Raw genomic sequence first — 72,089 nt, 5'->3', positions numbered from 1 at the left:
ATTCATGGTGCAAAAGAGGTCTGTTTCAGAATTCAAAGAAGAAACAGAAACAACAACCAAAAGAAAACCCCCAAGCGAAAGGTCAAGAAAAGCAAGCACAAAAGCCTTTCGGTGAGTTTTCCATCCTATATGGAAACAGAAAAGCCACAGATCCATCCCTGACAGCAGAGCCACAGTGGTGTCCTCTGCCTTCCAGCACAAAGGTCCAGAATGAGAATGCTGGATCGTGTGCCATGCAGGGAATATGTGGGCTTAGTTTAACTGGCATCCCGCATGGCACGATAAGCATCCAATTGTGCATCTAGTTCTTCTCGAGAAAGCTGTTGTTTGGAATTTCTTGCAGTCCCTGGCGCTGGTCGCCCTGGATTGCCTCCAAGGCGGCCGCCTCTCCGGAAGCCACCTCCATCACGGGCACGTCCAGAGTCACGGTTTGCAGTCACTGCAGCTGTCTTTACACTGTGTGCAGGTCTTCGTTGTGCATCAGTCCTTGAGAGAACAAGCTGAACGTTCATCGGGCTGCCATCCAAAGTGACACCATCATAGCGTTTCATGGCCTTGAGAGCGTCTGCTTTTCGCTCAAAGTGAACGTCTGCTGTTCCTAAGCTTCGGCCCCAGGGATCATAATGGAGAGCTGACTTCTTGAGAGTTCCAAAAGGAGCAAATAGTTCCTGAATATCCGCATCGGAAACCCTAGCATCCAGATTGGAGATCAGCAATTGGCCCCCTGTGTCCCCTCGGGCCCCGCCTCCAGAGGCACTGTGGAAGCCGTGGGGCTGCCTCTTCTGGGGAAGCCGTTTTGGTGGGCTGTAGGGCTTGGGTTGTTTCCGGGCGCCGCCCCCGGCGCCTCCGCGGCCCAGGGCCCGCCGGTTCCGGATGGGGCCCCCGCCTCGGCTTCGGCGGGCTGTCACCTGCGCAGCCCAGCTGCCGCGGCCGCTCTGAGCCCGCTCCCGGCCTCGGCCGCGGTCTCGTTCTCGGTCTCGGTCTTGGTCTGGGTCGTGTTCTCGGTCTCGGTCTGGGTCGCGTTCTCGGTCGCGGTCTGGGTCGCGGTCTTGGGCGCGGACTCGGTTGCGGTCCCCGCCGCACACGCCCCGCTGCTTCCCGTTGACTTTAATGATGTCGTCCAGGGACATGTCCATCTTGTTGGCCATGGCGGACGCTGGATCGGGGCCTCGCCAGGAGCCCCCACAAGAAGCTATATTTTTGTGGTTTTTTTTTTTTTCTTAAAAGATAGAATAGTTATTGAATTTTCTTCTTTCCTTCTCCACTCCACTCTAGAGACGGCTATATGGAATAGAGAGCTATATGGAATGTGGAGTTTGCTCTCTTGTCTCAGTAGAGAAGGGAAGGAGACAGGCCAGCCACCCTGAGGGTCTTTCTTTTCCAGTCTGTTTTCCTCCCAGATCCCTTAGCTCTTATATACTCTCTTAGGAATCCATCATTGTAGGTGGGGTTCTTGTAGAGGAGGTGTCAACACTGGTAGCACTATACTAAGTACTAAGGACTTGTAAGCTGGATAACCATTGTCTTGGCACTTCCACTGAGTTAACACCTCGATGCAGGGTGAAGTCAATCATCCTGAGCCTTCCCTAGATTTCTCCAGACTTCCTGCCCTTTCCACCTCTAGATGTCCCTTGATTTTCTACATACTTCTCTTTCCCATGTCTTTCTTGAGATGCAGATGATGTCTTTCTTCATAGATCTTTCATGCTATTATAAGAATGCTATTTGACTTTCTTTTTCCGAAGATCCTAGGGTGAGAGTAGTTAAAAGGGAAAAGATTCCCAACTTGCTTATTTAGGTGTTTCCCTCATCCCAAAGATTTCTTGTGAAAACTTTTGGTTCCTTTTCCCTTTTGCCAACTGAATGGGACATTTCTTTCTAGCCTTGCTAAGCTATAGACACACAAATCTCTAGAAACACAGATGCGTCTCTATACATCCATCCATCCATCCATCCATCCATCCATACACACATCTGTTTATATATGCGTGTGAAGGATTGGGGAGTTTCTTGGCAGTGGGGATCTAGAGTGTGGGAACTTCTTTCACCAGCGGAGAACCCCCCCTATGATTTAATGGTACTTGAGTGACTTTGGGTATGTCACATACTCCTTTTCCATGGATAAAACAAGACCATTGCATTCTGTAGAGAAAGGCTAAGGAACCGCCTGAGCCACTTCAAGATTCAAGTGTCCCAAACAAGAGTTGACCCTCAATCTTTGTGATTCAGACCCACCATTCCATCCCACTAAGCCATGCTAACTTTTCCAAACCAAACTTGAATAGAATTCTGTCATGTGTTTTCCAGATGGTGGGCTCCATTGGATTCCTTATTGATTAGCATGCTTTCATTTGGTCTCTTCTTCAAAATGTAGATTATCCTTTGCTTTGAGTTATACAGGGGAGAAGAATTCACCAGTTGAGAAAGTCCAATGACTTCCTATTCCACCCAGAAAACAAGTGTGATAGAGAAGCATCTTTTAATTCTCAGTGAGAATGGGATTTGAATGGCCTGAGGTGTGTTTCCTTTCCTCAGGCTGTCTAACATACAGAGCTCTTGGCCTGGAACAAGGAAGACTGATCTCCAGGAGTTCAAATCTGGCCCCAGAAAGTAGAGGTATGACTGTGATCACCTCACTTAATTCTGTTTGTTTTTCTTTCCTCAAGTCTAAAATCAGCTGGAAAAGGAAAGGTCAAACCACTCTACCCTTTTTGCCAAGAAATTCCCAAATGGAATCAGCTGAGCCACCGCCATACAAGGAATATACTTTTGATCAATATTTGTTCTCAGAATGGCAGAGTAGCCAAAGCACTAGATTTGGAGTCAAAGGACCGAGCTAGAGCTTTGTTCTTAAACCAGAGCAGGGAAGATCATGTTCCTCAAGGTCATTCAAAGATAGAAGTCCAACTCCAACCCAGGATCTGTGACAAGGCTTCTTGCCTTTCCAACATAGCAGAACAAGCTTCAAAGTATACTGGAGAGAAACCACAAGGGAATTATATGCCTTGTCCGTCCTCTCTTGTAGAGCTTCTCTTTCCTTTCCCCATTTTTCTTCTAGCTCTCTTTTATGATCTTTGACCATTTCTTCTTCAAGAGCCTTGTGGGATGGGGACCAGGAGGTGACCTTCCCCCCTTTGGGGCCTTGTTTGCTATTAGTGTCCTGGGGGTTCAAAACTTGCTCTCTCTCTCTCTCTCTCTCTCTCTCTCTCTCTCTCTCTCTGTATAGAAACTAGAATTTTAGAATTTTGTTTGAAGAAAATCTTCTCTGTTTCATGTTCTTTGGAATTTGGGGATGCATAGGTACCGATCATGTTGTGCTGAATTGTTCTTCCAGCTTTGTTCTGCTTTCACCTTGTTCACTTGCTATTTTATTGACTATTTTTCTGCATTCTTTTTAATCCATTTAGCTAAAGGTTTGTGAATGGACACAATTTTTTTTCCAAGAAGAAGCTTTTACCTTTGTTGTTCATTTCTGGAGCCTTTGTTTTGTTGTTGTTCTTGTTTGTTTTTTCTTTGTTTGTTTTGGTTTTTTGGTTGTTTTTATTTTTTATCTGTTTCTCCACTTAACTTCAATATTTTCTCTTATTTTATGATGACTTGGAGGGCACTTATGTGGCAGATTCTTATGAAAATGTATGTTCAATTCACTTTTTCTTTTGAATTACTTTCAGATGTCATATTGAAACCTCAGAAAGAGTGCTTTGGATGCATCCCAAATTTTGTATGTTATTTTTTCAACATCCTTTTCTTTGCCATGATGATGAAGTGTTGAATGACTTGTTCTTCAGCCCACCCATTGTGTAAGATTTCCCCATTAAGTCTTTCTTTGTATTTGGATATTTTGACTGTGTTCTCTGAATCAAGTGCTATTTTCAGTCCCTTTTACTTTTAATCTAGAACTTTGTAGGCCTGAGCAGTTTTGCTTAAGGTCCTCTAAATCAACCCATTCCCAGGACTCCCATTCCCACCAAGGTTCTCCTGCCCTTTATTTGTCTAGCTTTTACTGATGAGTTCTATGCTTGGTTCTCCCTTGTTATTTTTATTGAGCTATGGAATCCTTTTGTCTCTATTTTCTGTATTTCCCCCTTCCTACTCACTAAGTGATTACTTTGAAACCCCAAGCTTCCTGGCCCACCCTGCAATGTTTTCTTGCTTATCTTTTTCTTTTCCTAAAAAGGGTTTCTATTATTTTGTTCCCTTCATTAATTCTCTTAGGATTGCCACAGCTTTAGTTGCACCTGTTCCCCTCCTTCGCCCCTGCCCCCCTGCCCCCCTGCCCCGGCCCCAGATGGGGGTCAATACAAATAGATGAAAGTCTAAGTGAAATACCAGATAGGTCTACATATCCATGCATTCATTTTGCTGTGGGGGAAAAAAAACCAGACTTTGAAATAGTGGACAACTGATCCAATTTTATTGAAAGTACATTCTCAGACTGGATTCAGAGCAGGAAGAAAAAAGCAATCACTGGTCAAAATGGTTTTGACAGTTCCAAATGTTGATGGGAAACCTCTTGGATGCCCTCCATCAAAGTCTATTCAATGCTATCTTTTGTGGAAGAAATGTACAATCCGTAGCGTTTCCCTTCTAGCCCCAGTTGTGTTTTATTATGGCAAAGGTGAAAAGGCCACCTTCTCCAGCGCAGCAAGCAGTAAAATTCATGGTGCAAAAGAGGTCTGTTTCAGAATTCAAAGAAGAAACAGAAACAACAACCAAAAGAAAACCCCCAAGCGAAAGGTCAAGAAAAGCAAGCACAAAAGCCTTTCGGTGAGTTTTCCATCCTATATGGAAACAGAAAAGCCACAGATCCATCCCTGACAGCAGAGCCACAGTGGTGTCCTCTGCCTTCCAGCACAAAGGTCCAGAATGAGAATGCTGGGTCGTGTGCCATGCAGGGAATATGTGGGCTTAGTTTAACTGGCATCCCGCATGGCACGATAAGCATCCAATTGTGCATCTAGTTCTTCTCGAGAAAGCTGTTGTTTGGAATTTCTTGCAGTCCCTGGCGCTGGTCGCCCTGGATTGCCTCCAAGGCGGCCGCCTCTCCGGAAGCCACCTCCATCACGGGCACGTCCAGAGTCACGGTTTGCAGTCACTGCAGCTGTCTTTACACTGTGTGCAGGTCTTCGTTGTGCATCAGTCCTTGAGAGAACAAGCTGAACGTTCATCGGGCTGCCATCCAAAGTGACACCATCATAGCGTTTCATGGCCTTGAGAGCGTCTGCTTTTCGCTCAAAGTGAACGTCTGCTGTTCCTAAGCTTCGGCCCCAGGGATCATAATGGAGAGCTGACTTCTTGAGAGTTCCAAAAGGAGCAAATAGTTCCTGAATATCCGCATCGGAAACCCTAGCATCCAGATTGGAGATCAGCAATTGGCCCCCTGTGTCCCCTCGGGCCCCGCCTCCAGAGGCACTGTGGAAGCCGTGGGGCTGCCTCTTCTGGGGAAGCCGTTTTGGTGGGCTGTAGGGCTTGGGTTGTTTCCGGGCGCCGCCCCCGGCGCCTCCGCGGCCCAGGGCCCGCCGGTTCCGGATGGGGCCCCCGCCTCGGCTTCGGCGGGCTGTCACCTGCGCAGCCCAGCTGCCGCGGCCGCTCTGAGCCCGCTCCCGGCCTCGGCCGCGGTCTCGTTCTCGGTCTCGGTCTGGGTCGCGTTCTCGGTCGCGGTCTGGGTCGCGGTCTTGGGCGCGGACTCGGTTGCGGTCCCCGCCGCACACGCCCCGCTGCTTCCCGTTGACTTTAATGATGTCGTCCAGGGACATGTCCATCTTGTTGGCCATGGCGGACGCTGGATCGGGGCCTCGCCAGGAGCCCCCACAAGAAGCTATATTTTTGTGGTTTTTTTTTTTTTTTCTTAAAAGATAGAATAGTTATTGAATTTTCTTCTTTCCTTCTCCACTCCACTCTAGAGACGGCTATATGGAATAGAGAGCTATATGGAATGTGGAGTTTGCTCTCTTGTCTCAGTAGAGAAGGGAAGGAGACAGGCCAGCCACCCTGAGGGTCTTTCTTTTCCAGTCTGTTTTCCTCCCAGATCCCTTAGCTCTTATATACTCTCTTAGGAATCCATCATTGTAGGTGGGGTTCTTGTAGAGGAGGTGTCAACACTGGTAGCACTATACTAAGTACTAAGGACTTGTAAGCTGGATAACCATTGTCTTGGCACTTCCACTGAGTTAACACCTCGATGCAGGGTGAAGTCAATCATCCTGAGCCTTCCCTAGATTTCTCCAGACTTCCTGCCCTTTCCACCTCTAGATGTCCCTTGATTTTCTACATACTTCTCTTTCCCATGTCTTTCTTGAGATGCAGATGATGTCTTTCTTCATAGATCTTTCATGCTATTATAAGAATGCTATTTGACTTTCTTTTTCCGAAGATCCTAGGGTGAGAGTAGTTAAAAGGGAAAAGATTCCCAACTTGCTTATTTAGGTGTTTCCCTCATCCCAAAGATTTCTTGTGAAAACTTTTGGTTCCTTTTCCCTTTTGCCAACTGAATGGGACATTTCTTTCTAGCCTTGCTAAGCTATAGACACACAAATCTCTAGAAACACAGATGCGTCTCTATACATCCATCCATCCATCCATACACACATCTGTTTATATATGCGTGTGAAGGATTGGGGAGTTTCTTGGCAGTGGGGATCTAGAGTGTGGGAACTTCTTTCACCAGCGGAGAACCCCCCCTATGATTTAATGGTACTTGAGTGACTTTGGGTATGTCACATACTCCTTTTCCATGGATAAAACAAGACCATTGCATTCTGTAGAGAAAGGCTAAGGAACCGCCTGAGCCACTTCAAGATTCAAGTGTCCCAAACAAGAGTTGACCCTCAATCTTTGTGATTCAGACCCTCCATTCCATCCCACTAAGCCATGCTAACTTTTCCAAACCAAACTTGAATAGAATTCTGTCATGTGTTTTCCAGATGGTGGGCTCCATTGGATTCCTTATTGATTAGCATGCTTTCATTTGGTCTCTTCTTCAAAATGTAGATTATCCTTTGCTTTGAGTTATACAGGGGAGAAGAATTCACCAGTTGAGAAAGTCCAATGACTTCCTATTCCACCCAGAAAACAAGTGTGATAGAGAAGCATCTTTTAATTCTCAGTGAGAATGGGATTTGAATGGCCTGAGGTGTGTTTCCTTTCCTCAGGCTGTCTAACATACAGAGCTCTTGGCCTGGAACAAGGAAGACTGATCTCCAGGAGTTCAAATCTGGCCCCAGAAAGTAGAGGTATGACTGTGATCACCTCACTTAATTCTGTTTGTTTTTCTTTCCTCAAGTCTAAAATCAGCTGGAAAAGGAAAGGTCAAACCACTCTACCCTTTTTGCCAAGAAATTCCCAAATGGAATCAGCTGAGCCACCGCCATACAAGGAATATACTTTTGATCAATATTTGTTCTCAGAATGGCAGAGTAGCCAAAACACTAGATTTGGAGTCAAAGGACCGAGCTAGAGCTTTGTTCTTAAACCAGAGCAGGGAAGATCATGTTCCTCAAGGTCATTCAAAGATAGAACTCCAACTCCAACCCAGGATCTGTGACAAGGCTTCTTGCCTTTCCAACATAGCAGAACAAATTCTGCTTCAAAGTATACTGGAGAGAAACCACAAGGGAATTATATGCCTTGTCCGTCCTCTCTTGCAGAGCTTCTCTTTCCTTTCCCCATTTTTCTTCTAGCTCTCTTTTATGATCTTTGACCATTTCTTCTTCAAGAGCCTTGTGGGATGGGGACCAGGAGGTGACCTTCCCCCCTTTGGGGCCTTGTCTGGCATCTGTTTGCTATTAGTGTCCTGGGGGTTCAAAACTTGCTATCTCTTTCTCTCTCTCTCTCTCTCTCTCTCTCTCTCTCTCTCTCTCTCTCTCTCTCTCTCTGTATCGAAACTAGAATTTTAGAATTTTGTTTGAAGAAAATCTTCTCTTTTTCATGTTCTTTGGAATTTGGGGATGCATAGGTACCGATCATGTTTTGCTGAATTGTTCTTCCAGCTTTGTTCTGATTTCACCTTGTTCACTTGCTATTTTATTGACTATTTTCCTGCAATCTTTTTAATCCATTTAGCTAAAGGTTTGTGAATGGACACAATTTTTTTTTTCCAAAAAGAAGCTTTTAGCTTTGTTGTTCATTTCTGGAGCCTTTGTTTTGTTGTTGTACCTCTCTTAAACCTCTGTCCCAATCGGCTCTGTGTTGTGCTTCAAGCAGAAGCCTCATCTCCCTACCAGAATTCGGGAATCTCTCAGGTGGGGAAAAAAAAGGGGACCCGGGGCTTTTCTGGACCTCTTCTTCAGCCCTGCAAACCCCCAATCTTGGATGTTGATCAAACATCCTGCTCTTCCCTAGCTGTCATCCAAAACATGTTCTTCTCCAGTGACCTTCCAAGCAAAAATCTTTGGTTTCCCCCACCCCCCGAAAACAAAAACTTTCTGGGTGACAGATTCTCACTCATTCAAGTAACCCTGGTTAGGAACTGGGACTGCCAAGTGAGAACTCAGTGAGAAGTATTCACAGGTTCTTACTAGCCAAGCCACTTAAGGGAAGAATGGAGCTAGACAGGTGAGAACTCAGTGCCTGAGAGGTCTATATCAGACCCTGCATTCACTTGGGTTATGAAGCAGTTAGCACCTCCTAAGTGACAACTCAGGAGTTAGTGACTGCTCACAGGCTGGGCTCTAACAGAAGACCAAGCCTCCACCCCCTGATCTCAGTTTGCCAAAGTTTAAAAGCCCAAGGCCCCACCAAGGATCTCAGAAAGCCCTCAGACTGGAGCTCTGAAGGAGAAAGCACTTGGAGATCTCTGAAATCAGGAAGATACCGGACCAGCCTAGCACTCACAACCTTGAAGTTTGAAGATCCCACTCTTCATCAACGCTTTTGTCCCACAAGTAAGTTAAAGGGTCAGGACAATGGCAACTCTTATGAAGGGAAGAAGGTTGTTGACTTGAGCAGGGGAAAAACTAGAAACTAGGGGGCAGAGGTGAATCTAGGTATAGGGAGCTCGCTTGAGCCCCAAGTTCATACAGTGGGAGGGAGGGGAGAGAAACCGGATATAATGGAAATAGCCTTGTATTCGGAACTTGAAGGTCTCAAGATCCCTCCTTTGCCAGTTTCAACTATCAACTTTTAATCCCGGAAACTTCTGTGACACTCTCATGATCCGGATCTGGAGACAGCAAAGGTAGCAAAGACAAGGCCTTCTCTGAACAACCTTCAATCCACTTACCTCTTTTTGTCTTCCTTCTTTCTCAGCTAAACTGCAATCCAAGGAGGAACCCAGAAGCTTGAACTCTCAGAAAGAGCCAGGGATGGAAGCTTATTCTTCCCAGTCAGCTTCTCCTTTTCAGCCCTCCCACCTTCCCTCAGGTAAGCTATAACCACTGCTCTCCCAAGAAGCCCACCCTGAGCCCCACTTGCCCCAACCTGGATACATCTGCACTTCAAGACCCCATCCCAGGGGCTAGCAACGAGAGTTGTCCTCGTTTATGCAGCAGTTGCTTATTTGTCTAGCCTTCTAATACTCTCAAACCTCCCAAATCTTTGCTGAAAGCTTCAAAGATACTGAGCCCTAAAGTGCCTAGATTTGAAGTTTGGCTGGAAAGGATCTTAAGTATCTGTGTCCCTGAATAAGCTGATAAAGACTGAGAGACAGCCTGAATCCCACCAACTCACATAGGAGTAAGACCAAAATATCAAGTTTCTACTAAGGGTCTACACCATGTACAAATCCAAGGAGCTAGCGCTGGGAGATGGGCTCTCAAAAACCTCCTTCATTCAGCTAAGACAGAAACCCTGCCCTTGGAGAAGATATTCACAGAGTTCAGTCTGGTGACTGCTAGGACTCTTCTTGTGCTTAAAAAACAACTTTTCCTCCTTAACTAGTCTCTTCTCTCTCTGCCTTCTCATCATCCACAGGCCATGTCCCCTTTCGGCTCCGCCATCAAGAAATGTGCACATTCTCCCAAGAAACCCCAGCAGGAGCTTCCTGGCCCAGCAGCAGCACGCAGGGGCCCTCCCCTGTCCAAGTAAGTATATCCTATCCCAGCCCTATTTACCTCTCCAGTCCTATTCTTCCATGAGGAGAAGTCCCAGCCCAAAGCCAACCCGTCCTGTCAGAACCTATTTTCCCTACCAGCCTCTCTGCTCTGATGCTTTCTTCAGTAAGTTCCTATGGGGTATGGAGGGAGGAGGGGCCTGTCACCTTCCCTACAGGTGACCCCATCCCAGAGGTATAGACAGGAATCTCCTGTGTCTTAACTTGGGAGGGACAGGGGAAGCCTTTGGTCATCAAGGAACTTCAGGTGTCACTTGGCCTGGACAAAGGTGGTACTTGCTCCAACCAGAAAGAAGCCCTAGCCTTCAGAGAAAAGACACTAGTGTACCTCTCTCCTCTCCTTTCCAGGTGGTCCAAGAACCTCTGTATAGGAAGATAGACACCCACCAAAGATTCGGAGTGTCCATGTGGAACTATGTTCCTCCAGGGCCAGAACAGGCTGAACTTGTACAATGGTTTAGGCCCTGGGAGACAGGACCACGGACAGCAGCTGATGAAGAGCTCAGTTGGAGCATAGGCCAGCTTCTGCTTCCCTTGCCAAGCAAACCCAAGGCGAAGAAGAAAACCTGCACCCCAGTGATCCGACTCAACAGAGCTGTCTCTCTTTCTCTGGAAGATTTAGCCACATCCCCCCCAACAGTCAGGCGAAGACATGCCTCGGAACCTGCACGACGCCCTAACTTCCTCAATTACCTGTACCAAGGAACGGAGTAATTTCTTGCTGGCTCTCTCCCTTGCCAGCTCTGCCACCTTGCATAAGTCACTTCTCCTTGGGGTGGGCGTGAGGGTGGGGTTGAGGGGCCACCTCCTTTGCTTCCTCTCTCAAATTAACTACTATGTACTGTTCCCTATGGTCCCCGTTTATGTAAAGTTTGACAATACAGGAATTTTACTTTTTAAAGTACCGAGTCTTTGCATTTTTGACGAAGCTGTTGATAAGATAATTCATCTTATGGGGAACAAGATCAGAGGATATGGGATAGGAGGTCATTTTCAGAGATGGTTGGATGACAAGACACTCAAGACACTGTTGGTAATGGGTCCATGTCAGCTGGGCAAGAAGCCTCCAGTACAGTTACCTCACTGATCTATACTGGCCTTCTTTTTTAATCAAAATAATTTTTTTCAGACAACATCGTTTTGTTTTGTTTTTTATTCCTTTCCTCCCTCCCCTCCCACCATTCATTGAGAAAGCAGGAGAAAATAAAATGTTATGAACAAGTGTAGAGAAGCGAAAGGGAAAGAAGAATTCAATTTGCCAAGTCAATCACCTCCCTATCAGGAAATGGATGGCAGGTTTCATTGGAAGTCTTCTAGAAATTGTCATTGTTTACTGTAATCAGATGCCTAAGAATCTCAAAGTGGATTTGTCTTGATATTTATGATTTTATAAATTCTTGGCCTGGTTTTCTGCTCATTACATCAATCCACAAATATGTGGCCAACGTTTCTCTGAAACCATTGTCTTCCATCATTTTTGACATCCCTAGTATTTCCATCCCATTTCAGCCAATGGATAGGCGCTTGCTCAAATTCCGGTTCTTTGCCATGTCCAAAAGAACTACTATATTTTTATATGCATGAGGCCTTTCCCTCCTTTGATTTCTTGAAAGTATCAATCTAGTATACCTGACCCTGCCACTGCCCGTGCCCTTGCCCACCCTTGAGAGGTCTGTTCCTATACTGTTAATTTAAGCCTTTACTTCTAGAAAGTCCTTCACATATAAGTTTGGCTGGGTTCCAGGGTGTTTGCTCAGGAACTTACTTATTCCTCTGCATTACTTGTAATAGAATTTTATAAGGGTCTCATTATTCTCTATTCAGACTTTTTTTGTATCATCTTGACTAAAATCTTATCCTCTAAAAGTGCAATTCAGAGATCATCTTTATGAAGCTTTTTTACAGCTCTTCATCCAGTAATCCTTCCCTTTTTCGAGGATACGGTGGAAAGACCAGTGAGTGTAGTTAGAATCAAAAGAGCAGGAGTCAAGATTTGTTTCTAACATTTAGAGGTGATTCTTTGACCATGAACAAGTCCTTTTACTGTGGTAGTCTCAATTTTTTCTTTCGGGAGAAATTCCCTATTGACATCAAGGATTCTTGGAAGAAAAGCATTTTATAGATGATTAAATTTGAAGTGTAAGCATGGTATGCAGTAAATGCAACCATTTGTACATATGCAATGTAGATGGGTATCCCTGATGGCAATGGTTGAGTGAATAAATGAAAAACATCTTTTAAGCATTTACTGCATACCATAGACTTAACTGAACTGACTATCTTATCTAAAATTTCTATCAACTCTATACCCGAAAATATTCTGCTTATAGTAGGAATTTAGTAAATATTTAATGAATAAATGAAATTACCTATTCTTGAAATCCTACCAAATACATCATCTCCATTCTGAACTTTTCTTGAAACCTTTAAAGTCCTTTGGTTTTTTTAATTAGTGGAAAACTTTTATATGTGAAATAGTCTATCTGGGTAGTTTCCAAATATCATATAACAATACCCCTAATTACTTTATATAACATTGGTCTTTAACATTTTATTTAAACAAAAAATCTACCTTTTCACACACATCCATTCATGCTTTTCAGCTTCCTTTTCTGTGCCATCTTCCTCCATTAATCTGTAAACTTCCTGTAGGCAGGAATTGTCTAATGTTTTCTCAAGTGCTTAGCATAGTACCTAGAACATAATAGACATTTAATAAGTATGTTTATTAATTCAAGTTTTACTTAAATATGATAAAATATTTATTGTAATTTTGTGGCACTTCTTAAAACTATAGTAATATTATATTAGTAGAACCCATTTTTCATATTTATAATTTATAAAAATAACTACTGTAATAAAACTTCATTCCCCAAGGCAAAATTTCTCAAAATGTCATGTCACTAATGTTATTGTTCTTTTTTGACTGTAGCTAAAACATAATAAGCCTTTAGGTTTAAATGTTTGTTGCAATATATTATCATAACTTTATTAGCTGTTGTTTAGATAAAAGAGTAACATTTGTCCATACCAAATGATATCCTTATCCATTCATATTTAGAAATACTCAGATCTTTAAAATAATATAAGAATTATTTCTATAGTTTGATCAAGTGATAAACAGGTCTTAAGTTTTTTTTTTCATTTTCATTTTATAGAGCAAATAGTTTTTCATTAGGAAATGTTACTTTTTAGTACTAAATGTTTGAAAAATTCAATTGCTTTTTTTTCTAGAAAAGAAATTCTGAGAAATGGGATGCACTTTTTGAAATGGCCACTGGGTGGTGCTGGAACGAATAATCACAAAGATTTATTTAAAATAGAGCTTTCTTTTTTTTTTTTTTTCTTTCTTTGTAAAAAAAGTAGTTGTTCAATACTGTATGAGGATGTATTCTGATGGAAGTGGAAATCTTCAACATAAAGAAAAACCAACTCACTTCCAGTTGATCAATGATGGACAGAGGTAGCTACACCCAGAGAAGGAACACTGGGAAGTGAATGTAAATTGTTAGCACTAATATCTGTCTGCCCAGGTTGCATGTACCTTCGGATTCTAATGTTTATTGTGCAACAAGAAAATGATATTCGCACACATGTATTGTACCTAGATTATATTGTAACACATGTAAAATGTGTGGTATTGCCTGTCGTCGGGGGGAGGGAATAGAGGGAGGGGAGGTAATTTGGAAAAATGAATACAAGGGATAATATTATAAAATATATATATATATATAATAAAAAAAATAAAGATGAGGAAACAAAAAAAAAGAAAATTATATAAAAGGAAAAGCTATTAATATTATAAAAACATTCTCAGAAAAAAAAAAAAAAAAAAAAAGTAGTTGTTTTTTTTTCCCCCTGTTATAACTTAGCAGAAAGTGGATTTAATGCTGACTAGGCCTGGCAAAAACTGTAATCTCCAAATTGAACATATAGCATTATATACGAGATAATTAATAGTTTCCTAATATTTCATAATTTGACACGTGATTTTTCCTGTAAGTTTGTATCCTATATTCTTAGGCAAAAAAAAGTAAATAATCCTCTCAACCTTTTTTTATAATTTGTTATTTAAAAAAAAAACAAACAAACCATTGTGTGTGTGTGTGTGTGTGTGTGTGTGTGTGTGTGTGTGTGTGTGTGTGTGTTTTGTTGTTTTTTAAGGTAAGAGCAGCAGAAGAAAAGGACTATTGAAGGGGTAGCAATTTAGCTAGATGTATATAAGAACATGGGGGAAAATAGAAGGTGCATTTTACATTTGGAAATGATAACTCTAAATCACTGAGATTAAGGGAGGAGTGGGGAGTATGACAGCCATAGAACTGGAGAACAACCTGTTTATTAAAGGCCTTACCCCCTAGGATCTTGTGATAATGTGATGAGGTCAGAAAAACCAAGAACTTAAGGTGGATATAGCAGTGTGGGTATTGGCTTGGCATCCAATTCAGCAAATATCTGGTGATCACATTCCCCGGAACAAGACCAAAGTCATGAAGCACATACTCTGGAATGTTATCTCAAAGTAGTGATAAATGAGATTACAGCCAACATAAATGTTGATGGGTCTTCAAACTATCTGGCCTTCTGTTCCAGTTTTTCATGATCTCAATTTCCATTTTTCATTCAATATCAGTCATCCACAAGACATTACTTTCCCCTAGAGGTGTAACGTATACTCAGACAAATGGATGATAGCAGCTCTGGCAATCAGCTCCTGGTGACAGTGACTAATGAAGCTACAGCATCATGCTATGAGAGTTAATAATGTTTCTTCCACAACAGAATCACCCAAAAGCAGAAGTTTCTTTGGAGACTATTTCTTTCCCATATCCCATTGGCACACCACTACCACCTTAAGGGAGCAGGTGAAAAATTGCATACCTTATTATATGGGGACTGAAAATTTTCATGTTATTGCTTCATTTTTCTGTTTTCTTTATTTTTCTGTCTCAAATGTTTTGTTATTTTAATTATGGTTCCTATCTGGTCTATTGGTAGAAAGTGTTTGGAACTGAAGCTCATGCTGTATTTGCTTACTTCTGATTCACAAAAACAACCCATACTGAAACTTAGGCAAAGTATTAGAGCCTCGTAAATGAGGAAACGAGGTTCAGAGATGTATAAAAATTGACATTTACATTGTGATTTATGGTTTGCAAAACATCTCACACATTATCTCATACCATTACCCTATCTACTCATCTGCTCATTCCTTCTGCCTGAGCTCCTCTCCCTCTACCCAAAGGACTCTTCAACTTGAGTACCCCTTTCCTCTTCTAATTTTATGGTATTTCCTTCCATAAGTTTCCCTTGTCACACTCCACTTTCTCCAGACTCCCTGCATTTTCACTGTTCCTATTCCCAAAGCCATCGAACCCATCCTTAGTCATCCAACTCATAGCCCAGCTGCTCCCTGAAACCCTTCCCCACCTCAGCAGAGATGAAGCACTTGCACATCTCATAGCAAATGCAAGAGCTCTGAGGATGACCCTAATGAATATTGATGCTAAAATCTTAAATAAAATATTAGTAAAAAGACTATAGAAAATCATCCCCAGGATAATACACTATGACCAAGTGGGATTTATACCAGGAATGCAGGGCTGGTTCAATATTAGGAAAAGTATGAGCATAATCAACTATATCAATAACCAAATTAACAAAAACCATATGATCATTTCAATAGATGCAGAAAAAGCATTTGATAAAATCCAACATCCATTCCTACTAAAAACACTTGAGAGTATAGGAATAAATGGACTATTCCTTAAAATAATTAAGAGCATATATTTATTTATTTTTTTTTTTTTTACTAAATATATATATATATATTTTTTTTAATTTTTAATTTTATTTTATAATTATAACATTTTTCGACAGTACATATGCATGGGTAATTTTTTACAACATTATCCCTTGCACTTACTTCTATTCAGATTTTTTCCCTTCCTCCCCCAACCCCCTCCCCCAGATGGCAAGCAGTCTTATATATGTTAAATATATTACAGTATATTCTAGATACAATATATGTGTGTAGAACCGAATTTTTTGTTGCACAGGAAGAATTGGATTCAGAAGGTAAAAATAACAGTTTACACTCATTTCCCAGTGTTCCTTTTCTGGATGTAGCTGGTTCTGTCCATCATTAATCAATTGGAATTGGATTAGTTCTTCTCTATGTTGAAGAAATCCACTTCCATCAGCATACATCCTCGTACAGTATCATTGTTGAAGTGTATAATGATCTTCTGGTTCTGCTCGTTTCACTCAGCATCAGTTGATGTAAGTCTCTCCAAGCCTCTCTGTATTTCTCCTGTTGGTCATTTCTTATAGAACAATAATATTCCATAACATTCATATACCATAGTTTACCCAACCATTCTCCAATTGATGGACATCCATTCATCTTCCAGCTTCTAGCCACTATGAAAAGGGCTGCCACAAACATTTTGGCACATACAGGACCCTTTCCCTTCTCTAGTAGTTCCTTGGGGTATAAGCCCAGTAGTAGTATGGCTGGGTCAAAGGGTATGCACATTTTGATAACTTTTTGGGCATAATTCCAGATTGCTCTCCAGAATGGTTGGATTCTTTCACAACTCCACCAACAATGCATCAGTGTCCCAGTTTTCCCACAGCCCCTCCAACATTCATCGTTATTTGTTCCTGTCATCTTAGCCAATCTGACAGGTGTGTAATGATACCTCAGAGTTGTCTTAATTTGCATTTCTCTGATCAATAGTGATTTGGAACACTCTTTCATATGAGTGGAAATAGTTTTAATTTCATCATCTGAAAATTGTCTGTTCATATCCTTTGACCATTTATCAATTGGAGAATGGCTTGATTTCTTATAAATTAAAGTCAATTCTCTGTATATTTTGGAGATGAGGCCTTTATCAGAACCTTGAACTGTAAAAATGTTTTCCCAATTTGTTACTTCCCTTCTAATCTTGTTTGCATTAGTTTTGTTTGTGCAGAAACTTTTTAATTTGGTGTATTCAAAATGTTGTATTTTGTGATCAATAATGGTCTCTAGTTTTCCCTTGGACACAAACTCCTTCCTCCTCCACAAGTCTGAGAGGTAAACCATCCCATGTTCCTCCAATTTATTTATGATTTCGTTCTTTATGCCTAAATCTTGGACCCATTTTGATCTAATCTTAGTATGTGGTGTTAAATGTGGGTCCATGCCTAGTTTCTGCCATACTAATTTCCAGTTTTCCCAGCAGTTTTTGTCAAATAATGAATTCTTATCCCAAAATTTGGGATCTTTGGGTTTGTCAAAGATTAGATTGCTATTTTTATTCACTATCTTGTCCTGTGAACCTAACCTATGCCACTGATCAACTAGTCTATTTCTTAGCCAATACCAAATGGTTTTGGTGACTGTTGCTTTATAATATAGCTTTAAATCAGGTACACTTAGACCACCTTCCTCTGACTTTTTTTTCATTAGTTCCCTTGCAATTCTCGACCTTTTATTCTTCCATATGAATTTTGTTGTTATTTTTTCTAGGTCATTAAAATAGTTTCTTGGGAGTCTGATTGGTATAGCACTAAATAAATAGATTAGTTTGGGGAGTATTGTCATCTTTATTATATTCGCTCGGCCTATCCAAGAACATTGAATGTCTTTCCAATTATTTAAATCTGACTTTATTTTTGTGGCAAGTATTTTGTAATTTTGCTCATATAATTCCTGACTCTCCTTTGGTAGATATATTCCCAAATATTTGATACTATCGACTGTTATTTTGAATGGAATTTCTCTTTGTATCTCTTGCTGTTGGATTGTGTTGGTAATGTATAAAAATCCTGAGGATTTATGTGGATTTATTTTATATCCTGCGACTTTGCTAAAATTCTGAATTATTTCTAATAGCTTTTTAGCAGAGTCTTTGGGGTTCTCTAAGTATACCATCATGTCATCTGCAAAAAGTGACAATTTGATTTCTTCATTTCCTACTCTAATTCCTTGGATCTCTTTCTCGGCTCTTATTGCCAAGGCTAGAGTTTCTAGTACTATATTGAATAGTAATGGTGATAGTGGGCAACCTTGTTTCACTCCTGATCTTACAGGGAAAGGTTTTAGTTTATCACCATTACATATGATGTTTACTGTAGGTTTTAAATATATGCTCCTTATTATTTTAAGGAATAGTCCATTTATTCCTATACTCTCAAGCGTTTTTAGTAGGAATGGATGTTGGATTTTATCAAATGCCTTTTCTGCATCTATTGAGATGATCATATGGTTTTTATTAATTTGATTATTAATATGGTCAATTATACTAATAGTTTTCCTAATATTAAACCAGCCCTGCATTCCTGGTATAAATCCCACTTGGTCATAGTGTATTATCCTGGGGATGATTTTCTGAAGTCTATTTGCTAATATCTTATTTAAGATTTTAGCATCAATATTCATTAAGGAAATTGGTCTATAGTTTTCTTTCTCAGTTTTCGATCTACCTGGTTTAGGTATCAGTACCATGTCTGTGTCATAGAAGGAATTTGGTAGGACTCCTTCAATCCCTATTTTTTCAAATAGTTTACATAGCATTGGAGTTAGTTGTTCTTTAAATGTTTGGTAGAATTCACCTGTAAATCCATCTGGTCCTGGGGACTTTTTCTTAGGAAGTTGGTTAATAGCTTGGTCTATTTCTTTTTCTGAGATGGGACTATTTAGACTACTTACTTCTTCCTCTGTTAATCTGGGCAAGCTATATTTTTGAAGGTATTCTTCCATTTCATTTAAGTTATCGAATTTATCGGCATAAAGTTGAGCAAAGTAGCTCCTAACTATTGTTCTAATTTCCTCTTCATTAGTGGTGAGTTCACCCTTTTCATTTTCAAGACTATCAATTTGCTTTTTCTCTTTCCTTTTTTTAATCAGGTTTACTAAGGGTTTGTCTATTTTGTTGGTTTTTTCATAAAACCAACTCTTAGTTTTATTAATTAATTCAATAGTTTTTTTACTTTCAATTTTATTAATCTCACCTTTTATTTTTTGAATTTCAAGTTTTGTGTTTGTCTGGGGGTTTTTAATTTGTTCCTTTTCTAGCAATTTTAGTTGTAAACCCAATTCGTTGGCCCTCTCTTTCTCTCTTTTATGCAGGTAGGCCTGTAGAGATATAAAACTTCCCCTAATTACTGCTTTGGCTGTATCCCACACATTTTGGTATGATGTCTCATTATTGTCATTTTCTTGGGTGAAGTTATTAATTATGTCTATGATTTGCTGTTTTACCCAATCATTCTTTAGTATAAGATTATTTAGTTTCCAATTATTTTTTGGTCTATTTTCCCCTGGCTTTTTATTAAATGTTATTTTGATTGCATTATGGTCTGAAAAGGATGCATTTACTATTTCTGCCTTACTGCATTTGATTTTGAGGTTTTTATGCCCTAGTATATGATCAATTTTTGTATAGGTTCCATGAACTGCTGAGAAGAAAGTATATTCCTTTCTGTCTCCATTTAGCTTTCGCCAAAGATCTATCATATCAGACTTTTCTAGTATTCTATTTACCTCTTTGACTTCTTTCTTATTTATTTTGTGGTTTGATTTATCTAATTCTGAGAGTGCAAGGTTGAGATCTCCCGCTATTATAGTTTTGCTATCTATTTCCTCTTGCAGCTCTCTTAATTTCTCTTTTAAGAATTTAGATGCTGCACCACTTGGTGCATACATGTTTAATATTGATACTGCTTCACTATTGATGCTTCCCTTTAGCAGGATATAATGCCCTTCCTTATCTCTTTTAATTAGATCAATTTTTGTTTTTGCTTGATCTGAGATGAGGATGGCTACTCCTGCTTTTTTGGTTTTTCCTGAAGCATAATAGATTCTGCTCCACCCTTTTACTTTTAGTTTGAATGTCTCACCCTGTTTCAGGTGTGTTTCCTGTAAACAACATATAGTAGGATTCTGACTTTTAATCCAGTCTGCTAACTGCTTCCTCTTTATGAGGCAGTTTGCCCCATTCACATTTATGGTTAGAAGGACTAATTCTATATTGCTTGCCATCCTATTAACCCCTGCTTATGCTTTTCCCCTTTCCTTCCCTTTTACCCTCCTATCCAGTATTAAACTGGTAAACACCACTTGCTTTTCACAGCCCTCCCTTTTGTGGATCCCTCCCCCACCTTAAAGATCCTCCCCTTATTTTACCCCTTTTCCTAGAAATTACTGTATTCCCTTCCCCTTAGCTTACTCCTTCCCTTTCACTTTTCAATGAAGTGGAAGAAGTTTCACCATAAATCGAATATGTCTATTGATACACGCTATGTTCATCTTCCTCCTTTCTTTCTCTCAGATATAATAGGTTACCTTTGCCTCTTCATGAGATGTAGTACCACCACTTTATACTTTTTTATGATATAATCTCCTTTCCACCTCTAGTTTCTAAGACAAATTGTACATATGTTCTTTACATAATTTTTTGACAGAAATATAGTTCTCAAGATTTCTTTTTACCTTTTTTAGAAGTCTCTTGAGTTCTGTATTTGAAGATCAAACCTCTTATGTAGGTCTGGTTTTTTCATCAAAAATAGATGGAATTCATTTATTTCGTTAAATGTCCATCTTCTTCCCTGGAAAACGATGCTCATTCTTGCTGGGTAAGTTATTCTTGGCTGCATACCAAGTTCCTTAGCCTTTCGGAATATCATGTTCCAGGCCCTGCGTTCTTTTAATGTGGATGCTGCTAGATCCTGTGTTATCCTTATTGTGGATCCTCCATATCTGAATTGTTTTTTTCTAGCAGCTTCCAATATCTTTTCCTTTGTCTGATGGTTCTTGAACTTGGCCACTATATTTCTTGGCGTTTTGATTTTAGGGTCCCTTTCAGTAGGTGATCGATGAATTTTCTCAATGTCTATTTTACCCTCTGTTTCCAAAACGTCTGGGCAGTTCTCTTTGATAATTTCCTCGAAAATGGTGTCCAAGCTCTTTTTTTCCTCCCATTTTTCAGGGAGTCCGATTATTCTCAAATTGTCTCTCCTGGATCTGTTTTCCAGGTCTGTTGTCTTTCTGGTAAGGTACTTGACAGTCTTTTCAATTGTTTCATTTCTCTGGTTTTGCTTGACTCCCTCTTGGTTTCTCCTTGAGTCATTCATTTCTACTTGTTCCAGTCTAATTTTCAATGATGTATTTTCTTCACTCACTTTTTTTATATCTCTTTGTAATTGTCCAATTGAGTTTTTATCTTCTATGGAATTTTTTTCCATTTTATCCATTTTATTTTTTAGAGAGCTGATTTCTTTTTCCAGCTCTCTAATCCTGTTTTCCTTGGAGTTGTTTACCTTTTCCAGCTCACTAATCCTGTTTTCCTTGGAGTTGTTTACCTTTTCCAGCTCACTAATCTTGTTTCTCAATGATTTGATTTCTTTATCCATTCTGTCTTTGAATGCATGGCATGACTTCTCCAGGTTCTCTTGCCAAGCTTCCCTTTCCTTTTCCCATTTCTCTTCCAGCTCTCTTGTGAGAGCCTTTTTGATTTCCTCTCTGAGGTTCTTTTGTATTGAGGAGCAGCTTGTATCCCTCCCAGGGGATACATCTGGGGACATTCTGTTCCTAGTCTCCTCAGCATTTGAAGTCTGCTCCCTCTCCACACAGAAGCTGTCAATGGTTAGAGCCCTTTTGAATTTTTTGTTCATTTTGTCAGAGTAGGAATCAAAGAAAACAAACTGACAAGAGAAACAATTGGTCTGTTTTGCGGGGGATAGGGCTGGATGTTATTAATGGGCTTCCTCTACAGACTGGGGGCAGGGCAGCAGAGAGCCACTAACAGAACAGCAATGACTGTACTGAGTCTGCGCTCTGAGGCTCTGAGAACGCACCGAGTCAGTCCAGGTGGGGGTTGGGGGTGGCCGGGCTCTGAGAGACGCTGGCTTTCTGGGGTTTTAATCTTCACCTCCGGTGTTTACACCCTCTCCGCTGCTCCTGGCTTGCTGCCAAGACGGAGCATCCACACTGGGGCAAAAGCCCTTTCGCAGAAACAGCAGAGATCACACCCCTCCCCCTCCGGTCTGAGCTGTGTGAGCTGCCTGTCTTGCTCTGGCTGTCTGCCCTCAGTCTGCGCCCAGTCTGATTGACCTTCCCCCGAACAAACAAAGACCTTTTCTGGCGACTTTCAAGGATGTCTTCTCTTGGTGATAATTTGTGGATTTCTTTCTGGGTCAAGCATTAAGTCAGAGGCTTGTCATGAAGTAAGTTCTGAGAGAAAACGAGGAGCTCAAGCAGCTGTCTGCCTCCACGCCGCCATCTTGGCCGGAAGTCCAAGAGCATATATTTAAAACCGATTGTAAACATCATATGTAATGGCGACAAACTGGAACCTTTCCCAGTAAGATCAGGAGTGAAACAAGGTTGCCCACTATCACCATTACTATTCAATATTATACTAGAAACGCTAGTCTTGGCAATAAGAGCTGAGAAAGAGATTAAAGGAATTAGAGTAGGTAATGAGGAAATCAAACTATCACTCTTTGCAGATGATATGATGGTATAGAGAACCCCAAAGACTCTGCTAAAAAGCTATTAGAAATAGTTCATAACTTTAGCAAAGTTGCAAGATACAAAATAAATCCACATAAATCCTCAGCATTTTTATACATTACCAACAATCCAACATCAAGAGATACAAAGAGAAATTCCATTCAAAATAACTGTCGATAGTATAAAATACTTGGGAATATATCTACCAAAGTCAGGGATTATATGAGCAAAATTACAAAACACTTGCCACAAAAATAAAGTCAGATGTAAATAATAGGAAAAATATTAAGTGCTCTTGGATAGGCCGAGCGAATATAATAAAGATGACAATACTCCCTAAAGTAATCTATTTATTTAGTGCTATACCAATCAGACTCCCAGGAAACTATTTTAATGACCTAGAAAAAATAACAACAAAATTCATATGGAAGAACAAAAGGTCGAGAATTTCAAGGGAATTAATGGGGAAAAAAATCAAATGAAGGTGGCCTAGCTGTATCAGATCTAAAACTACATTATAAAGCAGCAGTCACCAAAACCATTTGGTATTGACTAAGAAATAGACTAGTTGATCAGTGGAATAGGTTAAGTTCACAGGACAAGATAGTGAATAAAAATAGCAATCTAGTGTTTGACAAACCCAAAGATCCCAACTTTTGGGATAAGAATTCATTATTTGACAAAAACTGCTGGGAAAACTGGAAATTAATATGGCAGAATAGGCATGGAGCCACACTTAACACCACATACCAAGATAAGATCAAAATGGGTCCATGATTTAGGCATAAAGAATGAGATCATAAATAAATTAGAGGAACATAGGATAGTTTACCTCTCAGACTTGTGGAGGAGGAAGGAATTTGTGACTAAAGGAGAACTAGACATCATTATTGATCACAAAATAGAAAATTTTGATTACATCAAATTAAAAAGCTTTTGTACAAACAAAACTAATGCAAACAAGATTAGAAGGGAAGTAACAAAGTGGGGAAACATTTTTACAGTTAAAGGGGCCTCATCTCGAAAATATACAGAGAATTGACTCAATTTAAAAGAAATCAAGCCATTCTCCAATTGATAAATGGTCAAAGGATATGAACAATTTTCAGATGATGAAATTGAAACTATTTCCACTCATATGAAAGTGTTCCAAATCACTATTGATCAAAGAAATGCAAATTAAGACAACTTTGAGATACCACTACACACCTGTCAGATTGGCTAAGATGACAGGAACAAATAATGATGAATGTTGGAGGGGATGTGGGAAAACTGGGACACTGATGCATTGTTGGTGGAATTGTAAAAGAATTCAACCATTCTGGAGAGCAATCTGGAATTATGCCCAAAAAGTTATTAAACTGTGGATATCCTTTGATCCAGCAGTGCTGCTATTGGGCTTATATCCCAAAAAAAATACTAAAGAAGGGAAAGGGACATGTGTGTGCCAAAATGTTTGTGGCAGCCCTTTTTGTAGTGGCTAGAAACTGGAAAATGAATGGATGCCCATCAATTGGAGAATGGGTTGAGTAAATTATGGTATATGAATGTTATGGAATATTATTGTTCTGTAAGAAATGACAAGCAGGATGAATACAGAGACTTACATCAACTGATGATGAGTGAAATGAGCAGAACTAGGAAATCATTATATACTTCAACAACAATACTGTTTGAAGATGTATTCTGATAGAAGAGGATATCTTCAACATAGAGAAGATCTAATCCAGTTCCAATTGATCATTGATTGTCCATCATTGATGGACAGAATCAATTACACTCAGAGAAGGAACACTGGAAAATGAGTGTAAACTGTTTGCATTTTTTGTTTTTCTTCTCAGGTTATTTTTACCTTCTGAATCCAATTCTTCCTTTGCAACAACAACAACAACAAAATTCATTTCTGCACACATATATTGTATCTAGGATATTCTATAACATATTTAATATATATGGGAATGCCTGCCATCTAGGGGAGGAAAGGAGGGAAAATTTGGAACAGAAGGGAGTACAAGGGATAATGTTGTAAAAAAAATTACCTATGCATATGTACTGTCAAAAAATGTTATAATTATAAAATTAATTTTAAAAATTAAAAAAATAAAAAAGAGAAAAAAGAAAGATCTCTGAGGACAAGAAACCATGTGCTCCACTGCAAGGAATGAAGATGGGCGAAGTTTACTAATTCAGGGAGATATATATTCGTGGAATAGATGGATAGGTGCTGCAGGAGGGCGACCTATCTCCACCTCTGTCCTTTCTCCATTCCACGTACTCTTTCCTTTATTCCCTGCATCCTCACTACCTCCAAACTCTTCGAAGTCTGTCCCTGTCCCTCATCCATGTGTTCATTCCTTGTGACCTTGTCTCAGGCCCCCTCTGCCTGTATCAGAAGGTCCTCAAAGTCACCAGGCTCACCCACTCCGGGACTAGCTCGTTTATTCATTGGCAAATTCTCTCTACCCTGACCCGCTCCACCAATAGCACTCTCTCTCTCACTCCTGTTTGTTAATGTTTCCTTTCTCCTTCTGCCAGACACCAGCGAGAATAATAAAAATAGCCTTTAGGGCTGGAAAAAGGAGGAAAGGACCATAGAGATCAGACGACCTTCAAATCTCCTAGACAGAAATGACCAGGTTCATATACTACTGCTTCTGTTTCCCAACCCCTTCCTTCCCGGATCCAGCCTAGAGGTGGAAGGGCTCTGGAATAGTAGTACAGCCAGGTCTGGGAATGATGCCATGAGACTCAGAGTTAGGAATGCCCCCCCCAAACTGCACTTGGCTCCTACCAGTTATATATGTGAATCCCTGCCGCCACCTAGATTACTCATTTGCAGTGAAACAGCCTCATTCAGCCTCTTCTTTCCTCTACATTCTGAATTGTGATCCCAGAACCTTTGTAGTATCATTTCAGTATAATTGGGTTCCTTAGTAATCCTAAAATCTTCTTCCAAGAAGGGGGATTCAGGTCAAATGATTCTATGACCCCAAAAAGGGTAAGAGCCCTTGTCCCAGTGATGTCATCTCTCCTTATGACTTTTATTACCACCTTTCATTGATGATTCCCACAAGGATGTCTTCCATCTCTCACTCCCCAAATGAATACTCCTGAGTTCTATTCCTAAAATCCAGAGTTTGAAAAGGATCCTTTACCCTTGAGGATTGAGGTCTTGGGTGTGATTGTCCCCATTTGAAATATCCATCAATGATTAATGATGCACGTTCAAAGTCATCCCAAGTCTACTTGAATTGCCTTGAATCATTATTGAAAAAAGCCACGTCCATCACAGTTGATCATCAATCTTATTGCTGTGTACAAAGTTCTATAGGCTGTGCTCACCTCATTACCAGTACATAAAAGTTTCTCCAGGCCTCTCTGAAATCAGCCAGCTCATTTCTTACAAAACAATACTATACCATTACATTTGTGTATCATAACTTACTCAGCCATTCCCTGACTGAGAGACAGCCAATCAATTTCCAGTTCCTTGTCATCACAAAAAGTTGCCCTTTCATTTACTACCTATGGCATCTGAGAACCAAAAGAAACAATTTCTTGTATAAACTTTTAAAGAGCTATCTAAATGCCAGCTGCTATTGAAGCCAGTTGTGGTCCCTTTAAGAAACTATTTCTTACTGATTTGTGATTCCTTTCAGATTACTCCCAGCACTTCCTGGCTGATGCATTATTAATCCAGGATGCCAGGGTCTTTGATTCACAAATCCTGATCAAAAGCACCCCTTTGAATTTCAATAGGAGATCTTGGCTTGTCCCAGTCCCCATCGGATCTGAGGTGAGGGAGTAGATAAAATGCTGGATCTGGAGTCAGGAAGACATCTTCCCAAGTTCAAATCCTACCTCAGTTATCTATATAACACTTGACCCTTTTTTGCCTCAATGTTCTCATCTGTAAAATGAGTTGATTTTACATTTACAAAATATAATTTACAAAAATTACTTTTGTTTTTAATTTTTATACCATAGTTATTTCCCCTTAATACTTCAAACCACTGGAACATTTTCTTGTAACAAAATACAACATTTAAAGGAGACTTAGACTATATCTGCTGGTTTATACCATATTTCCCATCCTTACTCTTCAGCTTCCTTCTAAGAGAAGGAAGTTATATTTATCAGTTCTTCAGGATGCCAAATTTTAATTATAGTTCATTAGAGTTTGACTTCTTTTTAGTGTAATTGTCATTTAATTTTTTATGCTTATTCTCTATACTGTTCTCCTAGTTCTACTTTCTTCATTCTGCGTGACACTTCATAAAAGTCTTAGCATATTCCCCAGAATCTTTCCTTTCTTGTGGCTTTGTAATACTCCATTATATTCAGGTATCAGTCAACAGGCATCCATTTTGCTTCCAGTTTTTTTGTTATCATAGGGTATATTTCATTACTTAGGTTGACTTCCTTGCAGACACATATGCACTTTTAACATCCTCAATGCTGTTTCCATATTCTATATTCCACTAAGATGAAATAGTTGGTTTCTTCTGTGCTGGTTTCTTACTATTGATAAGTTCCACAATGCATAGATCACTTCTCTCAAAGTTCAGGTCAAGAGCCTATATCTATCTAGCTATGCAAAACAATTCCATATTAGTCATGTTGTAAAAGAGGGCACAGACAAAAAAAAAAAAAAACACACAAAAAAAATGAAAAAATAGTGTGCTGGAACTCTGTCTTCTCAGAAATAAGCTGGAGTCAGGCTAATCAAAAATCTTTATTCTACGTCTCTTGAGGTCACCGTTAGGGGATTAGATCTAGTAATCTCCACACCACCTTCCTCTCTCTCCACCACCATGAGAATGCCTCAATTTCCTCCTCCTACTCCACCCATACACATCTCTTCTCCCTCTTTGTCCCACCAATCAAGTCAGCACAAAATAGTTGGGGAGAGTCAACCTTCAAACATGTTAATAGAGAATTGTCCAATTATTGGCAATTAGTCTCATGTGCTCCATTATCCAAGTGCATTTGCTCAGTTCTAGCCCTTTATATCTCCCACTTTCTTTTGTTTTAGAACACAGGTGGTCACGCCATCCCTGACTTTTCAGGGAGGTGAGAACCCCAAAAAGGAGGTGATCACGCCACTCCTGACTTCTCAGGAGGGGAGATGAAAGCACTAAAAAGGAGATAATCACGCTCTCCCTGATATCTCAGGAAGGGAGATGAAAAGCACCAAAGGGAAGTGGGGATTGCTAGTGGGTTTTTGGGTTGAAAGGTCTTATTAGAGACAAGTATGCACAAACCCAACAGCATGGGAGTTATTACACAAGCACACAGCAATAACACAGAGGCTATTAGTGATGACTCTCCCCACAGTCAGTGCAGGCTCAATGTGGTGTAACAAACATGAATTGTACATGCAAGTAGTGATATAACAAACAATATAAATCAACACAGTTTTGTAAAAGATTTTCAGAAGTCCTAGAAGGAGGGTATGTAAACATCAGTCACATATATGCCTTCTTCAGCAACCAAGAGATAGTCCAAAACCAATCTATTGTCCATTGCTTCACATGTTAGGGAATCCAATGATCCCTATGGGTTTTGAAGTCCTGCAACAGTCTTATGATGCCTCAGAGAATCCAATGATTCCTGAGGGTTTTCAAGTCCTATAACGGTCTAATCACATCTCAGACAATCCAATGATTCCTGAGGATTTTCAAGTCCAACAATTTTTGATGTCCATGAGTCAAACACCATAACTGCCAGGTTCTTTCAGTGGTGGGCACAGTCAGCAACGGAACCACCCGATGTTTCTTGGGTCTTCTCCTTCATTTCAAGGGTCTGCTCCGTCTCTCTCTGATGGACAAGGCGAATATGGCTCGTTGGCACCCATCTGATTCCTTCTCCATCTGTGGAGATACAAGCAAACCCTCTCCCCCAAGCAGTTAACCTATCTGGTCTCTCCATATGACTTGGCGATTATCTAAAGACAGTGGAGCTGCTCGCACTAGACAGTGTCTAGTGCGAGCAGCTCCACTGTCTTTCCGGTGTGTTAGGATTACAAGATGATAATTCAGGTTGTCTAAACAATTCTCTGGCTCAGAATTCACACCTTTGGTTCATGCCTTTGAAGGGAATTTACACCTTTGAACTTCTGATGTAGAATTTACAGGTTTAAAGGAGTTTGCACCTTTAGAGGAAGCAAGTTCATTGGTTGAAGTGTTTCTTACAAGCCCCTTTGAGTTCTCACAAGCCCAATCTCTGCGAGGATAAAAGAGGGCAGCATTGGGTCTGAAGAGCGGTCTGACTGGGCGATTGAGTTTAGACAATGGTATGGAAGGGGAGGGAAGTCTGGGACAGAACTGGGACAGCAGTCTGGAAGGAGAGAGTCTGGCTGGAGGCTCCAGAAGCTTCCCAAGAAACCTGCTCACATAGGAAAAGATATTACAGAAAAGAAATCTCCTCCCAGAGAAGGATTATAACTGAAGAGATGACTGAAACATTACATTTTGGCACCCAACGTGGAGCCAAGACTTTTGCTTATCCTGACAAGGACTGATTCTGAGCCCTTCAGAGGAGCTAGCCCGGACCTTCACACCAGTGGGTTATAAAACCCGTCTACCAGAGCCAGTGCATCTTTGTCAAAAATTTTTAAAATTATGGTATAAAGAACTAAATTTAGAAGTTCTCTAGAGTTGGCTCCCCCTTTCTTTTGTTTTTGGAGGAGTGTCTTAATATCTGTTTCTTCTCTCTACTATTGCCTGCCATTAAGGATTAAATGGTATGCCAGTGGTATGTAAAATCTTATACTGTGCACAAAAGTGTGCAAAATGTTTAGAAGTATATGCAGGTCCATTGTCTGTTTTTATTGCTTGTGGCACACCCATAATTGCAAATGCTTGTATAAGGAATTCAGTGGCCACTTGGGCTGTCTCTTTTGCTGCTGGCATTGCAAAAGTGAATCCTAAAAAAGGTGTCTACCATGACGTGGATAGAAGATAGATGACCAAAAGATTTTTAATGGGTCACATCCATTTGCCAAATTTCATTAGGTCTCAAACCATGAGGATTCTTCCCTGGAGGGAGTGTAGGAGCATGGAAAGGAAGGCAAGCTGTACAGGCTTTTACTATGCTCCTAGCTTATTCTCTTGTTATTCCAAATTGTAAACGTAAAGCTCAGGCAGCCTGATGATATTTAGAATGAGATTCTTGTGTTTCTTGAAATAAAGGAGTATTGGCCAACATGGTTAGAAGGTTATCTGCCTCTGAATTACCATCAAAAATAGGACCTGGAAGTCCACTATGGGAGTGGATATGCAAAATATAAATCTTACCTGGATGCTTTCTCACTCGCTCTTGAAGATCCTTAAAGAGCTGATACATATTGGAGGCTACAAATTTTATTTGGGCTGTGGCAATTCTTTGTACCACACCTACTGAATAGGCCGAATCAGATATTATATTTATGTCTCCCAGATAATAAGCTAGAATGATTGCACACAATTCATTCTGCTGAGTGGACTGAAAAGGAGTTCTGATTAGTCTCGTTATAGTTAATTCATGAGAGTATACAGCACAAATATTATGTTTGGATGCATCTGTAAAGATAGTTGGTCCTTTTCTTCAAGAATCCATTGCCAATTATGTAACAGTCTGGTTATCTTTAATGGAGACCCGTGTGCAAAATTTGGAGCCATGGTTAATAAAATTTGCCACTCTGGGATGGTTTCGCAGCACACATTAACTTGTGCATTAGTATAAAAGGTGTATATCTTGTCAGGTCTTATCCCACATAATTGTACTGCTCGTTTAATGGCCTTTAATAAAATTCTAGCCACAAGCACTGGGTAAGGAATAAGGCTTTGTTCTGGTTGTGCTGGGAGGTTCACCCACTCTATCACATTGTCTCCTTGATGAAGGACTGCTGTGGGTGCCTCTTGTGTAGCAAAAACTGATATTTCCAAGGGTTTTTGAGTGACTCTTTCAACCACATTGGATAAAGCCAGTTCAACTTGTCTCAAAGCCTCTTGAGCTTCTTTTGTAAGCTGGCGTGGTGAATTTAAAGCACTGTCTCCCCTTAAAATGTCATATAATGGTTGCAATTGACAGGTAGTCAAGCCTAGTATGGGATGTATCCATTGGATTGCTCCTATCAATTTATGGAAGTCATTTAAGGGTTTAGCTTCTCTATTCTTAAGGAGAATTTCTGTACTGTAAGCACCTTAGGATATACTTCATATCCTAAATATTGAAAAGGAGCATGTCTTTGAATCTTTTCTGAAGCTATGTGCAACTTATAATTCCTTAGTGTTCCTTGTGTTTTTTGTAGAAATGCTTCTAACATTTGTTCCTCAGGTGCACATCCCAATATATCATCCATGTAATGTAATAACATTACTTTTGGAAATGCTTTTCTCACTGGAGTAAGAGCAGCAGCAACATACATTTGACACATAGTAGGGCTGTTTTTCATTCCCTGCGGCAAAACTGTCCATTCATATCTTTTATAAGGCTCAGCTTAGTTAACGCTGGGCACTGAAAAGGCAAATCTTTTCATATCCTCCTTATCTAGAGGGATAGAATAGAAACAATTCTTACTTTCTATATCCCACAGATGTTAGGATTACTAAGTGAGAACTGAGGTTGTCTGGACAGTGACAAGGTGAGAATTCAGGTTTTCTGGACAATTACAAGGTGAGAACTCAGGTTGACTTGATAGAGGGGGCAAGCTCATTGGCTGGGGTGGTTCTTCCCAGAAGCCCTTGCATTATCCCACGCCCATTCTCTGGGAGAATAAAAGAGAGGACTCTCAGAGAAAGAAGAAGACTCTCTGCATTACATCAGGCCTGACGGGGCTCTCTGCAGGAAGGGAAGTCACTTCTAAGGACAAGAGTTAACAGCAACTGCCTGGAGACAACGGTTCACTACAGGAAGAAGAATCTGTCTTAAAGATTTGAGTAGACACAGCAGATCTCTTCCCAGAGAGCGATCTGGCAGCTTCTGGAGACGACAGCTCGCTACACACAGAGGCCATTCTCTAGGCAATTGAGTAGAAGATGGAAGTCCAGGTTGGAGAGTTCTCATAGTTTCCATCTGTTCATTTACCTTTCTTAAATTAGTCAACATCCTCCATTTTCCAGATTTCTTTTTTACAACAAATACTGGGGAATTCCAAGGACTTAGAGAAGGTTGTAAGTGTCCTTGGTCAAGTTGTTCCTGTACTATGTCTAATAAGGCCTGAATTTTATCGCTACCTAAGGGCCACTGTTCTATCACACTGGTGTATCAGTTTTCCATTGTATAGGAACAGGTGAAAGTGGTGGCAGACCTTCAACAGCAGCCCTGCCTAAAAAAGCAAAATACTCATTTTTAACCCTAATTGTTGTAAAATGTCTCTTCCCCACAGACTGATCAGGATTTTTTTCAACTATAAAAGGAGTAAAAACTCCTGTTTCACCTTCAAATATCCATCTTAAAGGGGTAGCACTAACTTCAGCTGCTATTGATCCTCCTACCCCAGACATGGTAGGTGTCTCCCTTAGTCTTTGGCCAGTAACTGGGCCAGTTGGCACCTCTAATGACTGTACAATCTGCACCTGTGTCCATCAGTCCTTCTAATGGTATTCCATTTATATAGATGGTGAGCATATGTTGGTCAGCTGTCACAGCTGCTGTCCAGTATATTCCTGGGTTTTTCTGCTTGGAGTCAGAATGTGGGTGACTGTCACCAGGTTGCTTATTAGGGGTCTGTATCAATAAACCCAATGCTACTATTTCCCCTGGTTGATAAGTCACACATTGTCTATCTATATTAGTGACTGGGATATTATCTACACATTCTCCCATTTCCCACATCAATGTATGAATGAACACTGTTTTGTAAGTACTTTCAGGAGGTGAAATGGTCAAGCCTACTGTGCCTGGAGGCAAGGGATCCATAGGCTGGAGAGGAACAGATTTCACCTCTCCAGGGGGTATCTCAGTTGTCCCAGCTGCATACAACTCTAACCTCCCTAATTGTAGTCCCTTTCTCCCATCATGTTGCTTCCTGGCTGACTGTGTAATCCCTTTCTCCCCTCAGATGGCTTCCTGGCTGATTGGTCATGTCTGAGTATTGGACTTGGAGGCACTCTCTGGGTGTGGCATTGGCTGCCATCATGCCCCAAGTGTTTTTTGCCTGGGGCCCTTTAGCTGGGCCCCTCATCCCATTTCCCTGAATCAGTCTACACTCTGATGCCCAATGGAGTCCTCTGTTGCATGGGGTTTTGGGTCTTGTTCTCCCAGCCTGTTTTCTCACTTTGTCTCTATGCCAACATTGAGCTTTCAGATGGCCTACTTTATCACACTGAAAGCATTAACGAGTCTCTCTGGAAGTCCCTTGCCAAAAGGGACCCTGTCTGCCCATGTTGGGATCTTGGGAAGTCTGCACCATAGGTATTTGGGCCCCCTGTGGCACAGCCTCTTATGATCTCCTCTAAAGGAGCATCCCTATGTAGTCCTAGTATAATCCTTCTACAAACCTTATTGGCATTTTCTTTAGCACGTTGCCTTACCAAAGTGTCTGTTACTATATTTTCACCATTAGTCTGTATGACAGCTGTCTGCAAATGTGCCACAAAATCAGTAAAGGGTTCATTTGATCCTTGTACAATTTTTGTGAAGGTCTTACCCTTGTCGTTTTTACTTGGGAGAGAAGCCTATGCTTTGATAGCAGCAGCAGCAATTTGCTCAAATGCTGTTATGGAGTAATTAATCTGTACTGAAGCTTCTGCATTAAAACCTACACCTGTTAATAGGTCACAGGTGATTGAAGTATTAACTCCACTTTGACTATTTTGTTGGGCTTGAATCCTACAGAGCTCACTATATTCAGAAAACCACAACAAGTTTTGTCCACCCTTACAATGGCTTTCCAGTCACTAAGGGTTAAGAGTTCATAAGCCAAATTCTGTAGTAACATCTTAACATAAGCTGATGTAGCCCCATAGAGAGTATAAGCTTTTTTCAGGTCTTTAAGGATGTCCATGTCAAAAGGAGTGTATCTTCTACTTTCTTGTCCTGCAGAATTATACTGTTGAATCACGGGAAAAATTTGAAGTTTGAAATCACTATCTATTTCTTTTCCATCTTGAGCCTCTTGAAAAATTGCTTTTTGTAATCTAGTTATAGGAGTTGGTGATTGCTGGGGGAGAGGTGCTGATGATATCACCACCCCTCCCACCACTCCTCCTCCCTCAGTCCCTGAAGGTGGAGTTGATGTGGGCCTGTCAATAATCTGCTCTCTAGGAGTGGTTGAAGCTTCTTCAAGAGAATCAGAGTCATCACACCCTAATTCCTCATTTAAATCCCCTTGACCTCTGGCAAGGTCTTGAGATTGCTTATCTTCTATCTTTTTTTCCTCACACTTCCTCCTCTGTTCATTTTTAAAACTATTCCTTCTCCTATAACTTGCGCCATAGTTTTAAGTCTAATTGAACTACGTCGTATATATAAAATACCTCTGTGGAAATTGAACAAGGCCCATTTTTTGTGTGAAATTCTTTCAGTTGAAGTCCCATTAGCTTCCAGTTATCTACATTTAGTTTTTCTTCCTCTAAGAACCAAGGGGAAATGCGTTTTAATGTGCCCAAGAGTTTATCAATCTGTACCCATGTTACAAGTAAACTCTGCTCCTCAATTATCTTAATTATACTCTCTATAGCACCACTCCTGGGTGAGGCTGGAGCTGGGGTTGGAGCAGGGGCTGGGGCTGGGTCAGCTGAGATCGAGGGAATGTCTTTAGCTAACATCTGCCCCGTTTCAACTATAAGAAATTGCTGGTCTTTTGAGGTCGCCATTAGGGAATTAGATCTAGTAATCTCCACACCACCTTCCTCTCTCTCCACTGCCACAAGAATGCCTCAATTTCCTCCTCCTACTCCACCCATACACATCACTTCCCATTCTTTTTCCCACCAATAAAGTCAGCACAGAATAGTTGGGGAGGGTCAACCTTCAAACATGTTAATAGAGAATTGGCAATTAGTCTCACATGCTCCATTATCCAAGTGCATTTGCTCAGTTCTAGCCCTTTACAATAGTGTACTTCAATCTATATTCAGGTTCTATTAGGTCTTTCTTTGGAGCTATCATGAATCCTTTGAAATTGCCTTGGATCATTGTATTGTTGAGAATAGCTAAGATATTCACATTCAATCATTATATAATATTGCTGTTACTCTTTACAATGTTCTGATTCAGTTCAGTTCACTTTGCACCAGTCCATATAAGTCTGAAAAATGATTTTAGAAATTATCTAGATACTTTATTTTGTAGAGAAAAGTTCAGAGAAGACAATAGTTTGGTCCTTTTTCTGAGATTTCAACATTAATGGCTCAGTAGAGCTTTTCCTTTCCATTCCTGTCTTTTTTTCTAGTAAATAATTTCCTATCCATTACTCCAGTGCAAAAATAATAAATAAAACTTTGAAATTCTAGCTTGCTATTCAATGTTTCAATCTTGATTATTTTACTACTGTCTTATGATTTCCTAAGAATAAAAGATATTGTTTAAGACCCTTTAGCTTAGAAACTATAATTTGTAATGTGACAAAAATAATTTGTAATATGAAAAGGTCTAAATTGAGAGGAAAGGGCATTTTTAAGTAGATATTTTTATAGCCCAAAAAGATTGAGATTCCTAACAAAGTAATACTGAAAAACATTAAGTAATCCCCACAATAGAAATTATTTTTCAGTCCTTACATGCATACATTTAATTGCAAGTTGCCCGTCATCTTCTATGGAGGATTGTTTGATATGATTTCCAAATTTCCATCTTTGTTCCCTTTTTTATTGCAGCATTTGGTTTTCTCCCTTCTTTTTGTCCCTTTGCAAATGTATAGAATTTCAGTTGTTATGACATGTTTTTGCGGGTTTACTGGGGATTCTTGTCATTTAGAATATTACAAAATCTCTGGAGTAAAAGAGATCTCAGAGTCATCTACCTGAACATGATCCCCTTTAAAACATATAGAAAGGACCATTCAGCTTTTGTTGAGGACCTCTAATAAGTTCCTGAGGCAGCCCATTCTACTTTTTTGGATGGTTCTCATTATTAGGAAGTTTTTCCTTTCATGTTCCTTTAGTCTGCTCAGCTCTGCTGTTCCTGAAATTGCCCTGAACAAGACCAATTCCTATTCCAAATGACAGCCCTCTGAATACTTAAACATAGCTCTCACACTTTCCCTAGAAGTCTTTTCTTTACCGAAAATTCCTTCCATTGAGGTTTCTGTAACATGTGAACTCAAGGCCCTTCTTTGGTTCATTTCCAGCTCAGAGGTGAAACCAGGACTCCAAATGAGGCCTGATCAGGGCAGAGATCAGTGGGATTGTTCTCCCCAGTCTGGATGTTGGGCCAAGCAGTATGACCTAAAACATATGCTTTTTGGGCTACAATGGGCTACAATGGCACACTATTTCTATGGGGAACAGCTTGAGATCCAAAACTAGAACAGAAGCAGGAGAATATGGTACACAGTACTGCAACATTGTTCAATGATAAACCATGATAGACTTAGCTTTTCTCAGCAAGATAATGATTCAAGACAATTACAAAAGATTCATGACGGAAAATGCTATTCCCATCCAGAGAAAGAACTTATGGAGTCTGAATGCAGACTGAAGTATATTATTTATACATTCTTTGTTTTTCTAAGTATTATTTGTAACAAATATATATGTTTGGCATGTAAATTCCTATATAACTTGGTCCTTTTTTAACTTTCCAATATACTTAGCTCCCCCAACTTACTCTACAATCTAGTTTTCTTGTTCCTCTTTTGCACACAAATCTCTCATCTGTGTGACTTTTAATGACTTTTTTCCTAAATGATCTAAATCATTTTTGAATAGAGAAATGCAAATTAAAACAACTCTGGGTACCAGTCAGATTTGCTATGACAGAAATGGAAAATACTGGAGATTTGGGAAAATTGGAAAACTAATGTATTGTTTATGGAGTTATGAACTCATCCAGCCATTCTGGAAAACAATTTGGGACTATACCCAAAGGAGGTATAAAATTGCAGACCCAGCAGTGTCACTATTGAGATTATAAAAAAGGAAAAAGGACCCAAATGTATAAAAATGTTCATAGTAGCTCTTTTTTATGGTGACAAAGAATTAGAAATCAATTGGGGAATGACTGAATAAGTTATGAATGGTGAGCAAGATGATTTCAGAAAAGCCTGGAAAAACTTAGATGAACTGATACTGAGGGAAGTAAAGAGAACCAGAAGAACAGTGTTCACAGTAACAGAAAAATTAAGTGAAGATCATCTATGATAGACTTGGCTCTTCTCAGCAATAGAATGATCCAAGAAAAATATCATCCACATCCCAAGAGAGAACTATGGAGACTGAATATGGATTAAGCATACTATTTTCACCTTTTTATGTTTTTTCTTTCTCAGGGCTTTCCCTTTTGTTCTGATTTCTCTTTCCTAACATAACTAATATGGAAATGTTTAAAATGATTATACATGTGCAACTTATATCAAATTGCTTGCTGTCTTTGGAGGGTAGGGATGGAAGGAGAAAAAAATTTGAAACAAAATCTTCAAAAAATGAATGTTGAAAACTACCTTTACATGTAATTAGAAAAATAAAGTACTATTGAAATTAAAAACAGAACTAAAAACAAACAAATGAAGGCAGGAACAAGGGAGAACTGGAATATTCAATTAGACAAAATCTCAGTGACTAAAAAGATAGATGCTAAATTCTAATAAATAAAATGCTGTCCTCCCAATAACGAGATGGGGTTTGGGGTTTCATGGTATAAGGGGGAAAGATCTGAAACTTCAATTAAGTGACTTGGCCAGGTTCACAAATGTAACTAACTGTCTGAGCTTGGATTTGAGTCTCCCTAATTCTAGAACTTTTATTCTGGCCACTGTCACTAGCTATTTCTAGTGATAAATAATTCAGCTAATGGGTTACCTCCTGGAAGGCAGGCAGGTGGGCCAGATATTTCCAAGCTGCTTTCATCTAGGATGCTGGAAAAACATGAGAGAATAAAAACCTGTCACCACTTCTCCAGTAACTCCAAGACAAAAGGTGCCCAAACACGGCAATACACGAATGAATGCATCTAGATAGATACATCAGATACACGGATAGACAGGAAGAAAAGGAAGACAGGGAGGGAGGAAGGAAGGAAAGAAGGAAGAAAGGGAAGGAGGGAGGGAGAGTGAGAGATCGGGCAATCTCTAATATATGTGCTTACAATTATGGTCCCAGAAAACAAGTTTCTGCAAGTAAACTGAGGCTCAAATCAGTCAGGGGCGGGGCTTGGACGATTTGGGGCTTAGCACTGCACTTTGTACATCGCTGGCACTTAATGGACGCTTGCTCATTTGACCAGTCAATTCCTTGCCCTTAACAGCGATCCGGCGGCTTCCCCATTCGCAGCTGTTTTCCCGAATAAAATTTCACGTGTTCACACCGGGGTTCAACTGCCCCCAGCGGTACTCACAGTATCATAAATTCTCAGTTCCCCTACACTTCAAGTACAAGTTCCAGGTTCTCCCGCCCTCCCCACGGCTGTGACTACGCATGCGTGCGGGCCGGAAGTCATCGCGGCAAGATTAAGATTAGGATACTCTTCCCCTCTTTTTACTATCCCAATTCTTCAGGCACCCTTTGGAACCGCCCTCCATCCTCTCATTTGCCCCTGTCTTCTCCTGGTCTCACGGTAGCTTTGGACCTTTTTGGTTCCCCGGCCCGCACTTAATGATCCAAGCAAAGGGAGCAGGATAGCGGTGGGGGTAAGACCCCTGTAGCCAAGAAAGAGAGAGGTCACAGCATCCGGAACTATTTGTTTTGGAAGTTATTTAAAAATCGGCTGCCGGAGAGACATGAGTTTAGCCGGAAGTGCGTCACCACGGCGCCAAGCTGTTCTGAGTGGCTATGCCCTGTTTGTAGACAAGCTTGGAGGGCCGGCCCTTGAGTGTCTTTGGCGGCTCACTCTTAGTTTCACCGGGAGGACTATCACGTGACCCCCAGGTTCTCAGGAATAGGCCTAGGAGAGAGGAATGGAACAGTGGAGAAAAGGAGACAAGTTATTCCATTGGTAGTGCGTATGCTAGAAATGGCCAATAACTTCGAGAAGAGTCAGACCTTTCTTTGGCGGACGCCAAATGATTCTCCTCATCGCCCTGCCCAGGCCTTCAGGATCCTGTTGTAAAAATAGGTACAGGATTTATAATAGGCCCCCGATTCTAAGAACTTGAAGATAATTGAGTGATTTCTTTACCGTGCATTTAAGATTAGTATTAGGGTAAAATACATAGTACGTGAAACGTATTCCCATTTTACAGTTAAGGACCTTGGTGCTCCAAAGGTAATTAGTTATCACTGTTGTGCCACAGTTCTCTTTTAATGTCCTGACCCAATTTCCCTAATTGTCCTATTCAGTTACTCTGCCTCAGGTTATAACCATTCCCTCTTAATGTTTGATGGGATAAAGATCTTTATCCATTTTAGACATCATTAGAGTATCAGGACCCTCTCTAATACCTCCCATTGTGTTATCCTAGGTGCCTCTCCCCATTAGGTCAGCCCCATCCAGGTGTTACCCCATAAAAGAATGCTGTATCCGACATTCAGGGCTGGATTCTTTGAGAAGATAATCTCGTTCAGCCCTGGGACCAAGCATAGATCCATTGGCCCCAGTAAATCTCTCCCTTTAATAAATTCTGTATTGAATACTCTAATCTCTGTCTCGCTCAGTTTCTTCGGCATTACATCTTTAAAATGTACATACACATAATATGCACACTATATACATACATAATATGCATATTATAAGACACTTAGTGGGCTCTTGATAAATGTTTATTGACTGACTGACTTCTTCCAGTAAATGAAATGAGGAAAAGAAAAGGACACTAGGGTTGTTTCTTCATCTGTGAAATAATCAGGTTGAACCAGATAACTAACATTTAAGGTCTGGTCCAGCTCTATGATCCTGTTATCCATGAGAAATTAGCCAAAGGAGTAAGCATTAGAGAAAGTCTTCCTAACATTCTTGCAATGTAATAATGAAATCTTACAGTAGTTTAGATGTTTGGTGATGAAATCTGAATAAGCCAATAAGCCAATGAGAATCTGAATGAATTGTACATATTTTTTTTTCTTGAAAAGTAAGCAATTAGATGACTGAGTAGATAAGAGTGCTAGGCCTGGAATCAGGAAAACCCAGATCCCTACATTCAAATCTGGTCTCAGAATAGCTGGGTGATACTGGTCAAGTCACTTCATTCTGTTTGCCTCAGTTTCCTGATCTGTAAAATGAACTGGAGATATTATCCCAGTATCTTTTTGACTCTAAATGAGGTCACAAAGAATAGGTCGCAACTGAACAAAAACAATAACAAAAACAAAAAAATACTTGAAAAGTAAACTGTTATGGGGAAAAAATAAAAAAAAGAAATTGAGATGTCGATCAATTGGGGAATGTTCAATAAAACTGTGGTATGTATTTGTATTTGGAATATTATTCTACAAGAAATGATAAGCAGGATGCTCTCAGAAAAAAAAAAAAAAATCTGGAAAACCATGATGAACTCAAGCAAAGTGAAATGTACATACAAAGTTATAGCAATGTTCCAGGATAACCACCTATAAATGTCTCTGCTATTTTCAGTAGTACAGTCATCTGCAATTACTCTGAAGGATTTATGATGAATAATTTTATCCATACCCAGAGAAGTAACTATCTAAATACAAATTGGAGCATTCTCTTTCTTTTTTTTAACTTAATTTTTTTTTGAGATTTTTTATTTTCATTTGAGTGGGAGATCTTTGTTTTCTTTCCCAATTGGACTTTTATGAAAATGTTTTTCATAACTTCACACTTGGTTTCTTAATTGTGGGTGGGATAAAGAGAAAGTGAATTAAAAAAAATTTTAAATAAAAAACTTGTTTTGAATGTAACAGGGCAAAATATTAAATAAATGAATCCCTCAAAAAATTATTATTAAAACTTTAAATTTGCAAAAAAGAAAAGAAAAAAAGCTGTGCCATTGGTTCCAGGGAGTGTTTGGTTTAGAGTCAAACAGAATTCTCTATAAGTCAAAGTTTTATTTCCCAAAGTTTGAGGGCCAAATACCATAGGTAACTAATTGACTATTAGAGTCAGGGGAAGAAAGCTTTTTTTTAATCAAAATTTTGGCTCCAAGCCTTGTTAGACATACTAAGACTGCTAAAAACAGAATCTTCTTCAGATAGTACTCTAAAGTCAGATATTTAATTTAAATTTAATTTAAATTAAAGTGAGATTTGGACATATTTCTAACATTATTTCTTCCCCTCTTCTCCACATTTCAAAGTATATCAATTGCACAAGTACAGCATAGAACAAGAATAGCTATAGAGAAGTCATGAGAAAAAGACATGGAAGCTTTCATGGATGGCAAACTTGATGAATCAACAGTGGGAAAGAGACAGAGACACAGTAACAGACTGAACAGAAAGGAAGAGAGGAAGAAAATAGGAAAGGGAAAGAAGAGAGGAAGCAAAAACAAACAAGCATGCAAGCAAAAAAACTCCACAGTTTTAAGGTGCATTAAAAATGGCTTACTATCTCAAACGAAGAAAGAAATAATCTTGTTGTACTCTGCACTTACCAGGCCACACTTGGATTACTGTATTTAGTTCTGAGTGCCTCACTTTAAGGAAGACATTGACACTAGAAAACATGCAGGAAGAGTAATGAGAATGATGAAGATTCTAGACACCATGCTATATGATGATCAGCAATAAGAACTTGAGGATGGTTAGAGTAGAGAAGGAAAAACTAAGAGCATAGGGGATAGCTATGTTCAGATATCTGAAGGGCTATCATAAAGCAAAGGGATTGAAATAATTTTCATAGTCTCAGAGAGAAGAGCTAAGAGGAATCAGTAGAATTTATAGAAAGTCAGGTGTAGGCCCAGTGTGAGAAAAAACTTCCTGACAAAACAACAAAAGAGGTATCTCCCTCCCAAATGGTCATAGAGAATATTTGTGCCCAACCTATTGTAGATTTTTCTGAACTCATATTAGTGTGAGCAGGCACAGTCAGACTATACATAATCCTTAGTATTTTCAACAAAAGTAGGCTGCCCTAAAAATGATGGACTCTCAATTTGGGAATAGTTGCACAAGCTGTGATATATGATTTGTGTGTATGTGATGTGTGAAATTGATGGAATACTACTATACTATGAGAAATGAAAGTGAAATGAAAGTTTAAGATTTAATTTTAATAAAAGAATAAACTGAGACAAATCTCCAAGCAAGATAACATTTATCAGCCAGGGCATGCTATCTGTTACTAAATGGGTCCATGGCTTGCCTCCATTAATGCCAAAGATCCTAAATAAAAGGACAATTTTTATTATATGATTTGGGGGATTATAGAACAAAGAACAGAACAGTACATGATATGATTGGTTACAACAGATTTTGAGATACAGAGAACATGATTTTTTGGTAATGAAGTTAGCAATGACTCCCTCCCCCCCCCACCCCCTGCCCTTTTTTTACTTATGAGACCAAGAAGTGCTCATTGTTTGAGTCCAGGTTCAAGATAGTGACCCAGACTTTGGGAAAGCAAATAAGTCAGCCTTAAAGGATAGCTTAGTGGAAAGAAAAATATCAGGCCCAAAGTCTCTTGCTTTCCCACACATTCTACATCAACAGTTAAATTCTCTGGAGAAAGAATAGATGGATTTTCAAATTTAACCCATTACAGGCCAGCTGATCTCTGCATTAAGTTCTGAGACAAAGAATTATGACTTAAGCAGTTACAGGACAAAATCAACTAATTGTAAAGAAATGATGCAAGATCAAATCTTAATCTTCTCATTAGTAAAACTTACATGAACTGATGCAAAGTGAAGTGAGCAGAACTTAGAGAATGTTATACATAATAATAGCAATATTATAGCAATAATCAACTGAGAACATTAATACAATGATCTATGACTTCTCCAAAGTCCTCATGATGAAAATTACTATCCATCCCTGATGGATTCTGAGTGCAGATTGAACATATTTTTTTCTTCATTTTTCTCCTTCATTAGAAGTATTTGGGTGGAAACTAGGCAACTATTTGATGATATATCTGGGGTTATTATTCAGGTAATGATTGTATACAGTAACATTACAAATTCTGTGACTTGTATTCCCTTAATACTTTTCTTGATCTCTAATCCATTTTCTTCCATACAATATTTCTTGGAGGGGTTTTAAAATTTATATACTGGACATATCTAATAACTTTTTTTTTGTAGGAAGAATAAGATTAAGTGACATGTATTTTATGTTTCTTGTTTCAGGTGGTAAGACCAAGAAAAAGAATGATTCATTGTCTCTTAAGTCAAAATATTTATCAAAAAAATTATTCAATACATTACAACTGTAGGAAAAGCCTGGAAAGCTCAAAGATCTATATCTAAAAAAATGTGAGAATTGAAAGCCACCTAAGAACCTGAAAGGAAAATTGAAGAGGCTTCTTAACAATTGGTAGTAATGGATAATAAAAATTTCACAGAAGCCAGAAAATCAGGAATCTAGAAACACTCTTTTGTTTCAGTTACATATTAAAGAATTCTGCCTGGGAAGAAATTGTATGCATGTCATGAATGTGGTAAAACCTTCATTCAAAATGGGAACTTTGTTGTATATCAGTGAATACACTGAGCAAAAGCCCTTAATCATAAAATGAATTTTGAGAAACTTTTGCTTAGATCTCTAATCTCAGAAAGTTCTGCATTGGGGAAAATTTCTTAAATATAGCGAGGATGGGAAAATCTTCAGTCATAGCTCACAATTTTTTCAATACCATATATAGGAGAAATGCTACAAATATAAGAAATGTAGGAAAACCTTGGTTCAGAGTGCAAATCTTAGTGTACAACAGGAATGTCATAATGGGGTGGAACTGCATGTATGTAGAAAAGTTTTTGGTTGTCACAACATACTGCAGAAACATCATACATATAATAAGTGTGGAAAAGCCTTCAATTAAATCTCATAACATATCAGAAGAATCCCCAGTGGAAAGCTGCCATAAATACTGTAGGTCTTATACATTTGAGAATACATAATGAAGAGAAACCACATACAGGTAATGAATGTGGGATAGCCTTCAGGCCAAGATTGAGTCTCTCTGTACATCATAAGATAATATGGAAAAATTTTATAAATGCTTTCAGTTTCAACTCACACCTGATTCTACAATCCAAGCCTGAGTTCAAAGAAGACACAATTTCTGAGTAGTGAATGAGAGAAGTCCAAATGGAAAATATTACTCAGGTTTTTTCAATGTATTTATTGGTTTTGCTGAATTTTTTTATTTCTCTTTTTTAAAAAAATGTTATAATAAACAGTTCTTGGGAACAGGATGAGATACAGGATAAAGTTACAAGCTATCAATAAAATTTTATGAAAAAATGTGCTCTCGTGCTTTAAAAAAATATTAAACTTTTCTAAGACAATTTTTTTTTAAATTTTGATTGGTCCCAGTCAGAGGATAGAACTTTTGAGACATATGATCACAGCTTGGATCTCTTCAACTGCTGTATTTTGGGCTGTTTTAATAATTATTTCCACCAAACTTTAAGATTTATAAAATGCTCACAATTCTAAGATAGGTAGTATAACAATCCTCACTATATACTATTTCCTCAAAACAGAAGATGAAATGATTTGTTCAGGTTGAGAATCAAGATATAAGTTCCAGACCTGGTCTAGTTCTCTTCACTATACCATGTTGTCTTCTGAAACTCTTCTAACTTCTTTGGTCATCCTTGGCACATTGGTTTTTGTGCTAAAATAACTTTTGGATTATGAAGGAATTTTACGATAACGTGACACACAGGGGTTTTCTTGGCAATTGCTGGAGTGATTGCCATTTCCCCTTCTAGGTCATGGGGGAACAGTGACTTGCCCACGGTCACTCGAGCAGCTGCATTTGAACTCAAGAAGTCCTCCTGACTGAAGGCCCAACACGCTATCCACTGAGCCATCGGTTTCGTCGAAGCTTCTGAAAGTCCACTGCACTTATTAAGAGGCCGTAGGGCTTGCCTTCCTACGTCACCCTCTGCCCTCCCCAGCTGCTGCCGAGTCTAGGGAGAGAACGAGAGACCACCGAGACGTGAAGGCCTCCGGGAGGCCTAGAGAGGAAGAGGAAGTCCCATTTCGGAGGAAGCCATTGTCCTCTCAGCCGGCGGCGGCGGCGGCAGAAGCAGCGAAGGCGGCGTCCGTGGGATGGGATCCCGGCTCCCCGTTCTCAAGCCACCTACCTGCTCTACCCGCGCTGACCCGGTCGGCCCCAGGCCGCTCCTATTTCTCGGTGAGGCCGGGTATGGGAATGGGAGGGCTGTGGACGCCATCCCCGCAGGGCTCGGAACCCTCTTGGGCGAGCTTTCCCCCGGCCCCTTCACGTTCCCTCCGCCCCCTCCTTTTCCCTTCGGTAGCCTCCCACTTACCCTCCTCTCTTCTCCCCCGAGGTGAGGTGGCCTTAAGGGATCTCGGTAGGCTCCTCCCTTCTCCAGCCCGGGACCGGGGTCCGAAAAGAGGGCAGCAATTGGCTGATGACCTCGAGGGAGGGGGATGAGCGCCGGAAGCACTGTTATTCTTGAAAAGTAGTAAGATGGGATACAACTTGAGGTCTGGCTACTGTATTTCAGATTACTTTTTTCCTATGATTCAGAATTCATTTATTACGTGACTTGGTGACTGACCAAATGAAGCCAAACGAAGTGTCTTACCTATATTGGAAACTTCTTTAAAAATTTTTTTTCAAGGCAGTTGGGTTAAGTGACTTGCGCAGGGTCACAGCTACTAAGTATTAATTAGTATTAGGTGTCTGACTAAGGTCACATTTGAACTCAGGTCCTACTGACTTTAAGGCCAGTGTTCTCTCTACCATGTCATCTAGCTCCCCCTTATTGGAAGCTTCCAAGAAGTCTTTGGAGAATTGCTGCCCCCCCCCAGAACTATGTGGTGCTGGGAATAAATGGCGGACTTTCTTCACCTGACATCCAGCACCAGCCTGCAGCTGGTCAGCTCTTTAGCAGGCTTTAGGTGTGCAGAAAATGTCCTTGTTAGAAAACAGGTTTTATGTGATTCTTTGAGGTCAGGAACTGTGGTTTTATTGGTGTGGAAATCTCCTTGGTGAGGAAATGCCCTCTGCCTATGCAAATTTAGTAACTTTTCTACAATTTTCTGACTGTTGAAGGAGAGAAGTGGAAGATTAAGTGACTGGCTGGACATCACACAGTCATGGTGTCAAAAGTGGTGCTCCTGAATCTTCTGACTAGAATCCAGCCTTGAGATTTAAAAGTACTTTTGTCACAGGGCTGTGAGATAAAATATTACTCTAATTTTTCAGACAGAGGTGACTAGATGGCTAAATGGACATACTGCCAGGCCTGGAGTCAGAAACCTATGTGACTTAACCTCTACTTGCCTTAACTCACTAGAGAAGAAAATGGCAAGCCACTTTGCCAAGAAAACCCCATAGGCAGAATGATCCACAGGGGTCATAAAGTGTCCAAACAACTCCTGTTTTACAGATGATGAAATCTGAAATGCAATTCCATCATGCTTATGGTTAGCTTCTGGTCTTTTAAGTCTTTCTCCCTCTATTTACAAAGAGTTCAGCACCTATGGGGCTCAGTCTTTCTGAATCAGCGTGTGTCCCTATACTTAGTGATTCGGGATAATACTCCATCTGCTGGGTGTTTTCTGCTTTTTGGGTTTCAGCAAAAGCGCTCTCTTCTAGTTTTCCTCCTTTCCCTCATCCTTCTTTCTCATTCTCCCTTCATGAATTATCCATCTTTTACCTTCTATATGTAAGTATCTCCCAGGACTCTGTTCTGGACTCTTTTCTCTATATATACCTCTATAAACCTTCTTTCTTTGGGATTGCCTTAGCTCCTATGGATTTAGTTATTGTCTCTATAAAGAGGACTCAGATTTATGAAACAGCGAGGGGGTTTACTGGATAGAACACTGAACCTTCAATCAGGAAGACTTGAGTTCAAGTCTAGCTAAAGACACTTATTATTTAGGTAAATATGGGTAAGTCAGATGATGGCGGTTAAACAACCTCTGTGTGTCCCAGTTTTCTTATCTGTAAAATGTGGATAATAATAGCATCTTTGTTCCAGGATTGAGGATAAAATGAGATATTTCTAAAGTACTTTGCAAATCTTAATTTTATATATAGTATATATAATACTTATATATAAATATATAGAATAATCTTATTTAAATATGTTATTGTCTACAAATTCAGCCCTAAGAGCATCTGTTGTACTCGTGCATCTGGAGTTCCCACATCTGGGCCAGCCCCCATATCTAATTAGTTTCCAAGTCTTGTCAATACTGTCTTCTTTCACATCTTTTTTAAAAAAAATAATAACAGCTTTTTTATTTTTCTAACTATATGCAAAGTTTTCAACATTCATCCCTGAAAAACCTTGTGTTCCAGATTTATCTCCCTCCTCACCCAGACAGCAAGCAATCCAATAGAGGTTAAACATATGCACTTCTTCTATACATCTAATCAAAAAGGGAAAAAAAAAATGAGAAAGAAAAAAAACAAGCAAGTAAACAATAACAAAAGGTGAAAATACTGTGTTATGATCCACATTCACTCCCCATAGTCCTCTCTTTGGATACAAATGGCTCTCTCCATCACAAGTCTATTGCAATTGGCCTGAATCATCTCATTGTTGAAAAGAACCAAGTCCATCAGAGTTTATTATTACATAACCTGTATAATGTTCTCTTGGTTCTGCTCACTTTACTTAGCATTAGTTCATGTAGGTCTCTCCAGGCCTCTCTGAAATCATCCTGATCATCGTTTCTTATAGAACAATAATATTCCATAACATTCATATACCATAACTTATTCAGCCATTCTCAATCTGATGGGCATCCATTCAGTTTTCACTTCCACTTCATTATCAAAAGGATAATGGCACAAACATTTTTGCACATCTCATATCTTTCACTCATTGGCCACTACTAGTTCAGGCCCCTCATCTGAACTTCCTAATTGGATTCTCAGTTTATAGTCTCTCTGTCCAGTCTGTTCACTATATACTTGTCAGAATCTTCCTTAAAAAACCAAATCTGATCATCTTATTCTGCTATTCAAAAAGCTTCAGTGCCTCTCCATTATCCATAAGATACAACATATTCCTCAGTTTGCCTTTCACATCTGACTATACTTTACTTTTCAGGTTGGACCTGAGTGCTCATATCATTCTCCTAGTTGCCTAGAATGGAAAACCTTGCTTATGATCCTTGATTTAGGAATATGTTGGTATCCCTTATTTAATTCACATAATCTAGGAACTTACAAGTTGATGATTCCCCCAGAGGTCTTTTTCCACACTTTTTTGAGCATTCTTCCCTTTCACTGATGCTATTTCCTAGCCACACGATTTGCTTTTTCCTTCCCCTTGGCACTCAATTCCCCTTCTCTTTGCCTTTTTTTTTTTTTTTAATGTTATCTCCTCATTGTCTAACTTAGTGCCTTGTATATTGGTCAGACTGGATATACATATATTTGTGTGGGAATGGTATCTTTTCAAGTGAACATTGTGGGAAGTATTCTTTCTTGGAATTTTGCTTCTTTGGGCCAGGCCCTGGTGAGTGACTTTTATCGTCTCAGAACTTAGTTCTTTGGGATCAGTTCATTTCTCTTATGTTAACAATGACATTTTTATGTCTCAATAGATGAGACTTGTTCCAACTCTAAGAAGTTTCAGAGAAGTAGAAGTCAGACAAGTGTTGCTCTTGACCAGCTGGAACAAAGGCTATTCTTTGACTGAGGAAGATGACCACAAAAGAGAAAAAGGGAACAGACCTGGATCTTTTGGGCCCTATCTCAGTAAAGGAGGAGGAAGAAGATGAAGACACTTGGGGTCAGGTAGCAAACTTGCATGAATACACTGAGGCTGTGGTTATAGGGGAAGATTTTTAGGCTAGCCTTGGTAGATCATGACAGAAAATAAGAAATGGCTAGTATGGTCTGGCCCATGGGAGGAGGGAAAGAGGGATTGCTAAAAATAGGAAATCTCAAGTCATCCTCTGTTCTCCTCTCAATGTCTGAACTTTTTAACTATCAAGAACGTAATGGAAATGTTCCCTGACTTAAATAGTTCCAGGTTGTCATGCTGTAGTTCTTAAGACTTAGATTTGTGGGACAACATGTATGTAGTTCATGGAGTTTCCCCACTGTCTTTACCCCCTTCTGCTGAAATTAAGACAAAGTTTCCTATTTGTGGCGACCCTGGATGCCTTAGAATCAGCTGGAGTCAGGATAAGCAAAAGTCTTTATTCTAGCTCTTTAGCGATAGAAATGAAGAGAGTGGACACGTGGGATCTCTGCAACCTCACCTCCTCATCTCTCCCAGAAGAGACCCTGGCTAGTCTCACTGCACCTCCTAGTCCCTCCCACAATTCTCTGTATACACCAACTGATTGGGCCAGCACAGGATAGTGGAAAGGGCCATTTTCCACGAATATTCGTATAGAGTATTTTCCAATCAGTAATTAGCCTCAAGTGCTCAATTGTCTTATCCCAGTGCATTGACTCAAGAGTTTCAGCCTTTTACACCTATGACCTGTAACAATAGTAATGACTTTAATTATATAACACATAAGATTTTCAAAGTGGTTTTCTCATAAACCCTATAAGGTAGATAGTAATAAGTAATAAGATCAGGGTCTCTATTTTTATTTCTCTACCAATGTAAGCTATATAGAGTTCAGGAAGGACTAGTCTATAAATTGTTCTTTAGCCTGTCAAGTCCTATCCATTTTATCCATATTAATTAGTACATATGTTCATCAGATATTCTGGTGAAAGTGAATTCTTATGGGAGAACACTTCAGAGCCATAGTTAAATGTGCCAGAGGAGTGAGTGGGAGGAAGAGTACAGAGTTGTGATCTCTTGTATATCTTTTCCTCATGAGTCTAACTATAAACTTATGCCTCCAGGTCTCAACCACTATCCAAAAACTTGAAATACCATGGGGAAAAATAGCAACCCTAGAAAAAGTCCAGGTGTCAGCTCTAATGTCACTCAACAACCATTCATCAACTGGAACTCCTTTGCTGCCTGCTGTGATAACCAGATACAGGGACAGAAAGCTAGAAAATCATGGGAGTGTGGGTAAGATCTTTCCATTGATTTAGTTTCCTCTTTTCTTGGCTTCTTTCCTTCTTTCTTTGTCAGTGGTTATGGGGTTTCTGAAAACTTTTTCTTATTTGAGGACTTCTCTGATTTTCACCCCACTCTGCCTAACTAATTCCTCCCTCAAAGAACTTTAATTATAATTTATATTTACTTATATGTGCAGATTTTGTTCCCCCCAATAGGGTGCAAGTTCCTTGAGGACAGGAACTTTAATTTTTGCTTATGTATCCCTAGTGTCGAACACAATAGGCCATAAATAGTTGTTGATTAATCGATGGGACAGAATTTTCATTCACTAGCTTCAGAATTATTCTTTTTTTTTTTTTTTACAAAAATTTTATGCATAGGAAATTTTCAGCATTGACAATTGCAAACCCTTTTGTTTCAACTTTTCCCCTCCTTCTTCCCACCCCTTCCCCCAGATGGCAGATTGACTAATACATGTTAAATATATTAAAATATAAATTAAATACAATATATGTATATATGTCCAAACTTCAGAATCATTCTTGAGGTCACTTTGACTACAAAGAAGAATATTTGTCATCCAAATCCTTATCTGTTTGTGTAATTACATTATGATGTAATTAATTACACAGTAGCATAAGACATAATTAAAACTCAAGGAGCTAACACCTTAGATCCCCAAGCCCCCAAATCTCCACACATTTCTGGTGAGAAATTTAGAGTTACCTAAGAGCTCAGAGAGACCTTAGAACATAGAATTGTAAGAATTGAAAGATACCTTAGATTTAGAATGTAGCAGGCAATAGATGATGTGCAAAGTGATTCAGCTGGGGCTTTGCAAAGTTCAGTGGAGGGAGAGATAAGTGTGGACAAGGGTCAGGAAAGCCAGGTAAAGAAGGGAAGGTTTGAGTTCTGGGCCATGAAAGAGAAAAGGAGAAGGGAGGAATAGAGCATTTTAGCTACATGGAACAGTATGAACAGAGGCATGAAACTGGGAAGGTGCAAGGATTGTTCAGGTAGCCATTAATTAGGTCTGTATTGTAAGGAAGTAGAACTGAAAAAGTAAATTTAGGCCAGTTAAGGACCACTTGAAAAGCCTGGATTCCTGCTCTATCTCCATGCTAAACCTGTGGGCTCACTTTTCCTATCTTCCCAGTGATCTAGAAAGAGGAATTTTTTTTGTTGTTCTAGGCTTAGGAGAATCTTTTTTTCTGCCAAGGTCCATTTGGCTATTTATAACTTATAAAACTCAATTGGTGGAAGGCTGTGCCTAGCTTTGAGGTTATCATCCCTTGCAGTTGATTATGCAAATGATTTTGAGGGGCAGCCCAGACATTTCCCATGCCTGGTCTTGGAGCCACATCCTTAACCATCTTTTGAAAAGATGTGCATTTGACTTAGACAGCTGAAGATGAGGCAAAATGGTACAATGGAAAGCATGCCAGATGTGCAGAGAGAAGTGGCTTCAGATGTAAACTTCTCTAGAGATGTTTCCTTTGGGCAAGTCACTGCTGTTTTCTAAAAGGCATAGGCTAGATGGCCTATGGTCTTTCCTAGTTCTAAATCTAGACTTGCCCCTCCTCTAGGAGGCCTTCCACATTTTCTCTACCTTTCAAACTAAAAAGGGTGAATTGCTCCCAGAAGTCCAAATACTGCCAATTATTTTACAATTTCAAATAAAAGAATGAACCTTAATTTTTAAAACATCGAAACCATTACTAGTTTTTGGCCAGCCAAATTTGACCTTAGTCTGTTGACTTGTGTTCTAAACATTGACTGTACCATTCTTGCTATCTTGACGCTACCCTAATCATACAGTCATGTCTACAAATCTCTACATGTGTTTATATTAAGATTTGACAGATCCTAGGCTCCAGATCATCCACCAGGTAATCATGGTGCCTAGTATTTTTTATAATAACCATTTGATGGTAAAAGGTGAATTCACATGTGAGCTTTTATATTAAATTGTAGGATATGAGGAAATGTTAGACAACATTTTTGGCTGTCTGCTTCTTCTTATTTATTAATTGTAAACATCACATCTTAAAATGTAGATCTGTCTAATCCCATATTCTTACTCCTTCCAACCTTCACCCCTCATAACAATGCTTGCTTAGGTTCCCAAAATATGGGATTGACAAACCCTTTATAGACACCTCCTACCCTATCTCCAAAAACACTCTTCTCTTTGATGGGGCACTAAAGCCTCAATTCAGAACATGTTTAACCATTTTAAAAAACTGTCTTGTGAATTTAGAAACTGGTTACAAAGCAAATTAGTTCCTAAAGACAGGGGTACTATATCTTGAGTGCTTTGTTTTGTTTTGTTTTGTTTTGTTTTGTTTTTTTGATCATTGCACATTTTTGCAGTTATTGTGTACAATGTATTCCTGGTTTCACTCAGCTTCAGTTTGTGCCTTCTTTGAATGTGCTATTTGTTCCTTGGCTTGTCAAAGCTATTCTTGGTAGTCTTAAGCTTATCTTTTAAGTCTGCCTTAAATCATTTTGATTTCCAATAACTTCTAAGGAAACACTAAACTAATTTGAATGGGGCAGGGCCTTAAAATATTGCTCCTACAACAATCCAATATTCAAATCTTCACTCAAACGAAATACTAGTTGTGCTACTATGGACATATCACTTTTAGGAGCTTCACTTTCTTATAAAATAGAAATGAAAATATAAGTACTGTTTGCTTTATACTGTGGAGAAAGCAATGGATTAATCTGTAATACTTCACTGCTTCACTTATCTTTCATTTTGTCAATATGTATATTTTACTAATGCAAATCAGAACCCTTCTACAATTTCACTGATAGTCATTGCGAATTGCTATAGCCATAAAAAATCATCACCTTGTGGCCACTCTGATAATTACACTTACTCCAAATTAAATGAGATTGAATCCTGTCAGGCCATGGCTGAAATCTTCCTAACTTGGCAGAACCCCACACCAGAGCTGGTACTCCATTGGTCTGGCCTTTGGAAACCAAGGTCACTTTCTAGGTTATGATTTAACATCAAATTAGGGTTAAAATTAAGGTAAACCTTGAAGTGCCATTATCAGTGTAAATTGTTTCTATTGTTATTTTTTTCTTATTTGAATTCAGTCCCTGACTATAAACAGTTGTGTGGATCTCTAAAGAGACCACTGAAATGCTCTTAGCATTGTAAAACAGGTGATAATTTAATTTTTTGTAATTTATTTTGTGATAGATAGTAAGACCAGATCTGGAAATGATGAAATCTCTGAAGAAAAAGGATCCCATACAGTGACATCAGGAAGACTCCAGCGCACTATTCCCCTGGGATCTGAGTATATAGAAGCTTGTGAAGAGGAACATGGTGAGGAAGTGAGGCAGCTGATAATCCCTATTAGGAAGATAGTAAAGGAAGAGAACCAAGATTTCCAAAGAATTATGGACAAAGATAAGTCAAGCTCCTCAGGAGACAAAAGCCAGAACTGTGAAAAATTGGGAGAAAGTTTCAATCTTGGCTCAAAACTTGCTACACACAAGAGAATTCAGAATGCTTATGCATGTGATGAATGTGGAAAAGCCTTCAGTCAGAGTTCTACCCTTATTGTACATCAAAGGGTTCACACTGGAGAGAAACCTTATGAATGTCAGGAGTGTGGGAGAGCCTTCACAAGGAGTTCCCACCTTATACGACATCTTAGAATCCACACTGGGGAAAAACCTTATAAATGTAATGTATGTGGGAAAATGTTCAGTCAGGGCTCAAGCCTTATTGTCCATCAGGGAGTCCACACTGGGAAAAAACCCTATGAATGTCAGGAATGTGGGAAAACTTTCAGTCGAAGTTCACGCCTCATTGTCCATCACAGAATCCACACTGGGGAAAAGCCCTATGAATGTAATGAATGTGGGAAAGCCTTCAGTTGTAGTTCTTATCTTATTGTTCATCAGAGAATCCACACTGGGGAGAAGCCCTATAGATGTAATGAGTGTGGGAAAGCCTTTGGTCAGAGTTCACATCTTATTTTCCATCAGACAACTCATGATCGAAAGAAAGAGAAGCTAGCTGCACTGGTTAGAGCACCATCTTGACAGGGCAAGGTTTCAGCCGTGTTAGGTCAGTAAAATATTTCTGTGCTTTTCCATTTGCCTAATAATAATGCTAAGTGCTATGAGAGTGGGAAGTAAGTTGGACATTGAACATCAATTGGATATAAATAGGGAGGAAAAGGAAGGGCATTCCAGATGAAGGTAACAGAAGAAAGGTAGTAGGATTGAGTTGTGTGTATGTGTATGTATGGGGAGGGTTGGGAAGGGGTAGAATAGAAGGAATAGGCTATTAGTATGTAGTAGTAAAAATTGATTGGCTAAATTAGGCCAAATTATGAAGGACCTTAAATTAAGAACTCAATAAATTTCCTAGACCTATTCTGTATGAAATGAGCCATACTTATAATTGTTTTCAGTCATCAAATAATTTTGAGCTATTTTTTTTTTTTCATGTATATGGCCAATAGATGGAAGGAGGAAAAAAAAAGTCTTTAGGATGTAGTAGAGCTCCAAATCTTATGTAAGGTAAAGATTTCCCACGCCATCCCCTGATGGGAAAGATTCTTATCTTTCTCAGATCTTCATGATGGAGAATGGGAGATTTTCAGGGAAATGATGGCACTCTAGTAATTTGCCCCCCTTTTTAGAATGAACAGGTTGGATATGGGTGAGGTCATAAAAGAAAAGATAATCTGATCCACATTTTAAAAACAGTATTGAGGGGCAATTAGATGGCACAGTGGCTAGTACACCAGCTCTGAAGGCAGGAGGACACTAGTTCAGATTCAACCTCAGACACTTAATACTAATTGTATGACCCTGGACAAGTCACTTACTCCCAATTATGTCCTCCCAAAAAAACAACCTTCTCCCCCACCCCCATGTTTACAAAAAAGCTACCTCCCTTGCACTGTGAGAGAATTCATTTGGATCTCTATTTAATAGGTATTAATTTTATATTTTACATAAATCATATAAGGATATATGGGTTCTTATAGTGCGCCTCGTGTTAATATTCATTATTTGCTCACTTCCACAACTACAAAAATGCTGACAAAGATAGTGCTATTCTATTTTGCTCAAATTCTGTGCCCAAACCCAGCATGGGTGGAATCCCTTGATGCTTTGGAAAGTTGCCCATTTTATTTTCTACCTCTGGACCAACTTCTCATCTAATTTGAACAAGTGATTATCATTTTATGACTATGAGATTCCCCATGCTTTGCCCAATCTGTGGATCCCCTGGCCTGGCTTTTTTGGTCCTCAAAAGCAGGGTCCGTCAACCAATGAGATTCTATATTTTACCATGCCTCTTTTGAAAATTTGGGAACTCTGGAAAAAAAAGGTCCTGGAAGAAGAGAGCATCTCAGATTGTGAGAAGGATCTGAGGTCCATTCATTAGAGGGGGACTATGGGCCCTTTAATAAAGTGCCATTGGCTCAGAACTCTGCTGCAGTCTCTTTTATTGTAGTTAAGTAATTTTAATCTTCACAGCCCTATAGTTGAGTGTACTGGAAGGAAACACTAGATTGGAAATTTGGTCTTTTGCTTGCTACCTATGATTTTAAGTAAGTCATTTAACTCCTCAGACTGAGATTATATGTAAAATTAGGGGATTCCACTGGATAATCTCAGGGTCCTTTCAGCTTTTAAAATCCTATGATCCAGAGACAATTACAAAAATTAATTTTGATTACATGAAATTGAAAAGTTTTTTCATACAAGTGCATGTAGCAATGAGGGAAGCAGTTGACTAGGGAAAAATCTGTACGATATCCCTGCAAAGATTTTGATTTCTAAAATGTAGACAACTAAGAAAAATGATCAGACAGCTGTTCCCAAATAGAAGGGTCAAAAGATATTTTCCAATGCAATAGTGAAGCCATTAATGATCCTATAAAGGCTTCAGATGACTAAGAAGAAAAATGCAAATCAAAACTCCCAGCCAGTAAAATGAGGAAGATGACTATCATAGTCAATGTTGGAGGGGCTGTTGGAAGTTAAGCTATGAATTTCAGTACAATTATTTTGGAAAGCAATTCAGAATTAAACTTTCTTTGAACTAGAGATTCTATTGCTGGACATATATCCCCAGAGAGGTTAATGACAGACAAAAGTTCCATATACACCAAAATAATTTTTGTGAACCTATGTTGGGACGGCAAATAATTAAAATAAAGCGGCCCCAAATTATAGTGGAATAATGCTGTGCTAAGAAACAAACATGGCAAATAGGGAGAAGCATGGAAAGACAATAAGATACTGAAGTGGTCAAAAGCAGAACCAGGAAAACTACACAATTACCAATAACCTTCTAAAACAAAACAAATTCTAGAGAACAATCTTGGATGCAAAGAATGAGGAGATATAGATCCCTTCATTCCTTTACAGAAATTATGGTTTACAGATGTAGAATAGTTATGCTGAATTTATTTTTTATAAAGTCTACAGTTTTATTCTTTAGGCATAAGGAGAGACAATATTACAGGGGACCATCTAGGTAACATAAAAATGTCATTTAAAGTGTTTTTAAAATTTATGATCCTAGTCAGAATTTGATGTCAGAGTTGAGATGTAATGTTCATTCCAATAGCAAATTGAAATTACTGCCTGAACAAGTTATTGTATAATCTATATCACAATGTTTGAAAAAAATATTTAATCTTGGGGCAGCTAGGTGGCACAGTAGATAGAGCACCAGCCCTGAAGTCAGGAGGACCCTAGTTCAAATGTGACCCCAGATACTTAACACTTCCTAACTGTGTGACCCTGGGCAAGTCACTTAACTCCAATTGCCTCAGGGAAAAAGAGGAAAAAAAAAAAGATCTTGTAATTTGCTTTGCTTTGGCTAATGAATGACGATGGGAAAACTGCCCAGATATGGCATCCACAGCAACTGATCCCCCACCAAGGGAACCCAGGGAGTAAGTTTAGTGTGGTGTTAGCAGAGGCAAGATATTTCCTTCAATCCCAGGGAGGAACCAGTTGAAACACCATATTTCATGCCTAATGCGAATTTTGGACATACAACTGAATGTTATTATCCAAACCTGAAAATAACCTACCATTATTATTTTGGAAATATCATGCTTGTGTGTCAGAATTTCGGATTTGTCAAGCTGTTTTACTTGTAAAGTAGGGGAGGGTGGATGGGGAGAACTGATTTTCAGAGATTAGGTCTATCTCCCAATAAGTGGCTGATTGAGGTACATGGCTGAAAAATTCAACTCCTTTCTGTTATTTATGTAAAAAGAATGAAAAAATATTAAGCATTTGTTATGTGCCATGCACTGTGCTAGATGCCTGACATACAAATAAATTTCTTGTTAAGGGCTTATATTCAAAAATATGGCAACACATGAAGGGACTGTTACAGAAGGCAGATTTTGGACAGATGTCAAATAATGGTGATTGGAGTGCTGAATAAGAAATTAAAATTTCATATTAGAATTGTAAGCTCACTCAAATCTAACAGGCCTGAGCTTCTAAATTATGGGAATTTGACCATTCCATGAACTCTATAGATACCAGGAACTAGCCATTCCTGGGAATGTCTATGCTTAGGGCGGTTGGCTTCCTCCCTGAGCATATACAATTGATAAGGAAATACGTCAAGGTATAGACAATATAGAATGGGTCAAAACACCAGATGGTCATGTATTTGTATAGATGTCAAGATAATATATGGAGTAAGTCAAAACACTAGAAGGTCACGTATTTCTACACATGTATACGTGCCAGACTTCTTGGCTGAAAGCTCTCTTTGTTTAAGAGAGGTATATAAGATTGAGAATCTTACATCTCCACTGAGTCTCATCCATGGGGAGGATGCTCCGCCCGGAAAAATCTTTGCACAATTCAAGTTGATTGAGGCTGAAACGGGACTCTCAGCCATTTGAGTTTTTGAGGTTCCCTTGAATTGGTGATATATTTTCTTCCTCTATCTGCTATAATTGTCATGTTGTCAATTGTTCTTATTTCTATTTGTTTTGTTGTGTAAATCTAAATTGTCTGTACCTTGTCTTGTTTGATTAAAACTTTTTACTTTTACTTTTTAATTGAGCTTGAGAGCGTCATTTATAGGAGCGAATCAGAACTTTTCTTTAATATCATAATACAAGTGCTGAGGCAGTTGACATTGAATAACAGTTGCATTGATTAGTGCTAAGGTGGAAAGGAAGTTTGTGCAATAAGAGAAAGCAGGGAAGCTGGTACACTAGCCAGATACCAGGCATAGTGCAATGAAATCCTCACCACTCAATAGGTTTGAACTTTCCATCCTTTCTCCCTTGAAATTTCAGATTTTACTGTAATAAGCAGGTGTGGGAGAAGGGCATTTCCCCCATTTTTCACAATGTGGCATTAATGCCATTTTGCAGAAGTAGGTAACATGGCAAAGCTGAAGTTCCCAACCTTCCATTTCTTGATGCCTGCTACCTTGTTTCCCTTTCTCAGCACATGTCAAGACACCAAAGACTTCCTATTCCAGGATACAGTAAAAAAGCCAGGCTATTGCCAAGGTATTTTAGATAAAGGTAGCAAAAGTAGGTATATGCTTTCAGGAGGCAAACATTGATTCTGAATGATTTTCTCAGCCTAGTAGGTTCTTTTGTGTGTAGTCCCAAGTTAGGGGACTTCAAGCACCAAATCTAGAGGGAAATTTCTTCAACACACAATGCACTCCCTGGAAAAGAAAGAGGACCACAAATCTGAATCTCTGCTACTCAAGTCTAGAAGACAAGTCTTACAGGTCCAGGAAACATGGAACTTACCAACTCCCTATGTTATTTCTGGGGAAATTCACATCCTGGACGAATGAGGAATGATTGCTTAGCAATCTCAAGGGATCTGGTGAGTTATTATGAATGTTTTACTTAACCTTCTGAGTGCTTTGTGTCAAATTTTCTGCAGTGGCTGTGAAATAGACTTTTAATTTTACCCAATTCTCACCTACATTATATATGACGTTTCTGTGTGAGAACGGGGACCTTATTATCTACATTTGGGGAAAACGCAGATGTGAGCTTATACCTAAGCTCCATTCTGGAGATTTCCCTGCAGTAAAACTCCAGAATGGAGACAATGAATGAGTTAAGAAAAGAAATGTATCTTTTTCAGGTCAGGTTTCCAGGAATGACTCTGGCCTCCTTCACCTAAACTTTTAGGGGGCAGTTGAGAAAAGACTTGGGCAATGGGTGACACCATAGAAAAATTAGGACTTTCTGTACTAATGGGAAGTAATTTTAAGTTTCTGAGGAGGATCTGATGAAAGGTGCGCAGTAAGAATTACTCTATGGTAACATTACTATAGGTATGTGCCATTAAAAACTTAAAACAAGAAGACAAGTTTGAGATCACTACTATAATTTATATAGCTTTAGGTTAACTGAAAAATGCTCTAGCATTTATTCCATATTTTTAGTCAAGCCAATACATAAAAATATCCATTTTAAGTCACAGGAGGTTCTGGGTTGAGTTTTCTTGTCATCTTTATTTGGACACTTGCTTCATGAGTGTTCTTCATTCTTCATTATGACTCCAATAGTCTCCAATTAGACTATAATTCCAATGACAGGCATTTACCACCTTTCTCCCCACTTTCTGATGATGTGAAATTATCTATGTCAAACGAGTAGAGAATCTATGTTCAGGTCTGTGTATATAAGATTTTGCTGCAGCCTGGGACGCTAAAACACTAGCCAGAGACTAGGCATAGTGCAGTGAAATCCTTACCACTCAATAGGCTTGAACTTTCCATCCTTTCTTCCTTGAAATTCCAGATTTTGCTGTAATAAGCAGATGTGGGAGAAGGGCATTTCCCTTAATAAATAAATACACTAACATATAAATAAAAATAAATAAAATACAATAAAATCCAGGGAACCAAATTTTTCTCAACAAGGCAGCTTTAGTTCTCAGATTTGCAAGTTTGGGGTTTTAAAGAAAGATTTCATAGCTTATCTACATAGAATAGACTCTCGAAACACTATCTTAAATCTATGTCTATGACTTTATCGATGTGCACACTCCTATTCAACACAGATGTAAACCTTAGGTAAAGGAAAAGTTCAGCAGCAGCAGGGGAGGCTACCAGGTGAAAATTCTTTTTTGCTCACAGCAATGGTAATTGAACTCAGTCACTCTACCTGACATCATTAACTGTCTGAAATGAGATACAAAACCTTACCCAAGCAATATATTTCTTAAATATTAGAATGGACCAGACAGAATTTAATGACTCCCTGAGGAAATAAGAAACAAAATATTCCCAAAATGAAAATTCTCAGGAACCTTATAGCCAAAATCCAGAACTTCCAGGTCAAAAAAAAAAAAAAAAAAAAAAATACTAGAAGGAGCCCGGAAGAATTCAGTGCCAAGAAGCTACAATAAGGTCACCTAAGATTTAGAAGTCACCACAGTAAACAAGCAGTTTGAAATACAATACTATAGAAGGCAAAAAATGCACCTTTAATGATAATAGATTTCCAAGCATCTAAGACCAGTTATATCTAAACTTTGAAACATGAAAACTCTAAGCAAGAAAACACAAAAATAAATGATTATATGAGACTAAACAAGGAAAAACTGTTTACATTCTAATATGGGGAGATGATACTTGTATCCCTTCAGGACAATATCAGCAACAGCATCACAGTGATCTAATAAGATAAGGGTACCTAGGAATTAATTTTTCTGTATTGATGACCTTAAAAGGGAAAAAAAAAAAAAAAAAAAAAAAGAAATATACCATGTGGAAGAAGTACAGGTAGAAGAAGAAAATTGAGGGAAAATTAACCTGATGTGATTTGGCTGCACAAATAGATTATACCAAAAAAAAAAAAAAAAGAATGGGGTAGGAAGGAATATCTAAATCTCTTTCTCATCTTAACTTGTGAAAAGGGGTAAGCACATGTATGCATACATATGGAGTTGAGTACAAACACATTTCATTCGAGGAAAACAAGAGAGTAATTTAAGAAATTAATGTAAAGCAAACAATACAAATACACATACATGGAAAAAAAAAAACCCACAACTTTGAAATACTAACACTATAGTCAAAAAAACACAAAAATAAAGCTGAGGATAGGATAAGATGAAGGGATTAAAAGGAGAAAGGATTAGAAGATTAAGCTGTGCATAAGGGAAAGAATGGAATGGAATGGAAGCAGATAGCATCTCCAGCTGTCTACACATATCTTGAATTGAACATATATCTAAAGTGGAACTCATTCTCCTTCCCCCCCCCAAACCTTCCTAAATTGCCTGATGCCTATTGAAGCTATCACCATCCTCCCAGCACCCAATGTTAGCAGAATCTATTGATTCTACCTTCCTGGCATCTTTTATCATATTGCTGTTGCCTTGGTATAGGGCCTCATCAAATCACACCCTGACCACTGCCCGAGTCTGCTGATCAATACCCTTAAATTTCTCCCTGCTGTAGTCTAAAGCTTCTTAAACTGTTGGTTACAACCTCATATGTGAAATTAAGACATCAGTAAATGTATGTTTTGTATAACTATTTTATATATCTATATACCCAGGATTGTCTAAAAATTTTAGAGGTTAAAAAGGGATTGTGAATGGGAAAAGTTTAAGAAGCCCTAGTCTAGTCCAATCTCCACTCAGCTGTCAAAGTGAGCTTAAAGTTTAGGTCTGACCCAAATTGTTCCCTTTTAATAAGCTTCTCTTGACTCCCTATCAGCTCAAACATCAAAGGTAAAATCCTGTGGCAATCCTCAAGCTTGTTCTTTTCTATCTTTCCATTCTTTTATTTCCAGTGACTCTGGCCTGCATGCTGTTCTTCAGATGAGCCACCCATCTCCCCCGCTTGGAGAATTCATTGGTTTTCTTCCATAATTGGAATTCTCTCCTTCCTCATTTCTGCCTTTCGGCTTCCTTTCAAATTTCTTTTTTGGATGAGACAACTGGAGTTAAGTGACTTGCCCAGGGTCACACACTAGCAAGTTTTAAGTGCCTAAGACCAAATTTGAACTCAGGTCCTCCTGACTTCAGGACTGATGCTCTACCTGCTATACTACCTAGCTGCCCTTCCTTCCAAATTTCAACAAAAATCTTACTTTCTGCAAGAAGCCTTTCTCAAACCTCCTAAATGCAACTGCCTTCCCCCTACTAAAGATCTCCAATTTAACCTCTGTATAATTTCTTTACATATAGCTGTTCCTTTCTCATTAGACTGTGTCTTGGGACTGTATTTTTGCCTTTTGTTTTCCTAGTGTTTTAGCATTAAGCATAGCAGATGCTTAATAAATGCTTGATGAATTGACCCCCATCCTCTTCCAAAATTTCTTATTACTGCAAAGGGTACCACCATAGTTCTAGTTACAGACTCACAACTTCTCGACACTACACATAACAAGTGCTAGCATTTATGTAGTCCCTACTATGTGCCACTATGCTAAGCACTTTATCAATTATTTCATCTGACCGTCACAACCTTAGGAAGCTATTATCATCATCATCCCTATTTTATAATTAAGGACACTGAGGCAAAGAGATTAAATGACTTGCTAGAAGTCACAGCTAGTAAGCATCTAAGAATAGTCTGAATCCTGGCCTTCTTGATCCCAAAGCCATCACTTTGGCCACTGTGCTAGCTACCTGACATCTAATCATGACTTTTACCTTCACAATGTCTCTCCTCTCTATTTGTACAGTCATCATTCTGATACAAGCCCCAATCACTTCTCCTCTAGTCTCAATAACCTTTTAACTGGTCTCACTTATTTTTCTCCACTCTAACTTTTTATTCAGCTGCCTCCTAAAACCTAATCATGTCATGCCTCTGCTTAAATTCAAGTAATTTATTACCTCCAATATCACATATAGAATCATGTTTAGCACAGAAAGCCCTTCAAAACCTTTCCAGTCTTCTACTTTACTATCCTCTCTGAGTTCTACCATACAGGGCTGCTTGATGTTCTCTGCATGAAATATTCCTTAACTGAAATGCTCTGCTCCATAGTCAAGTTCCCTGATTTCAACATTCAGCTCAAATCCTATCTTCTGCAGAACAACACCTCCCACTCATGCCAGACCTTAGTGCTTTCCCTGGAAGATTACTTTCCATCTATTCTGTAGAAAGTTTACATACATATTTGTTTATAGGCTTTATAATTCCATCAGAATGTGAGCTGTCTGAAGGCAGGGACTGTTTGCCTTTGAATCCCTAGCATTTAATACAGCAGATATATATATATATATGGTATTTAATAAATGCATGATTGATTCTGAAGGGGAGGGATACTTCAGTAACTGGGTACAAGACTAATAGGAATGGGAAGTGATTAGAGAAAGGCATATGTGACAGCTGTTCTAACAATTCAAGAATAATGAAGATTCACCATGATTGGTGATCAATTGCATACAGTTGGTAAGAAACATGTCAAAAATGACATCAACCTTGCAAAACTCATACGGGAAGAAGGTAAGAAGAATAGGGCAAGGAGGCTGGTTTTGCATCAAGGCAACCAAACTATTACTAAGTATAAATCTACTATAACTTTGATAGTAATTAGACTTCATCAGATCTGCATTCAAATTTCAGCTTTGCCACTTATCAGTTATGTGGTATATGTAAGCCATTTCATGTTGTATGACCTTAATTTCACAATTAAGGTGAAACTCATCAACACCTCATATACAAAATGAATTAGATTAATTGCAATGCTTATAAATATCTATTTAGCGCTTTAAAAAAATGAATTCTATAAAGGTGCGAGTAATTGCATTTAGTGATGGTTTTAGATTTTTAAATCTTCTCTGATGGTTTCCAAAATCATAGATTGACGGATCAATTTCACATTTGTTTATGGGACAACTCTTTAGACACAGATAATTAGAAGACTGTTTCCAGCAGTCTGGAAAAGAGTTCAACTTGGGATTTTATTATTGCTTGATTCAGGGACTGCCCTCTCCTAATCAGGCTGAATCAAGGTTTTATATTTAATCAGTCAAAAATTTTATTTGGTTATGAATTAACAATTATCTGTTATATTTAAAAAGCAAGTAATAAATTAAGGTGTTCATTTTATTTTCAAAATTGGAAATGACTGAGTGCATAGCCTAAATGGTTGAAATCTAACTAAGCTACATACCTCTGATGTAAAAAGAACTGAAATGCAAACACAAATCAACATACAAGTGCAAAGTAATATGTTGTCTCTCTGCAGTCATAAAAAAGGGTTGTCTATAATTGCTTGTTGAATTTAGATTGTGAGCAAAAATAGACATTTATAAAATGATTGATTTGAGTAGACTGTGGCTACAGAACAAGGAATCAATATAAGTGCTTGATTCCATTAACACTGAGCTCTAACTAATGGAGGAATCTGGTGTTTCTTTCGGGAATGAGTTGCCTGATGGAGAATGAGATGGGAATTCTGACTAAAGGCTTTCCCACACTCATTGCACTGATAAGGTTTTTCCCCAGTATGTATTCTCTGATGCACAATGAGATATGAGCTGCAACTGAAGGCTTTCCCACATTCATTACACTCATATGGCTTTTCCCCTGTGTGGATTCTCTGGTGGACAGTAAGCCCTGAACTCCGACGGAAGGCTTTCCCACATTCATCACATGCATAAGATTTTTCCCCAGTGTGGATTCCCTGATGTACAATCATATTTGAGCTCTGACTAAAGGTTTTCCCACACTCATTACATTCATAGGGCTTTTCACCAGTATGGATTCTTTGATGTCGAATAAGATGAGATCTCTGACTAAAGCTTTTCCCACACTCATTACAAAGAAAAGGTTTCTCCCCAGTATGGATTCTTTGATGCACAGTAAGGTTTGCACTCTGACTGAAGGTTTTTCCACATTCTTTGCAGGCATAGGGTCTATCTGCAATGTGGATTTTTTGTTGTGAAATGAGATGTGAGTCCTGATAAAAACTATTTCCAGACTGTCTATATTTCTGGTTCCTTTCTTTGGCAGAGTTTTTCTTGCCTTTGACTGCCACTTGCCTGAAACCTCTCTTTTCTCTCTTCATTGTTCTTTTTTAGGATTTCCCCTGCCTCTCTAATCTCCTACCCTTCTCTGAAATTGAATCGTTAGAGTAAAAGACTTTGGAACCTGAGGTTATAATGTGTGTGCCTCTTTTTCTTTTAAATTTTTGTGATTTGAGGTTATCTCCTGGTTCATCCTGATGTGAATTTTTAAAAATGAAATAAGTTCTTTATGTTTCCAGCTCTTCTCTTAAAGAAATTTGCTTGTTCTTGATTCTCACTTGCCTTAAGTTTTTTTCCCTCTCTTCAGTCTTTCCTTTGTAGAGTTTTTTCCTTCTTGAATTTTGAAACTTCCATTTTCTTCAGAGTTCTTCCAAACTCAAGTTCCTGGGAACTATTCCCTTCTAGAATCTTCTTCATGAGTCCTGTGTAATTTTGCTTCTTCAAAAATTCCTTCTTATGAAATTTTAAACCTGGTCTCACCATCTGACAAGAGACATAAACATGTATAAATCATATATTCCTCATGCCAAGGGAAAAATCTTTTCAAATGACATGTACTTTTAGTACCTGACAAAATTTTGTATGCCTGAAAAATGACTTCCTGTTGTGATAGTGGAGGAAGTAGGGAATGAAAAAAGATAAGAATAAGACACTGACAGAAACTAGAGCCAGACTGAAATTAAAATATTTCATGATTTTCAAACACATTTTGTTGCATTATAAACAACCATGCCATTTGACTACCATCTGTAAGGACTATACCTAAGGCTCATAGCTTTCTTTACCCACAGTCAACTATTTCTAAGAGTACTGAAACTACCTCTTACAAGGGCTGTTCTGTTTGGGAAGACATTGCAACTAAGGGGAACTTAAGAAACACTGTGTTCTACTAATGCTGAGTGAAATGAGCAGGACCAGGAGATCATTATATACTCCAACAACAATACTGTATGATGATCAGTTCTGATGGACGTGGCCCTCTCCAACAATGAGATGGTCCAAATCAGTTCCAATAGAGCAGTAATGAACTGAACCAGCTACACTCAGTAAAGAACTCTGGGAGATGACTATGAACCACTACATAGAATTTCCAATCCCTTTAATTTTGTCTGCCTGCATTTTGGATTTCCTTCACAGGCTAAATGTACACTATTTCAAAGTCCGATTCTTTTTGTTCAGCAAAACAACTGTTTGGTCATGTATACATATATTGTATTTAATTTATACTCTAACATATTTAACATGTATTGGTCGACCTGTCATTGGGGGGGAAGGGGAAAAAATTGGTTTGGCAATTGTCAATGTTGTAAAATTACCCATGCAAATATCTGGAAATAAAAACTATTAAAAAAAAAAAAAAAAGAAAGAAAGAAACACTGTGTTCTATTACTAGGAATTATGGAGCACCAGAAAGAAAATACATAAAAGGGAAAAACGTCTTCTTTTCCCACACTCTACACATAGGAAAAAAAAAAAATTAGGCAGGAGGGCACTTTTTCACATGTCTTCAAAGCTATAATAATAAAATACAAAATATATAAGAGAGATCTTTAGTAAAAATGTTTATAAAATTATAAATGCTAAAAGAATGTTGCAAATGTTAGTTCCCCCCAAAATTCCCATAGTTTCAACCTTTCTAGTAATTTCATATCTCCATCAAATCCTTTGAAAGCAACACAAAAAATCCAAGTGGTAGAGGCAATAAAGGGAAGACAATATAGTGGCTGGAAAGAAAAGATGAGGAACTTTAGCCACACTCTCGACCCTACTATCTTTTCCCAAGTTTTATATTTCTTTAGTTGCAGTAATTTGCAGCAAAAAAACACAATTTTCTAGTTCTGGTTCCCAGAGAAAGAAATATCTCACATCAAGCTCTTACAAAACTGGAGCATCTTTTCTCAGTTCCTTTTCTTTCTTTTTTTCCTTTGTTCTTGATCCATTTTTATTCTACTTCCTTTCTCAAACTTTCCTATTCTCTTTTCATTTTCCCTTTTACCTCTTTTTTTTCCCAGTTTTTTCTACCCTTTCTTCTCCCTCTTTTTGTTTTTTTACTCCATGTGCCAAATGTCTCATTTTCCCCACTTCTCTTTTTTTCATTGTCAAGCACATATTTCTTTCAGCTTATCATTAACTTATCATCAGCTTGATGCCTACACACACACATTATCACTATTCAAATATGTGTTTTGAGGGGATACCTCCAATTTAGGTTGCATGGAATTTAGAGATCCTGAGGTAAACTTGTAACTGCCAGGAGGGCTTAACCTGGCGCTCTTTACCCTGGCTCCCTAGCCTGGGTGGCCAAGCCAAGATGGGTAGCCAAAAGAGGTAAGGATTTTGGTAGTGAACACGTGGGTCTTCTGACCAGGTGTTCACTCGGGAACCAACAAGTCAGGGCATCAAGTCAGGGCATTATGTGAGTAGGTATAATAAAGGCTTTTAAGATTACACGTGGCTGTTCTTGAGCGCGCTACCGGTTATAAGCTATAGATTCAAGAGATCTTGGCTAGAGACCTTCAAAGGCCTCAGAGGAGGCGAGCCGGGTAGAGTTGACACTGCAAAGGTCAGTGGTCAAAGGTACTACTCTGTTGGGCCTAGGACAGACTAGTAATTGTAACTGCCAGATGGGCATGTTACATAAACTTCCAGATGTGGGGAATGAAATTTATCTCCAAATGTTAGAAGAATAAGGAAAGAGAATGCTCAGTCAAAACAAAAACACCATGTTTTCAATCACAAACAAAAGAGATACTCATACAAATGAACTATTGTTGAGGGGATAGGAGGCAGAAACATCTCTGCCACAGACTGGAGATGTGAGTAATCCTAGGTGCAGTTCCTAAGGCTACTTTCTCCTGTCTTTTTGTAGTGGGACCTTGAAACTGAATTTAACTCCCCACAAAAAAAATTAGAGTACCCTGCCAAAATCAGGATTAAAAAAAAGTAGAAAAAAAAGAGGAAAGATTTCTAGAACCTGTATTCTCATATAATAAACATGGAAATTTAGTGTTCTGTCTTCTATCACATAGCAAGTTAGTTAACAGAATTGAGAGAAAACTTCAAGCCTTTTCACTCCTTCTTCAATGTTCTTCACTCTATACTGACTCATCTTAGCAAACTACCTGACATTTTTTGCTCAGGCTTCAAAGACCCCACCCATGATTTTCATGACTCCACTATCTAAACATCCACTGAAAGATGAAATAAGCCAAATTATCCTGAGATGTGATTTGTTTCTAAACATCTGTAAAAGAGTAGGAATGAAGAATGGGAAAGAAAACTCAGAAAACAGTTCCTTAAAGTCAGAATAAAGGGGGGGGGGGGGAATAAAAGGAAGACTACAAACATTTGGTTTAATTTCCCTGACCTATTTGTAGAATAACATAATGATATTCCCTCATATCGACACACTGGTATCAATCAACTAAAAATATTTACTGGAAGAAGTAATACAAGGCTCTCTACCAAATTTTACACTCTTCCCTCAAATCCTGCCCAACTGTCTCAGTAGGAGCAGGTTGGTCGTTATTTCTTAGGAGCAATAGGTCACAAAGTTACAAAGAAGCAAATTAAGGCTTGAAATGAGAAGCTTTCTAAGAGAGCTAACCAAAAAATGGAATGAGCTGCTTTGGAAAGTAGTGGTTCTTCCTCTTTGAAGGTCTATAAGCCATAAAGAATATATTTTTATAAATTTTAAGATGCAAAAAGTTATAGGGTTAATATATGTCAATAAATTTCACTGCTGAGACTTCAACCTACATCTTCTAATGCTTTTTGCAATACCATGCTTCCAAGTTAAGATAGCCAGTCCGAAAGCTGATTGCAAGTACAATTCCAGCTCACAGCTGTTTGTTTTTTTAATGGACAAAGGACTCTTTCTTATTCATATAAGAAATGTATGGCATATGACAAAGGGACAGAAGAATTGCCTTCAAACCCTAGTTCTGACAGTAACAGGACAAACACAGGCAAGGTGCTTTTCTTTTCTGGGGCCGTTACTTTATCTAAAAAGAGGAATAATGTTCTTTATAATAACTCTCAACAAGGTTGTTCTGAGAAAAGTATCTTGTAAGACTTTAAATGTTACTTAAATGAGTTGTCAGTTTACAAAACCCTTCTTCATTCCCAATATATAATTACAAAAAGCTATAAACTGTGCCCAACAAATCAAATCAACTAGCATTTAAAAGCCACCAGTGATAGGGATAAAAGAAAAGCAAAAGGAAACCACTCCCTGCTCCAAAAATGCTCAAACTATACTGGAGGGAATGAAGTGATTTTTTTTTTTTTTTTGCCTTCACACCCCCCAAACAACTATCACGAAATTTTACACACAGCAGGTGCTTAATAAGTGTTTGCTGATTTGTGTGACCTAAAGCTTCTTTCACCATCTGCACAATGAGATGATTAAACAAGATCCTAGAGTTCACTTTTTAGATCTGACGGTCTAGATTTTAAGGCTGTTTCCAGTTCTGCCGCTGTATTTTTTAAAAATTCATTCTGATTTTCAAATTAAAACGTTAAATTCTATGTTTTAAAATTCAGAGATTTGCTTTATGATCCTATCTAAGAAATCAAATGAAATGGATGTTTTTATCCCTATGCAACATTTACAGCTGTTTCCTGAAAATCTTACTAAATTGATCATTTCGGACTTAGAGACTCCGACCCACGGCTCTTAGGTGCTCCCCCTGACTCCCCACTTACATGAATTTCAGAGCCCGTTAAGTTTTTTTTCTTCCTGAGGCTGGGGTTAAGTGATTTGCCCAGGGTCACACAGCTAGGAAGGGTTAAGTGTCTGAGACTAGATTTGAACTCGGGTCCTCCTGAATTCAGGGCTGGTGCTCCGGTTAAGTTTAACAAAGCCCATCCCCCACCTCTGAGTGGTAAAGGGGACAATGGTTTAATTTTGTAGAGGAGGACGCGAATCCCCGGAAAGACAAATAAGGGTTTGTTTAAGGGCGAGTCCAAAGACACTAGAGTCACAGCCAGACCGAGGGCCCACGACCTCGCCCGGAGCCCAAAAGAATGAATGGGAACTTGCCCCCTCCCTGGGGCTCCCGTGCCCGAGGTCCTGCCCAGGTAGTTGCCACATGTGCTCAGGTCTCCCCCTCCCCCCGCCCTGCTGATGTCTCGGACCCTAGCTCCTGAAGAATGGAGTAAAGCAGAACCCACCCAAACAGGGAGTCCCTGATCCTGCAAGGGGCACGCTGCGGGACGAGGAGGAAGCCATTGTTCCTTCCCAACAGGCCTCATTATCAAGAGACTCGGTAAGGGGAAGCGGCCCTAGAGCCCAAATCTACTCACCTACACAGAAGAAAAACCGGGACCAATTAATACCTCGGACCGGGAATCGCCAGCGCGCAAACGCTGTGAAATCTCTCGGCGGAACTTGAAGCAACCGGAAGCGAGTCGTTACATCACGTCCGGAAACTTCCGCTTCCTTTCGAAAATCGGTCGCTTGTTCCTCGTCTTAGTGGTAGGAGGCGCTCGAGAGCTTTCGGCTCCGAATGGGGAGCCAATCACCGGCTCCGAGGATGGGGAGCCAATCACCGGCTCCGAGGATGGGGAGCCAATCACCGGCTCCGATGCCTGGGCCTAGCTCAGTTGCGAGAAAAGGGGATGGTGGAGGGAGGGAGCTTCAGGGTTTCATTTTAAGTTATGGAGGATGTAGAGGAGCGGTCGGTCTTGGAGCACAGTTCGTCAGTCCGACTGAGAGTTAGGCTAAGAATACCCCAGAGCTTATAATATATAGTTATGAACTAGAAATTAAGTTGTGTCCACGGCGTTCCTTTTTTCTACATTTACACAATTAGATTTCGCCTACACCCCGTGTATTTCTAACTGCCGAACCAATCAAACACGATTCTTATGTAAACAAACTGGAAAGTGATGTTTGTTTCTCCCGGAAACCATTTCCTTCCAAAGGTTGCAGCCATGTAGCTCATGCACAGCATCAGCAGGGGGCGCTCTTTTAACACAGGAGTCGAGTTACTACGTACCACGCAGGTGCTGTGTTAAGTGCTGGGGATACAAAGAAAGATCAAAGATGCTTTCAAGCAGTTCCGTTTAATAGGGGGATCCACAAGGAAACAAGTAGATGCAAGCAAGATTTATACACGTTAATAATCAGCAGGAAAAAGAGAAAGCACTAGAATTAAGAGGGGTTGGTAAAAGCTGCCTTTAGAAGATGACATGTTAGCTAGGACAGGAAGGAAATCAGAGGGCACAGATGGGGAGGAAATGTGAGAATTGTTCCAAAAGTAACAGCATAGAAACTAGTTTCTAGTTCTCTATTTATCTGGTCAATGAGTTTTATTCTGCTTTCAGTTTTGTAAATTTCTCCTTTTGGCGCGGTAGGGAATTGGGGCGGGAAATCCCCTCTGCTCGGAGACGCAGGTCCAACTTGAAAGATTTCACAAACTCAAATCTGAGTGGCGGAAAAGGGAATTTAGTATTTATTCAATATTTATTTTTGAAGCTTTTATGTTCCAATTGGTGGCCAATTCTTATAAAGGTGCCATTTATTAGCTGAGAAAAGATATACTCCTTTCTATGACCTCAATATTTCCAGACGTCTATATCTGGTTTGAAGCAGATTTAAAAACCATCAGCTAAGAGATGATTTTGGATCCATGAAAATTGATGAGGTCATCAAGTGAAACGGTAAAGAATAAGAAGAAAAAAATTCCCAGAACAAAGAACCTTAAGATTAGCATAATTAGCAAGTGTGATGGCCTGGAGGAAGAGCCATTAAAAGAACCTGAGTAGAATCAGTTAGGTAGAAGTGTTATAAAATATATTAAGAAGAGAGTATCAAGAAAAGTGCAATCAACAACGTCATACATTACAGGAAGATCCAGGGGGACTGGGGAAAGGCCATTAGATATGGCATTTAAGATGCTATTAGTCTCTTTGGAAAAAGCAATTAAAGTGCTTTTTTAGTGATGAGGTCAGAAGTCAGATAGCAGAGAGTTAATTACAAGAGGAAAAGTAATTGTTATACACGCCTTTCCAAGGAGTTTAACCACAAAAGGGAGAAGAAATATAGGATGATAGCTGGGGTGGGAGTGGGGGAAGAAGAGGCAGGAAATGTTTGACATATCAAGTGACAGTTTTTTGAAAAGGAGAAAGCATGAGCATGTTGTTGGCAGTAGATAAGGAGCCAGTAAACATGAAATTATTTAAGATAAGTGAGAGAGTGGGGATGATAGAGGGACATTTTGTTGGAGAAAATGGGATGAAATAGGAACATTCTGTTGGAGAATGATGAGGTTTAGAATTGGGGTATCTAAGTGAAATTAGGGTTTAATTGACGTCTAGTGGCAGATTTGGGGTACAGGGTG

General features: G+C 39.2%; 1 protein-coding gene and 1 long non-coding RNA gene across 6 annotated transcripts; one reads left to right on the top strand and one right to left on the bottom strand.

Annotated features, from left to right (window-relative positions):
- The first annotated feature begins 44,746 nt into the window (after positions 1–44,746).
- Positions 44,747–55,208, top strand: LOC141551469 (uncharacterized). Of its 5 annotated transcripts, none has more exons than XM_074283157.1 (4): positions 44,747–44,900; positions 48,302–48,489; positions 49,569–49,739; positions 52,955–55,208. In XM_074283157.1, the coding sequence occupies exons 3-4, from the start codon at positions 49,601–49,603 to the stop codon at positions 53,806–53,808; spliced, it is 993 nt and encodes a 330-aa protein (XP_074139258.1). In that variant the 5' UTR covers positions 44,747–44,900; positions 48,302–48,489; positions 49,569–49,600; the 3' UTR covers positions 53,809–55,208. The 5 variants fall into 5 exon arrangements, with proteins under 5 accessions (XP_074139258.1, XP_074139257.1, XP_074139254.1 ...); XM_074283156.1 differs by having other exon boundaries at positions 44,749–44,900; positions 48,302–48,494; positions 49,569–49,743; positions 52,959–55,208; XM_074283153.1 differs by having other exon boundaries at positions 44,750–44,900; positions 49,569–49,743.
- A 3,905-nt stretch (positions 55,209–59,113) lies between these two features.
- LOC141551470 (uncharacterized) lies at positions 59,114–70,175 on the bottom strand. The gene is made up of 2 exons (XR_012484877.1): positions 70,051–70,175; positions 59,114–65,226 (listed from the first exon to the last, which is right to left on the bottom strand). It is a non-coding gene; the product is annotated as an uncharacterized LOC141551470 (long non-coding RNA).
- Positions 70,176–72,089: the final 1,914 nt, after the last annotated feature.

Source organism: Sminthopsis crassicaudata, chromosome 1 (genome assembly GCF_048593235.1).
Source record: "Sminthopsis crassicaudata isolate SCR6 chromosome 1, ASM4859323v1, whole genome shotgun sequence".
NCBI lineage: Eukaryota > Metazoa > Chordata > Mammalia > Dasyuromorphia > Dasyuridae > Sminthopsis > Sminthopsis crassicaudata.
The sequence above is the reverse complement of the archived record's forward strand: the minus strand, read 5'-3'. Positions and strand labels throughout refer to the sequence as shown.

Coding starts and splice junctions, on each gene's coding strand:
- LOC141551469 (XM_074283152.1), top strand. CDS start 48,402: ATGACCACAAAAGAGAAAAAGGGAACAGACCTGGATCTTTTGGGCCCT. Junction 48,495..49,568: donor ATGAAGACACTTGGGGTCAG/GTAGCAAACTTG, acceptor TTATGCCTCCAG/GTCTCAACCACTATCCAAAA. Junction 49,744..52,954: donor AGAAAATCATGGGAGTGTGG/GTAAGATCTTTC, acceptor ATTTTGTGATAG/ATAGTAAGACCAGATCTGGA.